Source organism: Salmo trutta, unplaced genomic scaffold (assembly GCF_901001165.1).
Source record: "Salmo trutta unplaced genomic scaffold, fSalTru1.1, whole genome shotgun sequence".
Taxonomy (NCBI): Eukaryota; Metazoa; Chordata; class Actinopteri; order Salmoniformes; family Salmonidae; genus Salmo; species Salmo trutta.
Window position 1 is genome coordinate 17,362,786 of NW_021822911.1, and position 60,948 is coordinate 17,423,733.

The 60,948-nt window shown below is 41.3% G+C and overlaps 3 protein-coding genes across 3 annotated transcripts; 2 read left to right on the forward strand and 1 right to left on the reverse strand.

Moving 5' to 3' along the window:
- Positions 1 to 952: 952 nt before the first annotated feature.
- On the reverse strand, positions 953 to 59,902 carry LOC115186685 (zinc finger protein 271; the record flags this gene model as incomplete). Its single annotated transcript, XM_029746225.1, has 5 exons — positions 953 to 1,932; positions 22,290 to 22,296; positions 53,235 to 53,440; positions 53,525 to 53,867; positions 59,854 to 59,902. Coding segments are annotated over 5 exons (1,545 nt in total), but the record flags the coding sequence as incomplete, so codon positions are not given.
- LOC115186693 (gastrula zinc finger protein XlCGF17.1-like) lies at positions 23,050 to 24,219 on the forward strand (the record flags this gene model as incomplete). The annotated part of the gene is made up of 1 exon (XM_029746231.1): positions 23,050 to 24,219. A coding segment is annotated over one exon (1,170 nt), but the record flags the coding sequence as incomplete, so codon positions are not given.
- On the forward strand, positions 32,581 to 33,462 carry LOC115186695 (zinc finger protein 180-like; the record flags this gene model as incomplete). Its single annotated transcript, XM_029746234.1, has 1 exon — positions 32,581 to 33,462. A coding segment is annotated over one exon (882 nt), but the record flags the coding sequence as incomplete, so codon positions are not given.
- Positions 59,903 to 60,948: the final 1,046 nt, after the last annotated feature.

The window sequence follows — 60,948 nt, forward strand, 5'->3', positions numbered from 1 at the left end:
CAAAAATGGTCAGTTGGTTACATAAATAATTATGATTACTTAATGTCACATGAAATGTAAATATGGAATATTTGGTTGCATAGTCTTATTTTCAAAGCCTTTTCAATTACATTTTGCTGGGTGGGATATCCCCAATGTCAAAACACAGTTTTAACGTGTCCAAATCAATAACCAATATGCAAAAACTGTTTGTGATATATTGAAAACGTAAACATAAAATGTGCTATATACACAAACATCTGCCACAATAATCATATTGCTTGGATTTTTTTTTAAACAAGCACCTTATAAAACTGCACAAGCAGCAATAAATCACTGATATCCATTAGGGGGGAAATCAGGTTGTTCGTGCTGTTGAAACTAACACAACTAAAAAATCAACATATGGAAATGGGAGATATATTTTACCTTACTGGTTAGAGGACAACCTGCAGAAGACAGTCAGCTACATTTTGGAGTGATGCATTTAAATGTAGGGGTCACTAAACAAAGGAACGCAACACTTATTTGTCATAACTCATCGATATCATGTTGAAATCAATTGTGCCGAGAGGAGGGAGATGAGGTTGCAAGTCCTGTTAAAACTAACAGCTCAAAAACCACACGGAATCTGGGAAGAATGTGTACATCACTTGTTAGTGGACAACATGTAGAAAACAGCCAGATACATTTTGAAGTGGTGCAATTTTATTCCAGTGGGTCACCAACATGGTAAGTGTAACACAACTCTTTTTTTGTTAGTCACTTTTTGTTAAATCACATAAATAGTACTCTTCCATTTCAGAGCCTGGATTTTCCCCCTGAGGCTAATATCCATATCATGCTGAAATCAATAGAACAGGGGACAAACGTTTAGGGTTCTACATTGTGACATCATTAAAATACTCCAACTACAATGTTAAAACATTCTACATTGTGACATTAATTCATTGATATCATGAAACAACTCCTTCATGTATTTTCTGATGTTTAATCAGAAGTCTTTTATCAGATTATCTCTGGTCACAGCTATAAGATTTCTCTCCTGTGTGTATTCTCTTCTGTACTGTCAGACCGCTAGATGAAACAAAACTCTTCCCACATTGATTACAGCTAAAAGGTTTCTCTCCTGTGTGTGTTCGTCGGTGTATAGTCAGATAGCTAGATTGACTAAAACTCTTCCCACATTGATCACAGATATAAGGTTTCTCTCCTGTGTGCGTTCTCTGGTGCATTGTCAGATAGCTAGATTGACTAAAACTCTTCCCACATTGACCACAGATAGAAGGTTTCTCTCCTGTGTGCATTCTCTGGTGCTTTGTCAGATAGCTAGATTGACTAAAACTCTTCCCACATTGACCACAGATATAAGGTTTCTCTCCTTTGTGCGTTCTCTGGTGCATTGTCAGATAGCTAGATTGACTAAAACTATTCCCACATTGATCACAGATATAAGGTTTCTCTCCTGTGTGTATTCTCTGGTGTGAAGTCAGAGAGCCAGATGTAGTAAAACTCTTCCCACATTGATTACAGCTAAATGGTTTCTCTCCTGTGTGTGTTCGTCGGTGTATAGTCAGATAGCAAGATGTAGTAAAACTCTTCCCACATTGATCACAGCTATAAGATTTCTCTCCTGTGTGTCTTCTCTGGTGTAGTGTCAGAGTTCTAGTTGCAGCAAAATTCTTCCCACATTGACCACAGCTATAAGGTTTATCTCCTGTGTGTATTCTCTGGTGCACTGTCAGCTCTCCAGATCGACCAAAACTCTTCCCACATTGATCACAGCTATACAATTTCTCTCCTGTGTGTGTTCTCTGGTGTGATACCAGATGGCCAGATTGACCAAAACTTTTCCCACATTGACCACAGCTATAAGGTTTCTCTCCTGTGTGTATTCTCTTGTGTTGAGTCAAATGGCAAGATTGACCAAAACTCTTCCCACATTGACCACAGCTATAAGATTTCTCTCCTGTGTGTGTTCTCTGATGAATTTTAATGCCTGATGAGGAAGTAAATCTCTTCCCGCAGTCAGAGCAGCAGTGAGTTCTCTTCCCTGTGGATCTCTGCAGGTGTTTCTTGAGGTGTTCTGATGTGGAGAGACTCTTCTCTGCCTCTTCAGCATCACGAGGTTGTTGAGGCTCCCCAGAGGATCCACGATAGTCCCGTCTCTCTCCTGTGTTAACAACAAAGTCAGACAGATGATTAAAGGCCCACAACAGCGGTAATCCACTGTAAAAGGTGATGCCAACAGCGGCGCCATGATGTTGGACAACAATTGACGTCTGTAATGAATGTTAAAATTATTTGACATTTGCCTTAAAATGAGCAAGAATAGTCATATTTTGTCTTGTTTTCACATTAGTAGTGACATTGATGATTGTAGGCTAGAAATAAGTTATTCATGTTGTTGAAACTCTAAGCAGTGTGCCGGGCGGCTTTTGGTCTCCAATATAGGCCCCTTTCTGTATTTGCTAAAATTGCGGCACGAGGACAATTTGATTGCAGAAACTCCTCCCTGCTAATAAGGAAACCGATAGTTATGGATGTACTATATCTGCCTGGAGCAAAAATGGTGAGCAAAGATTTTAGTTTTTCACAATGTATTCTGAATGTGAATGGGGGAAAACTCAGGGGAGTAACCTCCATTACCAGGTTGCTTATGAGTGCATTTCACACTACTTTGGATTATAATTGTAAGGCTCGTTTGAATGTCCTGTTTAACCTCTATGGGCTAGGTGGGACGCTCAGCCAGTTGAATCCCGTGGCGTGATATTCAAATACCTTAGAAATGCTATTACTTCAATTTCTCAAACATATGACTATTTTACACCATTTTAAAGACAAGACTCTCCTTTATCTAACCACACTGTCCGATTTCAAAAAGGCTTTACAACAAAAGCAAAACATTAGATTATGTCAGCAGAGTACCCAGCCAGAAATAATCAGACACCCATTTTTCAAGCTAGCATATAATGTCACAAAAACCAAAACCACAGCTAAATGCAGCACTAACCTTTGATGATCTTCATCAGATGACAATCCTAGGACATGATGTTATACAATACATGCATGTTTTGTTCAATCAAGTTCATATTTATATCAAAAACCAGCTTTTTACATGAGCATGTGACGTTCAGAACTAGCATACCCCCCGCAAACTTCCGGTGAATTTACTAAATTACTCACGATAAACAATCACAAAAAACATAACACAATTAATCCCCCTTCTGATAACCAGGCGGCGAATCGCATCTCTGCATGTCTGGCAGACATATCAGTGTGGATGACGGATCACCACCTCAAGCTGAACCTCGGCAAGACGGAGCTGCTCTTCCTCCCGGGGAAGGACTGCCCGTTCCATGATCTCGCCATCACGGTTGACAACTCCCTTGTGTCCTCCTCCCAGAGTGCTAAGAACCTTGGCGTGATCCTGGACAACACCCTGTCGTTCTCCACTAACATCAAGGCGGTGACCCGATCCTGTAGGTTCATGCTCTACAACATTCGCAGAGTACGACCCTGCCTCACACAGGAAGCGGCGCAGGTCCTAATCCAGGCACTTGTTATCTCCCGTCTGGATTACTGCAACTCGCTGTTGGCTGGGCTCCCTGCCTGTGCCATTAAACCCCTACAACTCATCCAGAACGCCGCAGCCCGTCTGGTGTTCAACCTTCCCAAGTTCTCTCACGTCACCCCGCTCCTCCGCTCTCTCCACTGGCTTCCAGTTGAAGCTCGCATCCGCTACAAGACCATGGTGCTTGCCTACGGAGCTGTGAGGGGAACGGCACCTCCATACCTTCAGGCTCTGATCAGGCCCTACACCCAAACAAGGGCACTGCGTTCATCCACCTCTGGCCTGCCGGCCCCCCTACCTCTGAGGAAGCACGGTTCCCGCTCAGCCCAGTCCAAACTGTTCGCTGCTCTGGCACCCCAATGGTGGAACAAGCTTCCCTCACGACGCCAGGACAGCGGAGTCAATCACCACCTTCCGGAGACACCTGAAACCCCACCTCTTTAAGGAATACCTGGGATAGGATAAAGTAATCGTTCTAACCCCCCCCCTTAAAAGATTTAGATGCACTATTGTAAAGTGGTTGTTCCACTGGATATCATAAGGTGAATGCACCAATTTGTAAGTCGCTCTGGATAAGAGCGTCTGCTAAATGACTTAAATGTAAATGTAAATGTAAATAACAATTATTTTAAGAATTATAGATACAGAACTCCTTTATGCACTCGCTATGTCCGATTTTAAAATAGCTTTTCGGTGAAAGCACATTTTGCAATATTCTGAGTACATAGCCCGGCCATCACAGGCTAGCTATTTTGACACCCACCAAGTGTGGTATTCACCAAACTCCGATTTACTATTAGAAAAGTTTGATTACCTTTGCTGTCTTCGTCAGAATGCACTCCCAGGACTTCTACTTCAATAACAAATGTTGGTTTGGTTCAAAATAATCCATAGTTATATCCAAATAGCGGCGTTTTGTTCGTGCGTTCAAGACACTATCCGAAAGGTAAATAAGGGTCATGCGCACGGCGCATTTCGTGACAAAAAATTCTAAATATTCCATTACCGTACTCGAAGCATGTCAACCGCTGTTTAAAATCAATTTTTATGCTATTTTTCTCGTAAAAAAGCGATAATATTCCGACCGGGAAACCCTGTATACGTTCAAAGAGAGAGAAAGTAAACATGGAGTCGTCTCATGCACGCGCGCACCATTCTCATTGTCCTCTGATAGACCACTTACAAAAGGCGCTAATGTGTTTCAGCCTGGGGCTCCAAAGCAACCATTCAAATTTCTGCCGCCTTCTGAGAGCCTATGGGAGCGTTAGAAAATGTCACATCATGCCAGAGATCCCCTGTTTTGGTTAGAGATGATCAAGAAGGCCATGAAATGGTCAGAGAGAGCGCTTCCTGTTTGGAATCTTCTCAGGTTTTGGCCTGCCAAATGAGTTATGTTATACTCACAGACACCATTCAAACAGTTTTAGAAACTTTGGAGTGTTTTCTATCCAAAGCTAATAATTATATGCATATTCTAGTTTCTGGGCAGGAGTAATAATCAGATTAAATCGGGTACGTTTTTTATCCGGCCGTGCAAATACTGCCCCCTATCCCCCTATCCCCAACAGGTTAATATAATGTTTGCTACAGTATTATGAGTTATGTGTAATTATTGAAGAGCTGTGTTAATGACAGTATCCATTTGGGTGTTGTCAATAAAGTAAAAAAAATATATATATTATTTTCACCTTTATTTAACCAGGTGGCCAGTCGAGAAACAAGTTCTCATTTACAACTGTGACCTGGTGAAGATAAAGCAAAGCAGTGGGACACAAACAACAGTTACACGTGGGATAAACAAACGAACAGTCAATAACACAATAGAAAAATCTATATACAGTCTGTGCAAATGGAGTACGGAGGTAAGGCAATAAAATAGGCCATAGTAGCGAAGTAATTACAATTTAGCATATTAACACTGGAGTGATAGATGAGCAGATGACGATGTGCAAGTAGAGATACTGGTGCGCAAAAAAAGCAGCAAAGTAAATAAAACAATATGGGGATGAGGTAGGTAGATTGGGTGGGCTATTTACAGATGGACTATGTACAGCTGCAGCGATCGGTTAGCTGCTCAGATAGCTGATGTTTAAAGTCAGTGAGGGAAATGTAAGTCTCCAACTTCACCAAGTTTTGCAATTTGTTCCAGTCATTGGCAGCAGAGAACTGGAAGGAAAGGCGGCCAAAGGAGGTGTTGGCTTTGGGGATGACCAGTGAGATTTACCTGCTGGAGCGCGTGCTACGGGTGGGTGTTGTTTTCGTGACCAGTGAGCTGAGATAAGGCGGAGCTTTACGAAGCATAGGCTTATAGATGACCTGGAGCCAGTGGGACTGGCGACGAATATGTGGCCAGGGCCAGCCGACTAGAGCATACAGGTCACAATGGTGGGTGGTATAAGGGGCTTTGGTAACAAAAACAGATGGCACTGTGATAGCAAATTGTATGTAGTCTAAGTAGAGTATTGGAAGCTATTTTGTAGATGACATCGCCGAAGTCGAGGATCGGTAGGATAGTCAGTTTTACTAGGGTAAGTTTGGCGGAGTGACTGAAGGAGGCTTTGTTGCGAAATAGAAAGCCGATTCATGATTTGATTTTGGAGATGTTTGCTATGAGTCTGGAAGGAGAGTTTACAGTCTAGCCAGACACCTAGGAATTTGTAGTTGTCCACATATTCTAGGTCAGAACCGTCCAGAGTAGTGATGCTAGTCGGGCGGGCGGTTGCTGGCAGCAAACGGTTGAAAGCATGCATTTGGTTTTACTAGTGTTTAAGAGCAGTTGGAGGCCACAGAAGGAGTGTTGTATGGCATTGAAGCTCGTTTGGAGGTTAGTTAACAATGTGTCCAAAGAAGGGCCAGATGTATACAGAACGGTGTCGTCTGCGTAGAGGTGGATTAGGGAATCACCCACAGCAAGAGCGACATCGTTGATATGTGTTTCCTAGCCTCAGTGCAGTGGGCAGCTGGGAGGAGGTGCTCTTGTTCTCCATGGACTTTACAGTGTCCCAAAACTTTTTGGAGTTAGAGCTACAGGATGCAAATTTCTGTTTGAAAAAGCTAGGCTTTGCTTTCCTGACTGATTGTGTGTATTGGTTCCTGACTTACCTGAACAGTTGCATATCGCGGGGACTATTCGATGCTATTGCAGTACGCCACAGGATGTTTTTGTGCTGGTCGAGGGCAGTCAGGTCTGGAGTGAACCAAGGGCTATATCTGTTCTTAGTTCTACATTTTTTGAAAGGGGCATGCTTATTTAAGGTGGTGAGGAAATTACTTTTAAAGAACGACCAGGCATCCTCGACTGACGGGATGCGGTCAATATCCTTCCAGGATACCCGGGCCAGGTCAATTAGAAAGGCCTGCTCGCAGAAGTGTTTTAGGGAGCGTTTGACAGTGATGAGGGGTGGTCGTTTGATCGCGGACCCATAGCGGATGCAGGCAATGAGGCAGTAATCGCTGAGATCCTGATTGAAAACAGCAGAGGTGTATTTGGAGGGCAAGTTGGTCAGGATAATTTCTATGAGGGTGCCCATGTTTACGGATTTAGGGTTGTACCTGGTGGTTTCCTTGATAATTTGTGTGAGATTGAGGGCATTTAGCTTAGATTGCAGGACGACCGGGGTGTTAAGCATCCCAGTTTAGGTCACCTAACAGAACAAACTTTGAAGATAGATGGGGGGCAATCAATTCACATATGGTGTCCAGGGCACAGCTGGGAGCTGAGGGGGGTCTATAATAGTTGGCAACAGTGAGAGACTTATTTCTGGAGATTAATTTTTTAAATTACAAGCTCAAACTGTTTGGGCATAGACCTGGAAAGTATGACAGAACTATGCAGGCCATCTCTGCAGTAGATTGCAACTCCTCCACCTTTGGCAGTTCTATCTTGACGGAAAATATTGTAGTTGGGTATGGAAATTTCAGAATTTTTGATGGCCTTCCAAAGCCAGGATTCAGACACGGCAAGAACATCAGGGTTGGCGGAGTATGCTAAAGCAGTGAATAAAACAAACTTAGGGAGGAGGCTTCTGATGTTAACATGCATGAAACCAAGGCTTTTTCGATTACAGAAGTCAACAAACGACCCGCGGGGCCTGGGATCGCCTCCACATCACCCGAGGAACAGAAGAGGAGTAGGATGAGGGTACGGCGAAAGGCTAGCAAAACTGGTCATCTAATGTGTTGGGGACAGAGAATAAAAGGAGCAGATTTCTGGGCGTGGTAGAATAGATTCAGGGCATAATGTGCAGACAGGGGTAAGGTGGGGTGGAGGTGAGCCCAGGCACTGGAGGTGAGCCCAGGCACTGAGTGATGATAAGAGAGGTTGCATCTCTGAACATGCTGGTTATACTGGGTGAGGTCACTGCATGTGTGGGAGGTGGGACAAAGGAGGTATCTAAGGCATGTACAGTGGGACTAGGGGCTCCGCAGTAAACTAAAACAATGATAATTATCCTAAACAACAGTATACATGGCATATTGACATTTGAGAGAGACATAAAGCGAGGCATAAAGCAATCACAGGTGTTGATTGGGAGAGCTAGCTAAGACAACAACGGGTAAGACAACAACAGTTAATCAGCTAAGACAACAACAACAGGTAAAATGGCGATGAATGGGCAGAGAGGGTCGATTAACTACACACAGGGCCTGAGTTCGGAATAGGGCCAACAGATAAACAAAGGTAAACCAAGTGGAGATAAATGAACAGTCCAGCAGGCATCAGCTATGTAGCTAAGTGATCATAGGGTCCAGTGTACAGCAATAGATGGAACAGGGAAGCCGCGGGGTAGTCGTTGCTATGCTAGCAAGCGGGAGACACAGCGTTTAAAGTTAGGGGTAAGGGTAAGGGTAAGTAGAAGCATCTGCACCGACGTCCGGCAAAGCCGGTTGAAGGCACAGCGGATGGAATTACGTCTGCGGACCAGTCGCGGTGGTACGGCGGGGCGCCGTATCGACGAAGGGAAAGGGCCAGATGGCGAAAGAGGTATTGTAGTGTTGGTAAATTTGTTTGCAAGCCGGGAGATGCGCCGGGCTCAGGGATAGCTTTTGGGGCTGGGTCACTCAGTGGCAGCTAGCTAGCTGTGATGATCAGGGGTGGTCCAGGGTTTACGGCAGGAATCCGGCGTTGTAGTGGAGAAAAACAGTCCGAGGCTGGCAGGTATTATCCAGGCTAAAAGTGGCTGGTGCCTGAGCAGAGGGTAAAGGCCTCTAGCAGTGGCTAACAATGACTACATAGCTAGTAGCTAATTAGGTGGTTAGCCTCTAATGAATGTTTTGGCTATATTTATAAGAAAAATAGCGGATCTGTGTCACATTGAGATTAACATCGGGTTAAACTAAGTGTTTGCCAAATTGGCCCATAACTTCACCTAACAATAACATAGACCTACTGTAGGACCCATAACTTCACCTAATAACAATATAGACCTACTGTAGGACCCATAACTTCATCTAATAACAACATAGACCTACTGTAGGACCCATAACTTCACCTAATAACAACATAGACCTACTGTAGGACCCTGTAGATGTTATGTCCCTGTATTGCTACTGCTGTATCAAAGGAATTATCTAAGTGAGTTTCAGAGATGAACAGTACAGTGCATTCCAAATTCAATAGGCAGGCAAGTAAACAAAAACGTTTTCAAATAAAAACTATTCCAGAAAATGTATATAACATACAGTCCTTGGACCTTTAGGAGTAACGGGGGCAGCAATCAGCAGTAGAAACAATAACAAAGCGTACTCCCTGCCCGTTTCGGTAAAAAGCTGAGGGATGGGGCTGGAGAAATGCAACCATCCATGATCTCAACATTCTAGTTTTAACCATGTTTTGAGGCTATACAGTGTTTGTTTATATTTACTGACAAACATTGGAGTAAATAAATGCTTATATTTTGGGTTCTGATGGGGTACGACAGTTGAACTAAGCTCATGAGGCATTTATAAGTGATTTATTCAAGAAACAATGGGTACATATCATGAATGTATAAGTCCCTAAATGGATGTAACAACTACTGATTGTCCCTTTAAGAGAACATCTTGGGCTAATCTAATAGGAGATATTGAGGACTACAGTATTTCAGGCATTGTCATTGGATGCATTTGATCAATTGTTAATGTTTTGTTGATGGTCCACTCTTGATGTTCTACACGTTACAGTGCAGCTTCAGCCATTCCTACAGAACAACATTAAAGTGTAGAACCCCTTTACTGCATATTGGTTCAACGACTGCAGAGACGATACTTACTGGTGTTAAACACATCTCCAACCTCCTCTTCTTCCTCCAATGTGACAGTCATCTCCCCCTCCTCCTCTTTCACTCCAAAAACTGCATCCTCCTCTTCTTTTACTGTAACATCCTCCTCCTCTTTCACTCCAAAAACTACATCCTCCTCTTTCTCTTCCTCCTCCTCTTTCACTCTGAACGCGTCTTCCTCTTCTTTCACTGTAACGTCTTTCTCTTCTTCTTTCACGGTAACAGCCTCATCCTCTACTTGTTTTTGTATTGTAACATCCTTCTCTTCCTCCTCCTCTTTCACTAGAGTTTCTTTCTCCGTCCAGCAGACCGCCTCTTCTTTAGCAGGAGGAGAGTAGCTTAGTGAACTCATGGTCGGGGATATTAGCTAGCTAGCATTAGCGACTAGCCTAGTTCTAAGCTAACTTAGCAAACCAGCTAGCTGACAAACAACGTAAATATATAATTAAATGGACCAACAAGTACATACAACAGAAGTGTGTTTAATACACAGCGACTAATATACACCAAAACAGTGTAAAGAGCGTGAATGTTGTAGCTATGTTTGCTAGAAAGCTACCGAGGTGTCTGACTAGCTGTTGTTGTTGAAGGAGCGTCCCGTCCACTAGATTATACGTCACACTGGCAGCGTCGCCTGAACCTAAAAGACGCACATCGCCATCTGCTGACTGGAGGGCAACGCAGTTGAGGAACCAAATGTTTATTTTTAATTTATTTCATAAAAGTTTAATATTATATTAAGTCGTTCAAAGAGAAGCATGTGTTGATTGATTCATGTTTAATGAGTTAGAATTTAAAACAAACTTTACACCCACTACATATTTGCATTGAACCATACTTATGACATGGATCATTTTGACCCCAGAGGCATATCTTTTATCATAGCCAAAATGTGGTTTATTCAATTCTTCCAAATTTTCATGACTTTATCAATCAACTTGTTCTTAAGAAATCTATATCATGGTTTAGTGTTTCTGTATCAATATGGACCTTTAACAAATTCAAATCCTTTGGAGTCATTTTGACTCCAGCCAAAAGCATCTTTGATAAATAGGACGTTTATTTCAAAACAAAATCACATTTTATTGGTCACATACACGTGCTTAGCAGATGTAATTGTGGGTGTAGTGAAATGCTTGTGTTTCTAGCTCCGACAGTGCAGTAATATCTAATAAGTAATATTTAACAATTTCACAACATATACCCAATACACACAAATCTAAGTATTTGAATCTAGGTTTCTCTGTAGACATGATCCATCCCACCAGAGGGTGGAGGGGCACCTGTATCAGTGGTTCTGACCAGATAGACACCTGCAGACACACAGTATAGTGCCTCCCATGTACTCTCCGAAGATTGGACTCTTCTATACCACGTATCACATGACTGTGTACAAAACTGCAAGGGGTATACAGTGCATTCATTAAGTTTTCAGACCCCTTCACTTTTTAAACATTTAGTGACATTACAGCCTTATTCTAAAGTTGAATAATTTTATAATTGAATAATCAATACCCCATAATGACATCACAATAACCCATAATGAGAAAACAAAATCATTTTTTAAAAACATTTTTCCAAATGTATTTACTTAAGTATTCAGACCCTTTGCTATGAGACTCGAAATTGAGCTCAGATGCATCCTGATTCAATTGATCTTCCTTGAAATGTTTCTACAACTTGATTGGAGTCCACTTGTGGTAAATTCAATTGATTGGACATGATTAGGAAAGACTCACACCTGTCTATATAAGGTCCCACAGTTGACAGTGCATGTCAGAACAAAAACCGAGCCATGAGGTCAAAGGAATTGTCCATATTGCTCTGAGACAGGATTGTGTCGAGGCACAGATCTGTGGAAGGGTACCAAAAAATGTCTTCAGCATTGAAGATCTCCAAGAACACAGTGGCCTCCATCATTCTTAAATGGAAGAAGTTTGGAACCACCAAGACTCTTCCTAGAGCCGGCCGCCCGGCCAAACTGAGAAATCGTCGGAGAAGGGTCTTGGTCAGGGAGGTGAACAAGAACCTGATGGTCACTCTGACAGAGCTCCAGAGTTCCTCTGTGGAGATGGGAGAACCTTCCAGAAGGACAATCATCTCTGCAGCACTCCAGCAATCAGGCCTTAATGTAGTAATGATTAAAGTGTCAACATTTATTTCAATGGACAATTAAGTGAACTGTTCACTACTGTAAGTTGCTCTGGATAAGAGCGTCTGCTAAATGACTAAAATGTAAAATGTCTTACTCGTACCTCAGCCAGCATTGTGAATGGTTAGGAAATAATATGTCATGTTTTACTCGTACCCCAGCCAGCATTGTGAATGGTTAGGAAATAATATGTCATGTTTTACTCGTACCCCAACCAGCATTGTGAATGGTTAGGAAATAATAGGTCATGTTTTACTCGTACCTCAGCCAGCATTGTGAATGGTTAGGAAATAATATGTCATGTTTTACTAGTACCTCAGCCAGCATTGTGAATGGTTAGGAAATAATATGTTGTGTTTTACTCGTACCTCAGCCAGCATTGTGAATGGTTAGGAAATAATATGTCATGTTTTACTCATACCTCAGCCAGCATTGTGAATGGTTAGGAAATAATATGTCATGTTTTACTCGTACCTCAGCCAGCATTGTGAATGGTTAGGAAATAATATGTCATGTTTTACTCGTACCTCAGCCGGCATTGTGAATGGTTAGGAAATAATATGTCATGTTTTACTCGTACCTCAGCCAGCATTGTGAATGGTTAGGAAATAATATGTTGTGTTTTACTCGTACCTCAGCCAGCATTGGGAATGGTTAGGAAATAATATGTTGTGTTTTACTCGTACCTCAGCCAGCATTGTGAATGGTTAGGAAATAATATGTCATGTTTTACTCGTACCTCAGCCAGCATTGTGAATGGTTAGGAAATAATATGTCATGTTTTACTCGTACCTCAGCCAGCATTGTGAATGGTTAGGAAATAATATGTTCCTGTGGTTCAGTTGGTAGAGCATGGTGTGTGCAACGCCAGGGTTGTGGGTTTGATTCCCACGGGGGGCCAGTACAAAAAAAATGCATGAAATGTATGTATTCACTACTGTAAGTCGCTCTGGATAAGAGCGTCTGATAAATGACTAAAATGTAAAATGTCTTACTCGTACCTCAGCCAGCATTGTGAATGGTTAGGAAATAATATTTCATGTTTTACTCGTACCTCAGCCAGCATTGTGAATGGTTAGGAAATAATATGTCATGTTTTACTCGTACCTCAGCCAGCATTGTGAATGGTGTCTGATGCGGTGACATACTAGACCATGGCAGTAAATCTAATACTTAGGTGTTTTTAGTCATGCATGAAAGGTCTGGGGTGGTTCTGTGGTTATAAGTTACTGACCTTGGAATACATTTCTGGCCATGCTGGCAGGGTCTGAATCAAACCCAATGTCCACCTGGTACACTGGCAGGGTCTGAATCAAATCCAATGTCCACCTGGTACACTGGCAGGGTCTGAATCAAATCCAATGTCCACCTGGTACACTGGCAGGGTCTGAATCAAACCCAATGTCCACCTGGTACACTGGCAGGGTCTGAATCAAATCCAATGTCCACCTGGTACACTGGCAGGGTCTGAATTAAACCCAATGTCCACCTGGCACACTGGCAGGGTCTGAATCAAACCCAATGTCCACCTGGCACACTGGCAGGGTCTGAATCAAACCCAATGTCCACCTGGTACACTGACAGGGTCTGAATCAAACCCAATGTCCACCTGGTACACTGGCAGGCTCTGAATCAAACCCAATGTCCACCTGGTACACTGACAGGGTCTGAATCAACCCAATGTCCACCTGGTACACTGACAGGGTCTGAATCAAACCCAATGTCCACCTGGTACACTGACAGGGTCTGAATCAACCCAATGTTAAGGGAAGGGAAGATTGGTCAAGAGGGTGATAATTATTGTTGTTCTACTCCCTGATTGTTATGCAACAACACTGTTTACAAAAGCTTTGTTAAATCAGCACAACAGTTTTCAGCTGTGCTAACATAATTGCAAAAAGGTTTTCTAATGATCAATTAGCCTTTTAAAATGATAAACTTGGTGTAACGCCCTGGCCATAGAGAGGGGTTTTTGTTCTTTATTTTGGTTAGGCCAGGGTGTTACATTGGGTGGGCGTTCTATGTTCCTTTTTCTATGTTTTTGTATTTCTTTGTTTTGGGCCGTGTGTGTGTGTGGCTCCCAATCAGGCACAGCTGAAGCTCGTTGCTGCTGATTGGGAGTCACACATAAGGAGCATGTTTTTCCTTTGGGTTTGTGGGTAATTGTTTCTGTCAGTGTTTTGTACCAGACAGGACTGTTTGCTGTCGGTTTGCTCTTTTCTTGTTTTGTATAGTGTTCACGTTGTTTATATTAAAGTCTAATAATGAACACTAACTCCGCTGCACCTTGGTCCACTTCTTCAGACGACAGCCGTTACAGAATTACCCACCACCAAGGGACCAAGCAGCGGAAGAGGGAGGTCCGGTCAATGGAGGAGACGCCGGCCAGCAGACGGGGTCGCTGGCATCGGTCGAGGAAGCCCGGAAGACACCCCCAAGAAAATTTTGGGGGGGGGCTAATGGGGTGGTCCGGAAGGGCAGAGGAGGAGCCCAGACCACTGCTCTCGTGGGGGATGACGGCAGAGGAGGAGACGCAGATGAGGTGGTTTATTGAGGACCTGCTGAAGGAAGATCTGGAGGAGGAGCCATGGGAGGCGGAGTTGCGTGCTGTGTCGCCAGTGCGTCCGCAAAGCCCGGTGCGTCCGGTGGACATGCCCAGCACATGCCGTGCTAGGAAGGGCATCCAGCCAGGACGAGTGGCAAAACCGGCTCCACGCTTCAGTTCACCAGTGCGTGTTCACAGTCCTGTCTGGCCCGTCCCTGCTCCCCGCACCAAGTCCACAGTGCATGTCCCCAGTCCTGTCCGGCCCGTCCCTGCTCCCCGCACCAAGCCCAAGGTGCGTGTCCCCAGCCCTGCCAGTCAACAGTCGTCGGAGCTGCCCGCCAGTCAACAGTCGTCGGAGCTGCCCGCCAGTCAACAGTCGTCAGAGCTGCCCGCCAGTCAACCATCACCAGAGCTGCCCGCCAGTCAACCATCACCAGAGCTGCCCGCCAGTCAACCATCGCCAGAGCTGCCCGCCAGTCAACAGTCGTCAGAGCTGCCCGCCAGTCAACAGTCGTCAGAGCTGCCCGCCAGTCAACAGTCGTCAGAGCTGCCCGCCAGTCAACAGTCGCCAGAGAGGCCAGACTGCGCTGAACTGCCGGAGTGGCCAGACTGCGCTGAACTGCCGGAGTGGCCAGACTGCGCCGAACTGCCGGAGTGGCCAGACTGCCCCGAACTGCCGGAGTGGCCAGACTGCCCCGAACTGCCGGAGTGGCCAGACTGCCCCGAACTGCCGGAGTGGCCAGACTGCCCCGAACTGCCGGAGTGGCCAGACTGCCCCGAACTGCCGGAGTGGCCAGACTGCCCCGAACTGCCGGAGTGGCCAGACTGCCCCGAACTGCCAGAGTGGCCAGACTGCCCCGAACTGCCAGAGTGGCCAGGGACGCCCGCCAGCCCGGTGAGTCCTGTGCCTACGCCTAGGGCCAGGCCTCTGTCATGTCTCCCCAGCCTGGTGAATCCTGGGTCAGTGCCGTCAGAGCAGCCAGGGTCGCCCGCCAGCCAGGCGCAACCATCGCCGCCCGCCAGCCGGGCGCAGCCAGGGTCGCCCGCCAGCCAGGCGCAACCATCGCCGCCCGCCAGCCGGGCGCAACCATCGCCGCCCGCCAGCCGGGCGCAACCATCGCCGCCCGCCAGCCGGGCGCAACCATCGCCGGCCGCCAGCCGGGCGCAGTCAGTGTCGCCCACCAGACCTTCGGCGCGGCCAGGTGCGCCACCGAAGAGGGCGACGTCAAGGGTGGAGCAGAGGCCACGTCCCGCACCTGAGCCGCCGCCGTAAGAAGGCCCACCCGGACCCTCCCCTTCAGAGTCAGGTTTTGCGGCCGGAGTCCGCACCTTTGGGGGGGGGTACTGTAACGCCCTGGCCATAGAGAGGGGTTTTTGTTCTTTATTTTGGTTAGGCCAGGGTGTTACATTGGGTGGGCGTTCTATGTTCCTTTTTCTATGTTTTTGTATTTCTTTGTTTTGGGCCGTGTGTGTGGCTCCCAATCAGGCACAGCTGAAGCTCGTTGCTGCTGATTGGGAGTCACACATAAGGAGCATGTTTTTCCTTTGGGTTTGTGGGTAATTGTTTCTGTCAGTGTTTTGTACCAGACAGGACTGTTTGCTGTCGGTTTGCTCTTTTCTTGTTTTGTATAGTGTTCACGTTGTTTATATTAAAGTCTAATAATGAACACTAACTCCGCTGCACCTTGGTCCACTTCTTCAGACGACAGCCGTTACACTTGGATTAGCTAACACAACGTGGCATTGGAACACAGGAGTGATGGTTGCTTATAATGGGCCTCTGTACGCCTATGTAGATATTCCATAAACAATCAGCTGTTTCCAGCTACAATAGTCATTTACAACATTAACAATGCCTACACCGTGTTTCAGATAAATTTGATGTTATTTTAATGGACCAAAAAAGTGTTTTTCTTTCAAAAACAAGAACATTTCTAAGTGACTCCAACCTTTTGAACGGTAGTGTTAATCATTTTAGAATAAGGCTGTAATGTAACAAAATGTGGAAAAAGTGAAGGGGTCTGAATACTTTCCGAATGCACTGTATTGTTACACCATGTAGCAGCAGTATAGACCTAGTCTGTTCATTATATACATCTACATAATGTATTGTTACACCATGTAGGAGCAGTATAGACCTAGTCTGTTCATTATATACATCTACATGATGTATTGTTACACCATGTAGGAGCAGTATAGACCTAGTCTGTTCATTATATATATCTACATGATGTATTGTTACACCATGTAGGAGCAGTATAGACCTACAGTAGCTGGCTACTTATGTTGTTTGACTGAATGAAACTGCCTTAAATGTGCTGTAGAAAAAAAAAATATTCTCACTAATCAATCACCACATTCCTGTCTTTGTATGTCTCAATAGTATTATTTAATTAAATCCATGTAAAATAATCTTTGTCTGAAAATAAAATGTGATCCTCAACTGCGTTTCCCTCCAGTCAGCAGACGGCGATGTGCGTCTTTCAGGCGATGCTGCAGCGTGACGTATAATCTAGTGGACGGTTCTTCATAAACAGCTCGTCAACCACCTCGGTAGCTTGCTAGCCAACATAGCCGAAAGATTCAACCTATTTATACGCTTTCGGTCTATATTACCTACTGTGTTTTAGACACACTTCTGTCGTATCTACTTGTTAACCTATTTAATTTAATATTACGTTATTTTTTTATTAGTCAGCTATAGTAGCTGGCTGGTTAAGTTAGCATTAGCCTAGTCGCTAATGATAGCTAGCTAGCTAACATCCCCGAACATGAGCTCCCTAAACTACTCCCCTCCTGTTAAAGAAGAGGAGGTCTGCTGGACGGAGAAAGAAGCTCTGGGGCTGAACATTGTCGTGAAAGGGGAGAAGGAAGAGGAGGATGTTACAGTAAAACAAGAAGTAGAGGGTGAGGCTGTTACAGTGAAAGAAGAAGAGGAAGACGTGTTCAGAGTGAAAGAGGAGGAGGATGTTACTGTGAAAGAAGAGGAGGAGGATGTTACAGTAAAACAAGAAGTAGAGGGTGAGGATGTTACAGTGAAAGATGAAGAGAAAGACGTTTCAGTTAAACAAGAGGAAGAAGAGGATGATGTTGTTTTTGGAGTGAAGAAGGAAGGAGAGATTACTGTCACATTGGAAGATGAAGAGGAGGAGACAGGAGATCTGAGTAACACCAGTAAGTACCGCCTTCAATTAGTTTTTAACTTTGGATATTCGGAGTTGGCTCGTCAATACCTCTTCAACGGAGGGTCCTGGGATGATGACTGATATGTCTAGAATCAGACGACGTAGAGAACAAGCTACCCCTTGTTTTCTCCGTTCCGTTTCCAAAAAGTGACTTAACATATATATTTGAGGAGGGTCTATCTGCTGACCGCAGACTGGGGGGCCACGGCATGTGGTGATTTTAATGTAGTGATGTTTTACTACACACCATTCCCCCCAATAGAGCCATGTGAGAGTTGGGTTGTTTATATTCTATGAGGGTTGTTGTCGTCAACCTACTGTAACCTACTGGCATGACCTAGAGAGTTACAACCTACTGTAGCCTACTGGCATGACCTAGAGAGTTACAACCTACTGTAGCCTACTGGCATGACCTAGAGAGTTACAACCTACTGTAGCCTACTGGCATGACCTAGAGAGTTACAACCTACTGTAGCCTATTGGCATGACCTAGAGAGTTACAATCTACTGTAGCTTACTGGCATGACCTAGAGAGATAAAACCACTTGGATACAACCTACTGTAGTCTACTGGCATGACCTAGAGAGAAACAACCTACTGTAACCTACTGGCATGACCTAGAGAAATACAACCTACTGTAACCTACTGGCATGACCTAGAGAGATACAACCTACTGTAGCCTACTGGCATGACCTAGAGAGTTACAACCTACTGTAACCTACTGGCATGACCTAGAGAGATACAACCTACTGTTACCTACTGGCATGACCTAGAGAGATACAACCTACTGTAGCCTACTGGCATGACCTAGAGAGTTACAACCTACTGTAGCCTACTGGTATGACCTAGAGAGATACAACCTACTGTAGCCTACTGGCATGACCTAGAGAGTTATGACCTAGAGAGATACAACCTACTGTATCCTACTGGCATGACCTAGAGAGATACAACCTACTGTAGTCTACTGGCATGACCTAGAGAGATACAATCTACTCTAGCGTACTAGCATGTTCTACAGAAATAAAACCACTTGGATACAACCTACTGTAGTCTACTGGCATGACCTAGAGAGAAACAACCTACTGTAACCTACTGGCATGACCTAGAGAGATACAACCTACTGTAACCTACTGGCATGACCTAGAGAGATACAACCTACTGTAGCCTACTGGCATGACCTAGAGAGTTACAACCTACTGTAACCTACTGGCATGACCTAGAGAGATACAACCTACTGTAGCCTACTGGCATGACCTAGAGAGTTACAACCTACTGTAGCCTACTGGTATGACCTAGAGAGATACAACCTACTGTAGCCTACTGGCATGACCTAGAGAGTTATGACCTAGAGAGATACAACCTACTGTATCCTACTGGCATGACCTAGAGAGATACAATCTACTGTAGCGTACTAGCATGTTCTACAGAAATAAAACCACTGGTATGCAAGCATTTCTAAACTTTCTTCTGAATTTTATGGGGTATTGTGATGTCATTTTGAGGTGTTGTCTGAAGATTGATCATTAAAAAAAAGTAATCCATTTCAGAATAAGGCTGTAACGTAACAAAATGTGTAAAAAGGGAAGCGGTCTGAATGCACTATGTTCTGGGGCTGTCCCAAATAAAAATAAAAAATAGTATTTTATTTCTACCAATTGATTGGTTGAAATGTTATGACGTGTATTTGTTAATATAGACACACCCCGTGTGTTTAATAAAATCAACTGTATGTGCAGAACTTGAACTGAACTGATGCTTCAAGCGTTTGATTAAATAATTAACACACACAAATGACTTGAGGAAGCCAGAGATCAATATAACCAGAAGAAAATAACCAATTCCCCACCTGCTGCTGGCCTTCGTTAATTCTGACGTTATGCTCCTGAAGTTTCCGGTAAAATAGGCAAACTTTTTCCATTTCCATTTGGAGTGCCAATTTATCTTACCATTTCTACCGAGGTACAACACCTGTTTGGCCCCACCCCTTCCTGGGTCGGTGAAGAGCGGTATTACATTGAAGGAATAAATCCGAGCCTCACGCTCATCACCTGTGGAAGGCGGGGCTTCCAGCGAGGCGTGGATTTAATAGTATGTTGTACCTAGTTTCCCTCCTTCAGGGAACAGTAGTTATAGTCATAACATTAAGCTTGTCATATGATGAACTTCAACTTAAATACTGGATCTTGCTGTCAGACAGTTTTTTGTATTCAGATCTCTGAAATGCTCTCTAACTACTTAACATTTAGTGTCTCCTTATATTACGCTGGAAAAACAGTTTTCATGGGCACAGAAATCCTAAATCATTTCAGAGTATGCAAAATCCAATGGTTTTAACCTTAACTTTATTGACAACACCCAAATGGATTACTGTCATTAATGTGGTTCTTCAATAATTACACATAATACTGTAGCTGTTTAGTTACAGTCACGTGTTCAACTATCATCAGCTGATCTAGGAAATAATTTCCTGAATGACAGTCACATGACAAACATCACGACATGCAACAACAACCAAAGTGATTCTTCATTCATTACTCTGGTAAAGACAGTTATGCTGTGCTCCACATTTGATCCAACATCCATAACAAATTGGTGTTTATAATGTTTTTGTCTGCTTGATTTACAGTGGGGTCTCGTTAGTCTGTTTGGACACAGAGATACTTAGCTCATAATGTGTAGAGAACTGTTCCTTGATGGATAGGCTATTGTACAACACACAGAGCTATTTTCCTTTATTCAGGACATTTAGAATGACAACACATTACAGAGTAGCCTAGTGGGATTATTCACAAAATGATCTGGTGATCAGGTTATGAAATGTCATGACAAAGACATTTTAGTTTCCATGTTTCACCTGAAATATTAAATGATTTATAGTCCTAGGTCTATGTTATTGTTTGGTGAAGTTATGGGCCAATTTGTTAAACACTTAGTGTAAAAACCCTCATTGTCAGGCTGTTGGCAAAGCTAGCCAAAGAGCATTTTAGTGGTTGAAGTGTTTAAGTATAAAGCAGTTGATTTGAGACAAAAACACAAACATATTAACCTGTTGGGGACCCTTTCGAGATAGGATCCCATTAACGGGATTGCTTGACAAGTTAGCACGGCGCGAAATTCAAAACAGCAAAAATCTAATAATTTCAATTTCTAAAACATACGACTATTTTACACCATTTTAAAGATACAATTCTCCTTGATGTAACCACATTGTCCGATTTCAAAAAGGCTTTACAGCGAAAGCAAAACATTAGATTATGTTAGGAGAGTACATAGACAAAAAAAAAATCACACAGCCATTTTCCAAGCAAGCATATATGTCAATAAAACCCAAAACACAGCTAAATGATGCACTAACCTTTGATGATCTTCATCAGATGACACTCTTAGGACATTATGTTACACAATACATGTATGTTTTGTTCGATAAAGTTAATATTTATATCCAAAAACAGCATTTTACATTGGCGTTTGACGTTCATAAAATGTCATAAAATGTTTTGCCTCCAGAACTTCCGGTGAATGAGCACAATGAGCACACATATTACAGAGATACTCATCATAAACGTTGACAAAATACATAACAATTATTTTAAGAATTATAGATAGACTACTCCTGGATGCAAACGCTGTGTCAGATTTATAGATAGACTACTCCTGGATGCAAACGCTGTGTCAGATTTTAAAATAGCTTTTCGGCGAAAGCACAGTTTTCAATATTCTGAGTACATAGCTCAGCCATCACGGCTAGCTATTCAGACACCCGCCAAGTTCGAGGCAAACTAAACTCAGAATTAGTATTAGAAATATTGTATTACCTTTGCTGATCTTCGTCAGAACGCACTCCCAGGACTGCTACTTCCACAAGAAATGTTGTTTTTGTTCCAAATAATCCATATTTATGTCCAAATACCTCAGTTTTGTTTGTGCGTTAATAAGAGCACTATCCAAAGGAATAACACGCGAGCGCGGAACCAGAGACAAAAATTTTAAATGTTCCATTACCGTACTTAGAAGCATGTCAAACGCTGTTTAAAATCAATCTTTATGGTATTTTTCCATAGAAAAGCGATAATATTCCAACCGGACAATAGCGTATTCATTTCAGAAGAAAAATAAGGAAAGGCGCGCTCACGTGACTGCGCATTTCCAAACCCTTTGTCCTCCACTCAGTAACTGAGCTCCTATATTCTGCCCGGTTACTGGATACGTATGAAACAACTTTCGGAGGGCTTTTGACAGCCAATGGAAGCCTTAGGAAGTGCAACGTGACCCCTAAGTATTTGTAGTTTCTCTAGGTATTCAAAAGTAGAACTACAGTTCTCAGACCTTACACTTCCTGGTTGAAATTTTCTCAGGTTTTTACCTGCCATATGAGTTCTGTTATACTCACAGACACCATTCAAACAGTTTTAGAAACTTCAGTGTTTTCTATCCAAATCTACTAATAATATGCATATTCTATTTCCTGGGCAAGAGTACTAACCAGTTTAAATTGGGTACGTTTTTCATCCGGCCGTGAAAATACTGCCCCCTAGCCCCAAGAGATTCAAGCGAGCCTTACAATTATAATCCAAAAGTAAAATGTGAAATGCACTCATAAGCTACCTGTAAATGGAGGCTATTTTTGCTGTCAGCCTATGAGAACTCCCCTGAGTTTTCCACCATGGTGGTGAATTAGTGAATAGACACAGAACTTAATGTGAGTTTCCTTGAGTAGCACTCCTGATCTTGCACTGATAGTGAGCTGTAATATTCAGAATACATTGTGAAAAACTAAAATCTTCGCTCACCATTTTTGCTCCAGGCAGATATACTACATCCATAACTAGTGCTTTCCTCTTTAGCAGATATACTACATCCATAACTAGTGGTTTCCTCATTACCAGATATACTACATCTATAACTAGTGGTTTCCTCATTACCAGATATACTACATCCATAACTAGTGGTTTCCTCATTACCAGATATACTACATCCATAACTAGTGGTTTCCTCATTACCAGATATACTACATCCATAACTAGTGGTTTCCTCGTTACCAGATATACTACATCCATAACTAGTGGTTTCCTCGTTACCAGATATACTACATCCATAACTAGTGGTTTCCTCGTTACCAGATATACTACATCCATAACTAGTGGTTTCCTCATTACCAGATATACTACATCCATAACTAGTGGTTTCCTCATTACTAGATATACTAGCAGGGAGGTGATTCTGCAACCAAAATTGTGTGCGCACTTTAACCATCTGACATTGTTGTTCACACAGGAGAGAGATGTGACTATCGTGGATCCTCTGGGGAGCCTCAACAACATCATGATGCTGACAAGTTAGAGAAGAGTCTCTCCACATCAGAACACCTCAAGAAACACCAGCAGAGACCCACAGGGAAGAAATCTCATTGCTGCTCTGACTGTGGGAAACGTTGCAAATATTCATCAGACCTTAAAATACACCAGCGAGTACACACAGGAGAGAAGCCTTATAGCTGTAATCAATGTGGGAAGAGTTTTACTCATTCAACCAACCTGATATCACACCAGAGAACACACACAGGAGAGAAACCTTATAGCTGTGATCAATGTGGGAAGAGTTTTACTCAGTCAAGCGCCCTGAAATCACACCGTAAACTACACACAGGAGAGAAACCTTTTAGCTGTGATCAATGTGGGAAGAGATTTGTTAAGTCTAGCAATCTGACAGTACACCAGAGAACACACAAAGGAGATAAACCTTTTAGTTGTAATCAATGTGTGAAAGGTTTTATTACGTCTAGAGATCTGACTGTACACCAGAGAACACACACAGGAGAGAAACCTTATAGCTGTGATCAATGTGGGAAGAGTTTTATTACATCTAGCCATCTGACTAGACACCAGCGAGTTCACACAGGAGAGAAACCATTCCACTGTTCAGATTGTGGAAAAAGATTCTCAACTTCACAGATTTTGAAGATGCACCAGAAAACACACACAGGAGAGAAATCTTATAGCTGTGATCAATGTGGGAAGAGTTTTACTCAGTCAAGCTCCCTGATATCCCACTGTAAACTACACACAGGAGAGAAACCTTTTATCTGTGATCAATGTGGGAAGAGATTTATTAATTCTAGCAATCTGACAGTACACAAGAGAACACACACAGGAGAGAAACCTTTTAGTTGTAATCAATGTGGGAAAAGTTTTATTACATCTAGCTATCTGACTATACACCAGCGGAGACACACAGGAGAGAAACTTCACCACTGTTCAGATTGTGGAAAAAGCTTTTCAACATCACATACTTTGAAGATGCACCAGAAATCACACACAGTAGAGAAATCTTATAGCTGTGATCAATGTGGGAAGAGTTTTACTCAGTCAAGCTCCCTGAAATCCCACCATAAACTACACACAGGAGAGAAACCTTTTAGCTGTGATCAATGTGGGAAGAGATTTATTATGTCTGGCAGTCTGACAGTACACCAGAGAACACACACAGGAGAGAAACCTTATAGCTGTGATCAATGTGGGAAGAGTTTTACTACATCTAGCTATCTGACTATACACCAGCGGAGACACACAGGAGAGAAACCTTTTAGCTGTGTTCAATGTGGGAAGAGATACTCTGATAAAAGTTATCTGATCAAACATCAGAAAATACATACATGAAGGAGTTGTTTCATGATATCAATGAAATAATGTCACAATGTAGAATGTTTTAACATTGTAGTAGGAATATTTTAATGATGTCACAATGTAGAATGTTTTAACATTGTAGTTGGAGTATTTTAATGATGTCACAATGTAGAACCTAAACGTTTGTTCCCTGTTCTATTGATTTCAACATGATATGGATATTAGCCTCAGGGGGAAAATCCAGGCTCTGAAATGGAAGAGTTACTATTTATGTGATTTAACAAAAAGTGATTAACAAAAAAAGAGCTGGGTTACACTTACCACGTTGGTGACCCACTGGAATCACAATGTAGCTAGCCGTTTTCTACAGTAACCGGTGATGTGCACATTCTTCCCAGATTCCATGTGGGTTTTGAGTTGTTAGTTTTAACAGGACGTGCAACCTCATCTCCCTCCTGTAACATAAATGATTTCAACATGATATCGATGAGTGATGACAAATAAGTGTTGCGTTCTTTTGTTTAGTGACCCCTAAATTTAAATGCATCACTCCAAAATGTAGCTGACTGGCTTCTACATTTTGTCCTCTAACCAGTGAGGTGAAAGATATCCCCCATTTCAATGTTTTTTTTTTAGTTGTGTTAGTTTCCTGATTTCCCAATTAATCGATATCAGTGATTTATTGCTACTTGTCAAAACAACAGTGTTTTTGGTGCTTGTGCAGTTAATAAGGTGCTTGTTTAAAAAAAATACAAGTGATATGATTATTGTGGCAGATGTTTGTTTATATAGTATGGCCCATTTTATGTTTAGGTTTTCAATATATCACAAACTGTTTCTGCATATTGGTTATTGATTTGGACACGTTAAAACTGTTTTGACATTGGGGATATCCCACCTAGCAACATGTCATTGAAAAGAAGACTAATATACGTCCGGGATCTTCATTGTAAATGAGGATTTGTTCCTAACTGACTAATTTACAATTACGGCCCACTGGGGATCAGTGGGTTAACTGCCTTGTTCAGGTGCAGAACAACAGATTTTGACCTTGTCAGCTCAGGGATTCGATCCAGCAACCTTTCGGTTACTGTTAAATGAAGGTTTACATTTTTAAATACACATGGACGCAGCCTATACACCTATAATCAATTTTATTAACAATCTGACATCACTCCAGTATTTCTTTGCAACGTTCAAGTGCTAATTGTCTTTATTCCACTACTGAAGAAGCATGACTCAAATCACCTCATATTTCAAACATCCAGCCTGACAAAAGATACGTTTTATTATTTCATGCCTCACCCTTAAGTTAATTATTGCCAATACATATTAACCAAGGGGTGTACATTTGGTTTGATATTTAATATTTACAATTCATGTAACATTTAGTAATCATAATTATTTATGCAACCAACTGACCATTTTTGGGTACAATTATATTGACATTGCTGCCCTGCTTTTAGAATATCAGGGATCATTCTTAGATGTGCCAACCCAAATGTACTAGAGCATGACATTGGGGACTGGGCCCGATCCAACAACATGCCTATCGAGATATTGCAGGAGTTTGCTCTTGAAATCAGACATGACTAATACAATTTGATTTGATTTTTGTTTGGGCTTGTTCCAACGGGACGAAAGTTCTAGAAGCTAGTGAGTTTTAGGAAGACGAGAGTTCTAGAAGCTAGTGAGTTTTAGGAAGACGAGAGTTCTAGAAGCTAGTGAGTTTTAGGAAGACGAGAGTTCTAGATAAGAAAAAGGAGAAAAATTATATGATTATATATTATTATTTAGAAGTACGTGTTTTGTTGTTTTTAATTGTTGACAGCCAGTAGACACCATGTTAGTATTGAAGAAGGTGTAGCGTTGTAGTTGATTATAATGTGAAATGGAAGTTGTTTTCTGTTGGTGGTGAGCAAACTTGTCCAACAAAAATATAGGATATATTTGTTGTCATAAGGGGGAAGGTGCTACAGGCTTTGGTTTTTCCATTTATGTTTTGAGGTTGGACTTTAGCCCGTCTAGCTCGTTAGCCCGTCTAGCTCGTTAGCCCGTCTAGCTCGTTAGCACGTAGGACGCACTGATTGGTGTCACCTCGTTAGTCAGTATGTGTTACACCTGTGCTGGCTTGTCCATCTCGTTAGTGGGAAGGTGTTTCACCTGAGCTGGTCCAGGTTCTATTTAAGAGTGTCTGGCCCAGTGCTCCAGTTGTCTTGATACATGTGGAGAGTCAACACTTTTAGTTGCTCCACCTTTTTGGTTTGCTTCCTGTCTTTAAGTTTGGTGTGGGTTTTTCTTTTGTTTGCCTCTTCTTGGGCAGATTTAGTGGGTCTCATGGTGGGTGTCTTTTAGGTCCCAGTTGTTGTTACTAGTCAACTTCCAGTGGACACCCCCATAGTGTCTTTCAGAGCCCCTCCTAAAAAAAAAGTTATATTTTGGGTTGGATGTTGCATCCAATTAATATTTTAATCAATGGCATTTCCTTAGAATGCTAATTAGTCTTTCAGTTGTTAATCTTCTGTTTTTTATCCTCTTATGTTTGTGTACTAAATATTGGTTTTTCTCCCCTGTGAAACCATTGTGTTGCATCCATGTCTGAAATGTGCTGTATAAATAAAGCTTGATTTGATTTGAACATATTGCAAAACAAATGAACCCGATGACTGACCAATCAACAAACTCTTGCCAAACCAATGAACAAATATGTGCAAAAGCAACACATATTGGTCCATCTTAGTATGAAAACCAGTATAAATTCAGGATATCTTCCACTGTCAAAATAGTGCAAATGGTATGCATGTTTTGTATCACTTTCAACCAACCCAGTTCATTTGTTGAAAATGAAAAATGTTGAACTCAACAATACATCAGAGGATATTATGTTGAAAAGGATTCAACTACTGAAAACTGAAACAAACAAATGGATCAAACAGATCAATCCCACTTTTCCAGCCTGCTGAAGGCGTGGTGGAGTGGTAAACACCACCCCCGGCTCTATCAGGGGCTTGAGGTGGTCTCTCACAGCTCTGCTTATGTCATGTTCTGTGGCCTTGCTGTTCCATTTCTGACTGTCCCTGCAACACAGAAACACATTTAGTCATATTATATAAAACACTCAAAGTAATGGATATGGAGCATCTATGGCCTCAGTTACACCTGGCACCTAAATGTGACTTCTGTCATCTGATCAGTCCAAGCTGCATTAGGTTCAGATCTACCAGGATGGGCCTTTGACATAGTCTGGATGCAGTCAGGCCACTGAATATGCATAAGCAATGTAAAGAGATGGGGTGAATGAGTGGGGAAAAATACATTTGACACAAATTACCTTCAGAAATCAAATGTTATTGGTCACATACAGGTGTTCAGCAGATGTTATTGCAGGTGTAGTGAAATGCTTGTCCTTCTAGTTCCCACAGTGCAGCAATGATAATAATTAATATCTAACAATTTCACAACAAATACCTAATACACACAAATCTAAGTAAAGGAACGGAATTAGGAATATATAAATATATGGATGGATAAACAATGTCAGAGCAGCATAGACTGAGATACAGTTTATACATATGAGATGAGAAATGATATGTAAACATTATTAAAGGGACAATGATTTCATGATGCCTGTTTAACAGTCTGATGGCCTTGAGATAGAAGCTGTTTTTCTGTCTTTCGGTCTCAGCTTTGATGCACCTGTCCTGACCTCGCCTTCTGGATGATAGCAGGCTGAACAGGCAGTGGCTCGGGTAATAACAAAGAACAAATGTGTGTGCCTGAGGGGAAATTAACTTTCATACAGCCAAACGGGGTGAGAAATTACACCAATATCAGTGGACAATTTGCACTAATGTAAATAAACATAAATGATGGAACATATTCCCTTTAGCTGACGTGATGAACCACTAAGGGGACATAAATATTTACCATCTAAACCATGTGAGACCTCTCACCTCTCTGGCTGTAGAAGTGTTCTTCCTAACCAGTCCCTCAACAGCTCTCTGACTGAGCTCCACCCTCACTGGGTCTTCAGAGGAGAGGAAGGCTGAGGAGGGATGGAAGGATGAATGGATCAGTCAGTCAATAAAGTGTAGAGCTGCTGTCTGACAAAATCACTATTTTAGTAGTTCATTAAAGTAAATAAGGCTTTATGACTGCTGAATACCAACTATCAATCACTTAGATCATGTATTTTCAGGTAGAGATACATCCTTGGGACGTCCCTAGCCCGTTGAAGTTGACATTTAAAATGGTTAAGGTTAGGGGTTAGGGTTAAGGGTAGAGATGTCCCAAGGATCCCAGATAGCATTGACCATTGTGCATTCTTCTGTCTCTTTTACATAGCAGGTGTAAAAGAAACACAGACAAGACAAGTAGGCACGCAATGGATTATGGTCATTGTAGTTAATTCTATTTTATGCGCTAAACTATGTAGAATATTGTCCTGTTGGAAACTACAACTCCCTACTACATCACACAGTTCAGTCTGGGTCTGATTTATCTCTAGAGAAACTACAACTCCCTACTACATCACACAGTTCAGTCTGGGTCTGATTTATCTCTAGAGAAACTACAACTCCCTACTACATCACACAGTTCAGGCTGGATCTGATTTATCTCTAGAGAAACTACAACTCCCTACTACATCACTACATCACGCTGGATCTGATTTATCTCTAGAGAAACTACAACTCCCTACTACATCACACAGTTAGTCTGTGTCTCGTTCTCCACACACGTACACATACCAAGATCACGTGTTTACAGACTTCACTCTAAAAATGAAGGGTTCAACTGGAGTTGTTCTCAGATCCCCTAAGAACCGTAGGGTTCTTGGTCAATGAAAAACAGCCCCAAAAGGTTCTTCAAAGAACTTGTTAGAAGGTGGGTTCATCGAGGAACCTCCGTTGTTGCTGGACTTCTTCCGGGAACTTCGCAATTACAACTGAAAACGATGGTGACAAGTTTGGATGCGACAACAGTTAAAAAGGTTAAGTTGGGTTGATGTTTGGCTCTGAATATGTCTCGAAATCATTTATTATAATAATATAACATACTAATAATGAATAACGAAGACAATGATGGTTTTCTGTGAATATCTTCCATAACGTTACTATAGTTAATTAACGTAAATATTAGAAAGCCGGGTTTGACCGTCGGCGTCGGCGTTGTATGAGCTACAGTACAGTACCGTTAGCTAGCTAGCTAACGTTATGTCCTAACTAGGCACAACTAGGTTTGGATTATTTCCTCAACTATATTATTCCCCATATATTGTATATCGTTTCCATAAAGCCAACATGGCTTTACACTCTCATTGTAAGTGGTGTTACATAGATGCTGTGTTCACGATGCATGATTAATACAGAATTCATGGTTTATTTGATGTAGTAAATAAATAAATGATTTATTGATGTATAGATAAGAATTTAAATGTGATGTAACAGGTAAATTAACGTTAGGCCATTGTTTGTGTTTTTATGTTCCATCCCGGAACTAACGTTGTCTGTTGTTACTGCTACGGAATTTGTTCATTGACTGTGTGCAATCTAACTTAAGCAGATATTAGTCTGAGTCATAATTGTTGCTGGCAGAGGCTAAGACAGTAAAGGGACTTTAAGGATTCAAGAACCTCTTTTCAGGACAAGCAGCCAACGAGGTATTTTGTTCAAACTATAGAACTTTGTTTATAGTCGCGCCAAGCGCCATTTGTATTGTCGCGCCGAGCGCCATTTGTATTGTCGCGCCAAGTGCCATTTGTATTGTCGCGCCAAGTGCCATTTGTATTGTCGCGCCAAGTGCCATTTGTATTGTCGCGCCAAGTGCCATTTGTATTATCGCGCCAAGTGCCATTTGTATTGTCGCGCCAAGTGCCATTTGTATTCCTTTGTTTCAGTACTGTATAATTTATCAACGTTACTGTATTCGGCATGAAGTGGATGCATCGGAGAAAAAGACGTGCAAGGCAATAAACGCCCGTTTCAAGGTGTAACTTTGTATTGGTACTTAAAACATATTTCATTTGATATTTTATAAACATACACATACAAATTACATCATACAAACTACAAATTACTACATCACACCTGTCCAGACCCACTAGAACACACCTCCATCTCCATTAACTACATTACACCTGTCCAGACCCACTAGAACACACCTCCATTAACTACATCACACCTGCCCAGACCCACTAGAACACACCTCCATCTCCATTAACTACATCACACCTGTCCAGACCCACTAGAACACACCTCCATCTCCATTACCTACATCACACCTGCCCAGACCCACTAGAACACACCTCCATCTCCATTAACTACATCACACCTGCCCAGACCCACTAGAACACATCTCCATTAACTACATCACACCTGTCCAGACCCACTAGAACACACCTCCATCTCCATTAACTACATCACACCTGTCCAGACCCACTAGAACACACCTCCATCTCCATTAACTACATCACACCTGTCCACTAGAACACACCTCCATCTCCATTAACTACATCACACCTGTCCAGACCCACTAGAACACACCTCCATCTCCATTAACTACATCACACCTGTCCAGACCCACTAGAACACACCTCCATCTCCATTAACTACATCACACCTATCCACTAGAACACACCTCCATCTCCATTAACTACATCACACCTGTCCAGACCCACTAGAACACACCTCCACCCAATGAGTCCTACAGTAGGTCTATGTTATTGTTAGGTGAAGTTATGGGTCCTACAGTAGGTCTATGTTATTGTTAGGTGAAGTTATGGGTCCTACAGTAGGTCTATGTTATTGTTAGGTGAGATTATAGACCACATACACTTAGTGGACAAAACCTCATTGTCAGGCTGATGGAAAACTAGCCAATGATCATTTTACTGGTTGAAGTCGTTTTTAAATATAAAGTAGTACATTTTCGACAATAACACAAACATTATATTAAATCAGGACATTCAAACGAGCCTTACAATTATAATCCAAAGTAGTGTCAAATGATGATAATAATAAGCAACCTGGAAATGGAGGCTATATTTGCTGTCAGCCTATGAGAACTCCCCTGAGTTTTCCCCCACGGTGGTGAATTAGTGAATAGACACAGAGCTTAATGTGAGTTTCCTTGAGTAGCACTCCTGATCTAGTGCTGTAATATTCAGAATACATTGTGATAACTAATCTTTGCTCACCATTTTTTAAATATATATATTTTTTTCACCCCTTTTTTCTCCCCAATTGGTACTTACAGTCTTGTCTCATCGCTGCAACTCCCATACGGACTCTGGAGAGGCGAAGGTCGAGAGCCATGCGTCCTCTGAAACACAACCCAACCTAGCCGCGCTGCTTCTTGACACAATGCCCATCCAACCCGGAAGCCAGCAGCACCAATGTGTCGGAGGAAACACCGTACACCTGGCGACTTGGTCAGTGTGCACTGCGCCCGGCCCGCCACATGAGTCGCTAGTGCGCGATGAGACAAGGATATCCCTGCCGGCCAAACCCTCCCCTAACCCGGACGACGGTGGGCCAATTGTGCGTCGCCCCATAGGCCTCCCGGTCGCGGCCGGCTGCAACAGAGCTTGGACTCGAACCCAGAATCTCTAATGGCACAGCTTAGGCCACTTGCTCACCATTTTTGCTCCAGGCAGATATACTACATCCATAACTAGTGGTTTCTGCATTAGCAGGGAGGTGTTTCTGCAATCAAATTGTGTGTGCATCGCCCTTGTCGCAATTTTAGCAAACACAGAAAGGTGCCTATATTTGAGAACAAAAGTCGCCTGGCACACTGCTTAGGAGTTCAACACCTTTTACTTATTTCTAGTTACTACTAATGTGAAAACAAGACTAAATATGACTATTGTTGCTCACTTGACTGTCTTAAGACAATTGTCAAGTAATTTTAACATTCATTACAGACGTCAATTGTTGTAGAGTATCATGGCTACGCTGTTGGCATCACCTTTTTCAGTGGATTTCTGCTGTTGTGAGCCTTTAACTATCTGTCTGACTTGTTCACACAGGAGAGAGACGTGACTATCATGGATCCTCTGGGGAGCCTCAACATCATGATGCTAACGAGTCAGAGAAGAGTCTGTCCAGATTCTATCACCTCAAGAAACACCAGCAGAGACCCACAGGGAAGAAATCTATCTGCTGCTCTGACTGTGGAAAACATTGCAAATCTTCATCAGAACTTAAAATACACCAGCGAACACACACAGGAGAGAAATCTCACCACTGTTTTGATTGTGGGAAGAGTTACTTAAGATTAAAAGCACTAAAAGTACACCTGAGAATTCACACTGGAGAGAAACCTTACAGCTGTGATCAATGTGGGAGGAGTTTTACTACATATTTCTCTCTGACTCTAAACCAGAGAATACACACAGGAGAGAAACCGTACAGCTGTACTCAATGTGGGAAGAGTTTTACTCAGTCAAGCAACCTGTTATCACACCAGAGGATACACACAGGAGAGAAATCTTTTAGTTGTAATCAATGTATGAAAAGTTTTATTTCATCTAGTTACCTGACTGTACACCAGAGAACACACACAGGAGAGAAACCTTATAGCTGTGATCAATGTGGGAAGACTTATATTTCATCTTGCCATCTGACTAGACACCAGCGAGTACACACAGGAGAGAAACCTTATAGTTGTAATCAATGTGGGAAGAGTTTTACTCAGCCAGACAGCCTGATATCACACCAGAGAACACACACAAGAGAGAAACCTTATAGCTGTGATCAATGTGGGAAAACTTATATTTCATCTTGCCATCTGACTAGACACCAGCGAGTACACACAGGAGAGAAATCTTATAGCTGTGATCAATGTGGGAAGAGTTTTGCTACATCTGGCTCTCTGACTCTACACCAGAGAAGACACACAGGAGAGAAACCTTATAGCTGTGGTCAATGTGGGAAGAGTTTTACTACATCTGGCTATCTTACTCTACACCAAAGAACACACACAGGAGAGAAACCTTATAGTTGTGGTCAATGTGGGAAGAGTTTTACTACATCTGGCTATCTGACTCGACACCAGAGAACACACACAGGAGAGAAACCTTATAGCTGTGATCAGTGTGACAAGAGATTCTCCGGTAAAAGACATCTGATCAAACATCAGAAAATACATGAATGAGTTGTTTCATGATATCAATGATATAATGTCACAATGTAGAATGTTTTAACATTGTAGTAGGAGTATATTAATGATGTCACAATGTAGAATGTTTTAACATTGTAGAAGGAGTATTTTAATGATGTCACAATGTAGAACCCTAAACGTTTGTCCCCTGTTCTATTGATTTCAACATGATATGGATATTATCCTTAGGGGGAAAATCCAGGCTCTGAAATGGAAGAGTTACTATTTATGAGATTTAATAAAAAGTGACTAACACAAAAAGAGTTGTGTTACACTTACCATGTTGGTGACCCACTTGAATCAAAATGCAACACTTCAAAATGTATCTGGCTGTTTTCTACAAGTTGTCCTCTAACCAGGGATGTACACATTATTCCCAGATTCCGTGTGGTTTTTGAGCTGTTAGTTTTAACAGGACGTGCAACCTCATCTCCCTCCTCTCGGCACAATTGATTTCAACATGATATTAATGAGTGATGACAAATAAGTGTTGTGTTCCTTTGTTTAGCGACCCCTACATTTAAATGCATCACTCCAAAATGTAGCTGACTGTCTTCTTCAGGTTGTCCTCTATTGAGGGAAAATACATCTTCCATTTCCATATGTTTATTTTTTAGTTGTGTTAGTTTCAACAGCACGTACATTCTGATTTCCCCCCTAATCGATATCAGTGATTTATTGCTACTTGTCAAAACAACAGCGTTTTTGGTCCTTGTACAGTTTTATAAGGTGCTTGTTTTAAATAATACAAGTAATATGATTATTGTGGCAGATGTTTGTTTGTGTACATAGCACATTTTATGTTTAGGTTTTCAATTTATCACAAACTGTTTCTGCATTTGGACTATTGATTTGGACACGTTTAAACTGTGACATTGGGGATATCCCATCTAGCAAAATGTATTTGAAAATAAGACTATGCCCGATGTACAATATAAGTTTGGTTTTAGTTGAAAGTGAAAGTTGAAAAGAAAACAATTTAATTTCAACGTACTTGCAGCCTAAACACATAGTCGCAGTCAAATAAATTGGTATATAATCAATTATATGAACAATCCTACATCACTCCAGTATTTATTTACAACATTCAAGTACTAATTGTCTTTATTCCACTACTGAAGAAGCATGACTCAAACATTCAGCCTGACAAAAGATACATGTTTTATTATTCCATGCCTCACCATTAAGTGAATTATTGCCAATACATATTAACAAAGTACATTTGGTTTTTATATTTCATGTTTAATATTCATGTAAGATTTAGTAATCATAATTATTTATGCAACCAACTGACAATTTTTGGGTACAGTTATATTGACATTGTTGCCCTGCTTTTAGAATATCAGGGTACATTCCCAGATGTGCCAACCCAAATGTACTCGAGCATGACATTGGGGACTGGGCCCCGATCCAACAACATGCCTATCTAGTGAACCCTGAGAAGAGAGAGAAGCTCTGCAGTGAGGTGGAAAGTTACTACGGATATTGCAGGAGTTTCCTCTTGAAATCAGAAATGTCTGTGGTAAGGACAACTTGGTTGCTGATTGTCTCAAGGATGGGCAGTCAAAAAGATTTGTGTTTTGTCAGTGCATTACCATGGATTACAATTTATTTTGACTGCACGTTTTTCTGTATTGGAGATGAGTTTTGTTTGGGTTCCAAGGGGATGAGAGTTCTAGAAGCTAGTGAGTTTTAGGAAGATGAGAGTTCTAGAAGCTAGTGGGTTTTAGGAAGAGGAGAGTTCTAGAAGCTAGTGAGTTTTAGGAAGAAGAGAGTTCTGGAAGCTAGTGAGTTTTAGGATTCTATAGTAAGAAAAAGGAGGAAAAAATATTTCGATTGTATATTATTATTTAGAAATGTGTTTTTCTTGTTTTTAATTGTTGACACGTCTCGCTCGTTAGCACGTCTAGCTCGTTAGCCCATCTAGCTCGTTAGCACGTCTAGCTCGTTAGCACGTATAGCTCGTTAGCCCGTCTAGCTCGTTAGCACGTCTAGCTCGTTAGCCCGTCTAGCTCGTTAGCAGGTAGGACGCACTGATTGGTGTCACCTCGTTAGTCAGTATGTGTTACACCTGTGCTGGCTTGTCCATCTCGTTAGTGGGAAGGTGTTTCACCTGAGCTGGTCCAGGTTCTATTTAAGAGTGTCTGGCCCAGTGCTCCAGTTGTCTTGATACATGTGGAGAGTCAACACCTTTAGTTGCTCCACCTTTTTGGTTTGCTTCCTGTCTTTAAGTTTGGTGTGGGTTTTTCTTTTGTTTGCCTCTTCTTGGGCAGATTTAGTGGGTCTCATGGTGGGTGTCTTTCAGGTCCCAGTTGTTGTTACTAGTCAACTTTCAGTGGACACCCACATAGTGTCTTTCAGAGACCCTCCTAAAAAACAAGTTATATTTTGGGTTTGATATTGCATCATATTGTTGATATTTTAATCAATGGCATTTCCTTAGAATGCTCATTAGTCTTTCAGTTGTTATTCTTCTGTTTTTTATCCTCTTATGTTTGTGTACTAAATATTTCTGATTATTTTCATCGTTTTTTCCTGTGAAGCCATTGTGTTGCATCCATGTCTGACGTGCTGTATAAATAAAGCCTCTGTTTTTATAATGCACAACAGATGTGCATTGAAGTACAGATATAAATACAAGTTCAAACACTTGGATAATGAGCTTTTCAATAAAGCGTTTCACATTCTCTACTGGTTGAAATGAAGTGTAATGTGATGAAATACTCCACCTATCCTGTGTTTATCAGATCAATGCAGATGAAGGGCATTAGATGTTGAGATGAACCAGTGTTAGAGTATTTACATGATGCATAGGAAGTGTAGTGTACTGTTTTTTAACATTATATTTCTGTATATATGAAATAACTAGTTAAATCCTGTTTCTAGTCTATTAGTTACAATGTGTAACCATTGATGTCCCAGGACCAAGATTGGTAAACACTGTTGAAGTGTATAATTGTAATACATACATGCAGACACAGCGTCATTCAAAGACTGGAATTTGATACTCCTGGTATTGGATATGACTGAAAAATAATCTCAAAGACATTCATACCTAAACTGCACCTTTATTTGCCAAGGTAGAGTACATGATCAGTGAATATATTAAATGTACAGGCTACAATGTGGGGATCTCATGCATGGTAATAACTACATGTATATACGACTTGCATCCTTGGCACAACATGATATTATATTCTACTCAATCCATAGGCTTCATTAATGTCATTCAGGCTGTTTTGAAGTTGATACAACTGGCTATGATAGCTGAGGTTCATAGGTTCTGAACTAATATGTATACCAAATGTTTGGGTCCATACACAGATCGGCTAGATAGCTAGCTACACATCCATAGGCATACAGGTATTTTAATCATCCACTGCACAATATGCAAGAATATAGCTAGCTATGTTATTTCATCTATCTGCATGGCAAATATCAGCAAGGCAAGCTTACACAATTGTACATTCAATTTGCAGTAAATTCTTCAGCTAACTAGATTCTATACATTCACTGTTTCACAAAACAACAACCTGGTTTGCTGGTTGTTTCAGGAGTCCCTAAAACAACCAGAATGACAATTTCATACTCATGTCACAACACCCATAAAGCTAGCCCAGCTGGCTGGCTAATGTTAGCTAGTCAGCTAACTGGCTAAAGTTAGCTAGTCAGCTAGTTGGTTAATGTTAGCTAGTCAGCTAGCTGGCTAATGTTAGCTAGCTGGCTATTGTTAGCTAGTCAGCTAGCTGGATAATGTTAGCTAGTCAGCTAGCTGGATAATGTTAGCTAGTCAGCTAGTTGGTTAATGTTAGCTAGTCAGTTAGCTGGCTAATGTTAGCTAGTCAGCTAGTTGGTTAAAGTTAGCTAGTCAGCCAGCTGGTTAATGTTAGCTAGTCAGCTAGCTGGCTAATGTTAGTTGTCAGCTAGTTGGTTCATGTTAGCTAGTCAGCTAGCTGGCTAATGTTAGCTAGTCAGCTAGCTGGCTAATGTTAGCTAGTCAGCTAGCTGGTTAATGTTAGCTAGTCAGCTAGCTGGCTAGTGTTAGCTAGTAAGCTAGTTGGTTAATGTTAGCTTGTCAGCAAGCTGGCTAATGTTAGCTAGTCAGCTAGTTGGTTATGTTAGCTAGTCAGCTAGCTGGCTAATGTTAGTTGTCAGCTAGTTGGTTCATGTTAGCTAATCAGCTAGCTGGTTAATGTTAGCTAGTCAGCTAGCTGGCTAGTGTTAGCTAGTAAGCTAGTTGGTTAATGTTAGCTTGTCAGCAAGCTGGCTAATGTTAGCTAGTCAGCTAGTTGGTTAATGTTAGCTAGTCAGCTAGCTTGCTAAATCGCGATTTTCGTAAATGAACTTTACGATTAAAAAAAAGCATAATCGTTTGTCTCTACATTAACTAACATTCCTGTCAACTGTACATGTTTTTGCATGATTCGTTATGAAGTTATAATCCCTTACATTTGCTTCCATCCTAGTATTTCTGTCCGCCATCTTTGATCCAGTTCAGTTCTGTGTAGGGGTACCCCTCTCTCCTAGTATTTCTGTCCGCCATCTTTGATCCAGTTCAGTTCTGTGTAGGGGTACCCCTCTCTCCTAGTATTTCTGTCCTCCATCTTTGATCCAGTTCAGTTCTGTGTAGGGGTACCCCTCTCTCCTAGTATTTCTGTCCTCCATCTTTGATCCAGGTCAGTTCTGTGTAGGGGTACCGCTCTCTCCTAGTATTTCTGTCCACCATCTTTGATCCAGTTCAGTTCTGTGTAGGGGTACCCCTCTCTCCTAGTATTTCTGTCCGCCATCTTTGACCCAGTTCAGTTCTGTGTAGGGGTACATCATAAATCTCTTTATTTTATTAGGAAAATGTTTCATTCACAAATCAAAATGTATGAAGAAAAAGCCCCTTTTCTTAATTTTTTTTATCTGATGTGGAAAACTATTTAGAGTCCTTAAAACGTATACAAAACAAAATGTCAAAAAAATGTATTCGCTATATGTCTGTATTTGATTTGATCTAATGTGGAATAGTTTTATTTAATTTTTTTCTCATTTCTTTGGAATCCCTCTGGCTGTTATGTTTATGTTTTGCATGTTACTGTTAATAAATTAAATAAATAAATAAAAACCTCTCTCCTAGTATTTCTGTCCGCCATCTTTGATCCAGTTCAGTTCTGTGTAGGGGTACCCCTCTCTCCTAGTATTTCTGTCCGCCATCTTTGATCCAGATCAGTTCTGTGTAGGGGTACCCCTCTCTCCTAGTATTTCTGTCCGCCATCTTTGATCCAGATCAGTTCTGTGTAGGGGTACCCCTCTCTCCTAGTATTTCTGTCCGCCATCTTTGACCCAGTTCAGTTCTGTGTAGGGGTACCCCTCTCTCCTAGTATTTCTGTCCGCCATCTTTGATCCAGTTCAGTTCTTTGTAGGGGTACCCCTCTCTCCTAGTATTTCTGTCCGCCATCTTTGACCCAGTTCAGTTCTGTGTAGGGGTACGCCTCTCTCCTAGTATTTCTGTCCTCCATCTTTGATCCAGTTCAGTTCTGTGTAGGGGTACCCCTCTCTCCTAGTATTTCTGAAGAAAGTCTAACAGTCACTACTGCAGCAGCAGCCTCCCCTGGTCCTAGTGCGGCCCGGTAAGAAGTTTAAGATGCGATGTAACTGTTCACGAAAAAAATGAATCACAGAAAAAATATATTGACTGATATTGATTTATTTAGGGGGGGGCTAATGAATATTTTAGGACCAGCGTTGTCCCTTATTCCTACCCTTTAACTTTTTGTCTGAAATTAAAACAAACATTTTACTCAACTGCGTTACCCACTCCAGTCAGCAGATGGCGGTCTGGGAATTTAAGGTAATGCTGTTGGTGTGACGTATAATGTAGTGGACGGAACGCTTCTTTCAACAGCAGCAACAGTTAATCAGCCACCTCGGTAGCTTGCTAGACAAAATAGCCGAACCGATAAAGCTCTTTAGACGCGTTAGTGTATATTAGCCACTGTGTTTAAAACCCACTTCTGTCGTCTAGTTAGTTCTCCGATTTAATTTCATATTTACGGTGTTGTTGTTATTAGTCAGCTAGCGGGCTGGTTAAGTTAGCATTAGCCTAGCTAGCTAACATCTCCGACCATGCGGTCACTGAGCTACTCTCCTGCTCAAGAAGAGGTCTACTGGACAGAGAAAGAGGGACTATGGCAGAACGTTTTCGTGAAAGAGGAAGAGGAGGCTGTTTCAATACAAAAACAAGTAGAGGGTGCGGCTGTTACAGTGAAAGAAGAAAATGACGCGTTCAGAGTGAAAGAGGAGGATGATGCCGTTTTTGGAGTGAAAGAGGAAGAGGGGGATTTGACTGTTACATCGAGAAAGGAGGAGGAAACTGGACATCTAGGTCCGGTTTCCCAAACTCATCTTAAGACATCCAACGTTGAACATCTTAAGGCGTCCAATGGTTCTAACGGTGAACTTAGCAATAAGATGGTTTTGAGAAACCGTTCCCTGATTAATACTAGTAAGTACTGTCTTAAAAACAGAGGCACAAACTCTGCAGTTGTTGAGCTGATGTTTGGTGTTAAAGCGGAAATCTGCAATTGCTACATCCATTTTGTGACTTATAAAATATTTATTTATAGCTTAGTTCAACTGTTGTACCGCATCAGAACCCCCAAAAAGTTTTTTTTTTACTCCAATGTTTAGAAACAATGTAAACCAACACTGTATAGCCTCAACATGGTTAAAACTATAATGTTGATATCATGGATGGTCAATCCTTGCATCCATAGGTCTGTCTGTCTGTAGTTACATTTCTCCAACCCCATAATCATCTTATTACCAAAACAGTGGTGGAATTACAGCTTTGTTATTGTATGAACTGCAGATTGATGGGTTGTGTGGGTTTTTTAAACAGTAACAAAATGGCTGCCCAGAGGCTTGGTTTGGTAACCAGCTGAGGGATGGCGGAAGGTGAAGTGTAACCACTCTAAAATTCATAGAGAAAGCTATTGTAGCAACCGTAACTCAACACCTAGCGACCTCTTCAAGAAGTTCAGACATCTTGGTGTAACAGTTATAAGGTGTTAGCTTGACAGTTGCTGGACCCAGGTTTGCGTTCAGCTCAGGGCTACCCCCTGAATTCACTACACTATGAGTACAAGGACTGGCCATCCATGATGTCATAATGATAGTTTAACCAGGTTTCTAGGCTATATAGTATATTCTAGAATTCATCCATGATGTCATAATGATAGTTTAACCAGGTTTCTAGGATATATAGTATATTGTAGAATTCATCCATGATGTCATAATGATAGTTTAACCAGGTTTCTAGGATATATAGTATATTCTAGAATTCATCCATGATGTCATAATGATAGTTTAACCAGGTTTCTAGGATATATAGTATATTCTAGAATTCATCCATGATGTCATAATGATAGTTTAACCAGGTTTCTAGACTATATAGTATATTCTAGAATTCATCCATGATGTCATAATGATAGTTTAACCAGGTTTCTGGGCTATATAGTATATTTACATTTAAGTCATTTAGCAGACGCTCTTATCCAGAGCGACTTACAAATTGGTGCATTCACCTTATGATATCCAGTGGAACAACCACTTTACAATAGTGCATCTAAATCTTTTAAGGGGGGGGGGGGGGGGGGGGGTTAGAAGGATTACTTTATCCTATCCCAGGTATTCCTTAAAGAGGTGGGGTTTCAGGTGTCTCCAGAAGGTGGTGATTGACTCCGCTGTCCTGGCGTCGTGAGGGAGCTTGTTCCACCATTGGGGTGCCAGGGCAGCGAACAGTTTTGACTGGGCTGAGCGGGAACTGTGCTTCCTCAGAGGTAGGGGGGCCAGCAGGCCAGAGGTGGATGAACGCAGTGCCCTTGTTTGGGTGTAGGGCCTGATCAGAGCCTGAAGGTATGGAGGTGCCGTTCCCCTCACAGCTCCGTAGGCAAGCACCATGGTCTTGTAGCGGATGCGAGCTTCAACTGGAAGCCAGTGGAGAGAGCGGAGGAGCGGGGTGACGTGAGAGAACTTGGGAAGGTTGAACACCAGACGGGCTGCGGCGTTCTGGATGAGTTGTAGGGGTTTAATGGCACAGGCAGGGAGCCCAGCCAACAGCGAGTTGCAGTAATCCAGACGGGAGATGACAAGTGCCTGGATTAGATTTGCCAGTGAAGATTTCCTGTGGGGGGCAAATTATTAGAGCTGTTGATAAGTCATTGTATAATATTCAGCCAATTTTTTTTTCATGCCATTACATACCTAGATTCAATTACATTCATGAATTGGTTTGAAACTTTTGTTTAAAAACCTTCTCAAAGGACAATATAACCTGACTAGAGGGAGCCAGTCATCACTATAACCTGACTAGAGGGAGCCAGTCATCAACATAACCTTAATTTATTTTTAACCTTTATTTAACTAGGCAAGTCAGTTAAGATCAAATTCTTATTTTCAATGATGGCCTAGGAACAGTGGGTTAACTGCCTTGTTCAGGGGCAGAACGACAGATTTGTACCTTGTCAGCTCAGGGATTCGATCTTGCAACCTTTTGGTTACTAGTCCAACGCTCTAACCACTAGGCTACTCTGCCGCCCCAACCTAACCAGAATAACCCCCCCCCCCCCCCCCCACTAGTATCCGTTTGGGTCGGCATGGGGAATGATTGTATTTTCCCATAGTATGTTGTACCGAAGTTGACCGACTGAAAGGGAGTATAACTTTATGACTGTTGGATTCGGGCTAAACTTTGAACATTGAGATATTAAAGACATGATAGATCAGACACAGAGTATATAAAGGAGTGAGATCTGTAGAAAGACAGAGTGGCTGTGGGATGTGCTGGGTGGACGGGAGGAGATCACAGGATTGGTTTGGGGGAAGCGGATGGACATCTGTTACCCTTGTCATATGATGAAAAGCAGTAGTTGATCCCTTGCTGGATTTTTTTGTTGTTATTCTATCTCTCACTGTTCAAATAAACCTACCATTAATATTATAGACTGATCATTTCTTTGTCAGTGGGCAAACGTACAAAATCAGCAGGGGATCAAATACTTTTTTCCCTCACTGTATCATAAACGCCATCGATAAAAGACTGTGCAGCCGTCTTCATCAACCTGGCCAAGGCTTTCGACTCTGTCAATCACCATATTCTTATCGGCAGACTCAAATAGCCTTGGCTTCTCAAATGACTGACTCGCCTGGTTCACCAACTACTTCTCAGACAGAGTTCAGTGTGTCAAGTCGGAGGGCCTGTTGTCCGGACCTCTGGCAGTCTCTATGAAGCTACCACAGGGTTCAATTCTCGGACCGACTCTTTTCTCTGTATATACCAACAATGTTGCTCTTGCTGCCGGTGATTCCTTGATCCACCTTTATCTTGGCCAGGTCGCAGTTGTAAATGAGAACATGTTCTCAACTAGCCTACCTGGTTAAATAAAGGTGAAATAAAAAAAATGAAATAAAAAAAGATTGACTTTATTGACACCCAAATGGATACTGTCATTAATGTGGTTCTTCAATAATTACACATAATTCTTAATACTGTAGCAAACATTATATTAAAACCTCTTACATCTAGACGTTCCGCTAGCGGAACACCTGCTCCAATATCCAATGATGGGCGTGGCGCGAAATACAAAGTCCTCGAAAATCCGAAAACGTCAATTTTTCAAACATATTACTATTTTACAGCATTTTAAAGACAAGACTCTCCTTTATCTAACCACACTGTCTGATTTCAAAAAGGCTTTACAACGAAAGCAAAACATTAGATTATGTCAGCAGAGTACCCAGCCAGAAATAATCAGATACCCATTTTTCAAGCTAGCATATAATGTCACAAAAACCAAAACCACAGCTAAATGCAGCACTAACCTTTGATGATCTTCATCAGATGACACTCCTAGGACATTATGTTATACAATACATGCATGTTTTGTTCAATCAAGTTCATATTTATATCAAAAACCAGCTTTTTAAATTAGCATGTGACGTTCAGAACTAGCATTCCCACCGAACACTTCCGGTGAATTTACTAAATTACTCACGATAAACGTTCACAAAAAACATAATTATTTTAAGAATTATAGATACAGAACTCCTTTATGCAATCGCGGTGTCCGATTTTATAAGGTGAATGCACCAATTTGTAAGTCGCTCTGGATAAGAGCGTCTGCTAAATGACTTATATGTTAAAATAGCTTTTCGGTGAAAGCACATTTTGCAATATTCTGAGTAGATAGCCCGGCCATCATGGCTAGCTATTTTGACACCCACCAAGTTTGGTACTAACCAAACTCAGATTTACTATAAGAAAAATTGGATTACCTTTGCTGTTCTTCGTCAGAATGCACTCCCAGGACTTCTACTTCAATAACAAATGTTGGTTTGGTTCCAAATAATCGATAGTTATATCCAAATAGCGGCGTTTTGTTCGTGCGTTCAAGACACTATCCGAAGGGTAAAGAAGAGTGACGCGCCCGGCGCGTTTCGTGACAAAAAAATTCAAAATATTCCATTACCGTACTTCGAAGCATGTCAAACGCTGTTTAAAATCTATTTTTATGCGATTTTTCTCGCAAAAAAAGCGATAATATTCCGACGGGATATCCTGTTTTCGTTCAAAGACGAAAAAATAAAAACATGGTGCCGGCTCGTGCACGCACCCCCAGTCTCATTGTTCTCAGATCGACCACTATCCAAATGTGCTACTGTTTTTCAGCCATGGCCTGCAAAGTCATCATTAAAAGTTCTGGCGCCTTCTGAGAGCCTATGGGAGCATTAGAAAATGTCACGTTATGCCAGAGATCCCTTGTTTTGGATAGAGATGATCAAGAAGGCCAAGAAATAGTCAGAGGGCGCTTCCTGTTTGGAATCTTCTCAGGTTTTGGCCTGCCAAATGAGTTCTGTTATACTCACAGACACCATTCAAACAGTTTTAGAAACTTTAGGGTGTTTTCTATCCAAAGCTAATAATTATATGCATATTCTAGTTTCTGGGCAGGAGTAATAATCAGATTATATCGGGTACGTTTTTTATCCAGCCGTGAAAATACTGCCCCCTATCCATAACAAGTTAAGCAGGACATTCAAATGAGCCTTACAATTATAATCCAAAGTAGTGTGAAATGCACTGAAATGCACTCATAAGCAACCTGGAAATGAATAAATATTTGTAACATTCATTACAGACGTCAATTGTTGTACAACATCATGGCTACGCTGTTGGCATCACCTTTTACAGTGGATTACCGCTGTTGTGGGCTTTTATATCATCTGTCTGACTTTGTTGTTCACACAGGAGAGAGACGAGACTATCGTGGATCATCTGGGGAGCCTCAACAACCTCATGATGCTGACGAGGCAGAGAAGAGTCTCTCCAGATCAGAACACCTCAATAAACACCAGCAGAGACCCACAGGGAAGAGAACTCACAGCTGCTCTGATTGTGGGAAGAGATTCACCTCATCAGCAGGCATTAAAATTCATCAGAGAACACACACAGGAGAGAAAACGTATAGCTGTGGTCAATGTGGGAAGAGTTTTGCTTCATCTAGCTATCTGACTCTACACCAGAGAACACACACAGGAGAGAAACCTAATAGTTGTGGTCAATGTGGGAAGAGTTTTTGTCAATCTGGCCAGCTGACAGTGCACCAGAGAACACACACAGGAGAGAAACCCTACAGCTGTGATCAATGTGGGAAGAGATGTACTACATCTGGCTCTCTGACTGTACACCAGAGAACACACACAGGAGAGAAACCTTATAGCTGTGGTCAATGTGGGAAGAGTTTTGGTCAATCTGGAGATCTGACTCAACACCAGAGAATACACACAGGAGAGAAACCTTATACCTGTGGTCAATGTGGGAAGAGTTTTTCTCGATCTAGCTATCTGACTCTACACCAGAGAACACACACAGGAGAGAAATCTTATAGCTGTGGTCAATGTGGGAAGAGTTTTCGTCAATCTGGCCACCTGACAGTGCACCAGAGAACACACAAAGGAGATAAACCCTACAGCTGTGATCAATGTGGGAAGAGATGTACTACATCTGGCTCTCTGACTGTACACCAGAGAACACACACAGGAGAGAAATCTTATAGCTGTGGTCAATGTGGGAAGAGATACTCTGATAAAAGATCTCTGATGAAACATCAGAAAATACATGAAGGAGTTGTTTCATGATATCAATGAATTAATATCACAATGTAGAATGTTTTAACATTGTAGTAGGAGTATTTTAATGATGTCACAATGTAGAACCCTAAACGTTTGTCCCCTGTTCTATTGATTTCAACATGATATGGATATTAGCCTCAGGGGGAAAATCCAGGCTCTGAATTGGAAGAGTACTATTTATGTGATTTAACAAAAAGTGACTAACAACAAAAGAGATGTGTTATACTTACTACGTTGGTGACCCACTGGAATCAAAATGCAACACTTCAAAATGTAGCTAGCTGTTTTCTACAAATTGTCCTCTAACCAGGGATGTACACATTATTCCCAGATTCCGTGTGTTTTTTGAGCTGTTAGTTTTAACAGGACGTGCAACCTCATCTCCCTTCTGTCACACAAATGATTTCAACATGATATCGATGAGTTATGACAAATAAGTGTTGTGTTCCTTTGTTCAGCGACCCCTACATTTAAATGCATCATTCCAAAATGTAGTTCACTGTCTTCTGCAGGTTGTCCTCTAACCAGTGAGGTGAAATATATCTCCCATTTCCATGTGTTTTTTTAGTTGTGTTAGTTTCAACAGCACGTACAACCTGATTTTCCCCCCTAATCGATTTCAGTGATTTATTGCTACTTGTCAAAACAACAGCGTTTCTGGTGCTTGTGCAGTTTATAAGGTGCTTGTTTTAAAAAAATTCAAGTAATATGATTATTGTGGCAGATGTTTGTGTATATAGCATATGTTATGTTTAGGTTTTCAATTTTTCCCAAACTGTTTCTGCATATTGGTTATTGATTTGGACACTTTAAAACTGTGTTTTGACATTGGGGCTATTTCATATTTACATTTCATGTAACATTTAGTAATGATATTTATTTATGCAACCAACTGACAATTTTTTGGTATAATTATATTGACATTGTTGCCCTGCTTTTATAATATCAGGGTTCATTCTCAGATGTGCCAACCCAAATGTACTAGAGCATGACATTGGGGACTGGGCCCTGATCCAACAACATGCCTATCTAGTGAACCCTGAAAAGAGAGAGAAGCTCTGCAGTGAGGTGGAAAGTTACTAGGGATATTGCAGGAGTTTCCTCTTGAAATCCGACATGTCCGTGGTAAGGACAACTTGGTTGCTGATTGTCTCAAGGGTGGGCAGTCAAAAAGTTTTGTGTTTTGCGTTTAGCCAGTGAGTTGCTATGGATCACAATTTATTTTGACTTGCACCTTTTTCGTATTGGAGATTAGTTTTGTTTGGTCTCGTTCGAGAGGTCTAGAAGCTAGTGGGGGAAAAAATGTTTTTTTTCTTGTTTTTAATTGTTGACAGCCAGTAGACACCATGTTTATATTAGTGAAGGGGAAGCATTGTAGTTGATTATAATGTGAAATGGAAGTTGTTTTCTGATGATGGTGAGCAAACTTTTAAGGTGTTAGTCTTTGGTTTTTCCATTTTATGTTTTGAGGTTGGACTTCAGCACGTCTAGCTCGTTAGCACGTCTAGCTCGTTAGCCCGTCTAGCTCGTTAGCACGTAGGACGCACTGATTGGTGTCACCTCGTTAGTCAGTATGTGTTACACCTGTGCTGGCTTGTCCATCTCGTTAGTGGGAAGGTGTTTCACCTGAGCTGGTCCAGGTTCTATTTAAGAGTGTCTGGCCCAGTGCTCCAGTTGTCTTGATACATGTGGAGAGTCAACACCTTTAGTTGCGTCACCTTTTTGGTTTGCTTCCTGTCTTTAAGTTTGGTGTGTGTTTTTCTTTTGTTTGCCTTTTCTTGGGCAGATTTAGTGGGTCTCATGGTGGGTGTCTTTTAGGTCCCAGTTGTTGTTACTAGTCAACTTTCAGTGGACACCCCCATAGTGTCTATCAGAACCCCTTCTAAAACCCCACCTGTTTAGTTGTGGTTGTTGTCCCTCTTCTTCATAAGTGACATTTTAGATTTTTCCCTGCTGGGGAACGTAACAACAATGTGGTAAAACAAGCTGATATTTTGGGTTGGATGTTGCATCCAATTAATCTTTTAATCAATGGCATTTCCTTAGAATGCTCATTAGTTTTTTTTATCCTTTTATGTTTGTGTACTAAGTATTTGTTTATTTTAATTGTTTTTTCCTGTGAAGCATTGCATCATGTCTGAAATGTGCTGGATAAATAAAGCTTAATTTGATTTGAACATATTGCAAACAAATGAACCCAATGACTGACCAATCAACAGACTCTTGCTAAACCAATGAACAAATATGTGTAAAAGCAACACATTTCTTGGTCCATCTTAATATGAAAAACTATCCCTTTTCCAGCCTGCTGAAGGCGTGGTGGAGTGGTAAACACCACCCCCGGCTCTACCAGGGGCTTGAGGTGGTCTCCCACAGCTCTGATTATGTCATGTTCTGTGGCCTTGCCGTTCCATTTCTTGACTGCCCCTGCAACACAGAAACACATTTAGTCATATTATATAAAACACTCAAAGTAATTGATATGGAGCATCTATGGCCTCAGTTACACCTGGCACCTAAATGTGACTTCTGTCATCCGATCACTCCAAGCTGCATTAGGTTCAGATCTACCAGGATGGGCCTTTGACAGTCTGGATGCAGTCAGGCCACTGATTATGCATAAGCAATGTAAAGAGATGGGGTGAATGAGTGGAAAAGTATATTTGATACAAATTACCTTCATATTATCAAAGAACAAATGTGTGTGTCTGAGGGGAAATTAACTTTCATACAGCCAAAAGGGGTGAGAAATTACACCAATATCAGTGGACAATTTGCACTAATGTAAATAAACATAGATGGAACATATTCCCTTTAGCTGATGTGATGAACCGCTAAGGGAACATAAATATTTACCATCTAAACCATGTGTGACCTCTCACCTCTCTGGCTGTAGAAGTGTTCTTCCTAGCCAGTCCCTCAACAGCTCTCTGACTGAGCTCCACCCTCACTGGGTCTTCAGAGGAGAGGAAGGCTGAGGAGGGATGGAAGGATGAATGGATCAGTCAGTCAATAAAGTGTAGAGCTGCTGTCTATACTGTCTGACAAATTCACTATTTTAGTAGTTCATTAAAGTAAATAAGGCTTTATGACTGCTGAATACCAACTATCAATCACTTAGATCGTGTATTTTCAGGTAGAGATACATCCTTGGGACGTCCCTAGCTGGTTGAAGTTGACATTTAAAATGGTTAAGGTTAGGGGTTAAGGTTAGCGTTTAGGGTAGGGATGTCCCAAGGATCCCAGATAGCATTGACCATTGTGCATTCTTCTGTCTCTTTTACATAGCAGGTGATGGGTTCTGACTTCTGAACTTGAAAATATGAAATATCCTTATTATGTGAAATTGAATGAAACAATAATGTATGTTGATGCTAATATGATGTACAATATTCCATGATGTTTCTATATGATAACAATAGAGTAATATATTTAATATGATGTACAATATTCCATGATGTTTCTATATGATAAAAATACAGTCAAATATTTAATATGTCATATACTATTTAACAGTTTCAGTAATTAATTTGAATTAACTTAATCATTATGACACAGCCCTTACTATTGTCATTGGTTACACTAACTGCACTGTTTGTCTACATAACCTGGTTCAAGTATTCATGACATCACCCTGAAGAAGGCACAGTGATGCCGAAACGTTGGTAAATACCCATTATCATTATGACACACCCCTCACTACCCATTATCATTATGACACACCCCTCACTACCCATTATCATTATGACACACCCCTCACTACCCATTATCATTATGACATCACCCCTCACTACCCATTATCATTATGACACACCCCTCACTACCCATTATCATTATGACACACCCCTCACTACCCATTATCATTGTGACACACCCCTCACTACCCATTAAATTGCTGGGAGTTTAAACATGGAGTGTGCGACTTTTTTTATTTTGATAGTTTTTTTGCCGTTAGTCAGCACCTCCACACAAACAATTTTTCTGGGTGTGAGCCAGCTCATGTTTTTTAAGGGTAGGTAACAACACATCCGCCACGCTGATCCTCAACACAGGGGCCCCTCAGGGGTGCGTGCTCAGCCCCCTCCTGTACTCCCTGTTCACTCATGACTGCACGGCCAGGCACGACTCCAACACCATCATTAAGTTTGCCAATGCCACAACAGTTGTAGACCTGATTACCAACAATGACTAGACAGCCTATAAAGAGGAGGTCAGAGACTTGGCCGTGTGGTGCAAGGAAAACAACCTCTTCCTCAAAGTGATCAAGACAAAGGAGATGATTGTGGACTACAGGAAAAGGAGGACCGAGCACGCCCCCATTCTTATTGACGGGGCTGTAGTGGGGCAGGTTGAGAGCTTCAAGTTCCCTGGTGTCCACATCACTAACAAACTATTGTTGTGTCTTTGGCATCATTAAAACTGAAGACATATTTATCAAATAACTCTCTGTAATTATTATTACGCGATTAACCTGATTAATCATGTAACTGTAATTAACTAGGAAGTCGGGGCACCAAGGAAAATATTCAGATTACAAAGTTAGAATTTTCCTAATATAACTTTCAGATATTTTAATATCTGATCAATTAGTCTTCTGATTAATGACGTATTCTTTACCTCGCGTCAGTTTAATTCCAAACGTCGTAAATTGTTGGTTATCTGCACGAACTTCACTATGAGTCATCCATACATCAATTGTCTTAAAATCATTTATTTACTAACTAAGTAATTCACAGAAATGCATAACAAACAAACAATGGTTACAAAGAAATGATAGGGGAATGTGCCCTAGTGGGCTAAACCGGCATGGCGGCTTCTTAGACAAAAGAGGAGTGGGGGTCAGCTGAGAAGACACTACAGAGTTGATAATTATAACAATTGAAATGCTAATCCTTTGCACATGAACGCTCACTCATTCGGGAGTAATTGTAATCAATATATAGATTTACGCTCAGTGTGTTATCGGGATCTCTGTTGAAAAGTTAGTTTCTGTTGGAGAGTTTGTCCGCCCTCTCTCGCTCTCTGTCGTGGTTAGAATGGATAGTTCAGAGTAACATTCATTCATGTCATTATAGAATAGCTGTTTCGGCGGTTGTTGGTCTTCGGGTTCAATGATACCGAATTCCTAGCTGCAGACTAGTAATTAATATCAAAGACTTGTTCTTATTCTGTCGGTATCATTAGTCTAAGAGTTTAACCATGTGGTATGGTTAAAAGTTCATCAAGAGAAATGCATGGTCAAACCTTGGCCCTCTCGTTATCGAGGTAAGCTGGTCTCCAACCTTTAGCCATCTCGTAATTGAGGTAAGCTCGGTCTGGTGATAGAAAACCTAGGTGGGGGTTTTATTCAGAAGAGCAGGAAAAGGCTGTCTCATGACACCGGGTCCTGTCTGTGTTCATGGGCAGTCCTCTGATTTAGTTAAACTCCAAAGGGAATTGGAGTTCTCTTCATTAAACAGTCCAAAATCACATTACACAATTTCACAAATAGCTTCATCCTTATTCATTCATTTTATACAACCATTAGATGTAAGTCTCATACCTGAGACTCTTCTATAAACATGATTATGGTAATGTTGCAGTATTGTCTCTCATGAGTTTCACAAAATTGTACCAAACGGACCAGTTCGTAGCTGGATTCTTCACCAATCTTTTATACCTTCTCCAGAACATAAATGTCGTTCGGTTCTCCAGTTCTGTGAGGTGGAAGAACTCCTTTGTTCTCTATGAAACCCACTCTGTCTCTATACTGTGGCCATGAGGAGAGAATCTCCTCATAGGAATTCACGACCGCTCTTACAGAGCCTGGTGTCAGAAGTATAGAGGTCGGGGGATGGTGCATAGAAAAGGCCTGGTGCAGGGGGAGGGGGGTCAACTGTGCTCGCTTTACCCAAAGGGGGCAACATCATGACACTATCATGGTCCAAGCACACCAAGACAATCGTGAAGAGGGCATGACAAAACCTATTCCCCCTCAGGAGACTGAAAAGATTTAGCATGGGTCCTCAGATCCTCAAAAGGTTCTACAGCTGCACCATCGAGAGCATCCTGACTGGTTCAATCCCTGCCTGGTATTGCAACTGCTCTTACTCCATGCACATGGCACTACAGGGGGTAATGCGTACAGCCCAGTACATCACTGGAGCCAAGCTTCCTGCCATCCAGGACCTCTATACTAGGCGGTGTCAGAGGAAGCCCCCCCCCCACACACACACACACACTCTGTTATCATCTATGCATAGTCACTTTAATAACTCTACCTACATGTACATATTACCTCAATTACCTCGACTAACCAGTGCCCCCGCACATTGACTCTGTACCGGTACCCCCTGTATATAGTCTAGCTATTGTTATTTAACTTCTGCACTTTAATTACTTGTTCCTTTTATTTCTTATTGTTATTTGTACTTTTTAAAACTGCATTGTTGTTTAGGGGCTTGTAAGTAAGCATTTCACTGTAAGGTCTACACCTGTTGTATTCGGCGCATGTGACTAATAAAATTTTATTTGATAGACTCATAGTACAGAATGATTGATTGACTGCCCAGTTCAACATCAGTTCACCGTCTCACCTCATTCTGTATTGGAGCAGCAGCAGCTGACTGCCCGGTTCAACATCAGTTCACCGTCTCACCACATACTGTATTGGAGCAGCAGCAGCTGACTGCCCGGTTCAACATCAGTTCACCGTCTCACCTCATACTGTATTGGAGCAGCAGCAGCTGACTGCCCGGTTCAACATCAGTTCACCGTCTCACCTCATACTGTATTGGAGCAGCAGCAGCTGACTTGATCGTTGATGCTAATCATCATGTTTGAATCTGAGAGTAAATAGAGCCGACTACACTCTAAAAATGAAGGGTTCAACTGGAGTTGTTCTCAGATCCCCTAAGAACCGTAGGGTTCTTGGTCAATGAAAAACATCCCCAAAAGGTTGTTCTTCGAAGAACTTGTTAGAAGGTGGGTTTCACTCTAACTTTATGGAAAAAGGTTTATTCAATAAATTTAGCAACTCCTCTCATATTGGGAAGAACCCCCCCCCCCCGAATTTTCAGGACAGGGCAGTTTTTTTTCCAAATGTGGTGGTTAATTTCTTTAATATCAATTGAGGAGACAAACTTATCACACAAGTCAGAGTTATTCTTAAACTAAATCTTTATTCACTTATAAGGGAGCAGGTCAATACAACGTACACATATAAAGTTAATCAATTAACCCTGATATTCTAAAAGCAGGGCAACAATGTCAATATAATTGTACCCACAAATTGTCAGTTGGCTGCATACATCACAATAAATCACTGATATATCAATTAGTGGGGAAATCAGGTAATGTGCAGTTGAAAATAACACAACTTTTTAAAAAATCATGGAAATGGGAGATATAATTTAACTCACTGATTAGAAGACAACCTGCAGAAGACAGTCAGTTACATTTTAGAGATGCATTTAAATTGACATTCTACATTGTGACATTAATTCATTGATATCATGAAACAACTCCATGTATTTTCTGATGTTTAATCAGAGATCTTTTATCAGAGTATCTCTTGTCACATTGATCACAACTATGACGTTTCTCTCCTGTGTGTACTCGCCGGTGAACTATCAGGCCGTTTGGCTGAGAAAAACTCTTTCCACATTGATTACAGCTATAAGGTTTCTCTCCCGTGTGTGTTCTCTGGTGTGTAGTCAGAGTGCTAGATGAAACAAAACTCTTCCCACATTGATCACAGCTATGAGATTTCTCTCCTGTGTGTGTTCTCTGGTGTACTATCAAGCTGCTTGACTGAGTAAAACTCCTCCCACATTGAGCACATCTATAAGGATTCTCTCCCGTGTGTGTTCTCTGGTGTAATCTTAACTGTCCTGAAAAAACAAAACTCTTTCCACAGTCAGAGCAGCTATAAGGTTTCTCTCCTGTATGTATTCTCTCATGTTTTTTAAGGTCTGTTGACTGAGTGCATCTCTTCCCACATTGAGCACAGCTATAAGGTTTCTCTCCCGTGTGTGTTCTCTGGTGTGATTTTAAATGTCCTGAAGAAACAAAACTCTTCCCACAGTCAGAGCAGCGGTGAGTTTTCTTCCTTGTGGGTCTCTGCTGGTGTTTCTTGAGGTGTTTTGATCTGGAGAGACTTTTCTTTGCCACATCAGCATCATGAGCTTGTTGAGGCTCCCCAGAGGATCCTCGATAGTCACTTCTCTCTCCTGTGTGAACAAAAAAGACAGACAGATGGTTAAAGGCCAACAACAGCAGAAATCCACTATAAAAGGTGATGCCAACAGCATAGCCATGATGTTGTACAACAATTGACATCTGTAATGAATGTTACAATTATATTACGACAGTCAAGTGAGCAACAATATTTTGTCTTGTTTTCACATCATTAGTAACATCGATGATTGTAGGCTAGAAATACGTTTTCACAGTTACTGAACCCCTAAGCAGTGTGCCGGGCAACTTTTGGTCACCAATATAGGCCCCTTCCTGTGTTTGCTAAAATTGCCGCACAAGGGCGATGCACACACAATTTAGTTGCAGAAACTCCTCCATGCTAATGAGAAAATCACTAGTTATGGATGTAGTATACAGTGGCTTGCAAAAGTATTCACCCCCTTGGCATTTTTCCAACTTTGTTGCCTTACAACCTGGAATTAAAATAGATTTTTGGGGGGTTTGTATCATTTGATTTACAGAACATGCCTACCACTTTGAAGATGCAAAATATTTTTTATTGTGAAACAAACAATAAGACAAAAAAACAGAAAACTTGAGCGTGCATAACTATTCACCCCCCCAAAGTCAATACTTTGTAGAGCCACCTTTTGCAGCAATTACAGCTGCAAGTCTCTTGGGGTATGTCTCTATAAACTTGGCACATCTAGCCACTGGGATTTTTGCCCATTCAAAACTGCTCCAGCTCCTTCAAGTTTGATGGGTTCAGCTGGTGTACATTAATCTTTAAGTCATAACACAGATTCTCAATTAGATTGAGGTCTGGGCTTTGACCAGGCAATTCCAAGACATTTAAATGTTTCCCCTTAAATCGGGTACGTTTTTTATCCGGCCGTGAAAATACTGCCCCCTAGTCATAACAGGTTAAACCACACGAGTGTTGCTTTAGCAGTATGCTTAGGGTCATTGTCCTGCTGGAAGGTGAACCTTCGTCCCAGTCTCAAATCTCTGGAAGACTGAAACAGGTTTCCCTCAAGAATTTCCCTGTATTTAGCGCCACCCATCATACCTTCAATTCTGACCAGTTTCCCAGTCCCTGCAGATGAAAAACATCCCTACAGCATGATGCTGCCACCACCATGCTTCACTGTGGGGATGGTGTTCTCGGGGTGAGGAGAGGTGTTGGGTTTGAGCCAGACATAGCATTTTCCTTGATGGACAAAAAGCTACATTTTCATTTCATCTGACCAGAGTACCTTCTTCCATATATTTGGGTAGTCTCCCACATGCCTTTTGGCAAACACCAAACGTGTTTGCTTATTTTTTTCTTTAACCTATTTGGGATAGGGGGCAGTATTTTCACAGCAGGATAAAACACGTACCCGATTTAATCTGGTTACTACTCCTGCCCAGAAACTAGAATATGCGTATAATTAGTAGATTTGGATAGAAAACACTCTAAAGTTTCTAAAACTGTTTGAATGGTGTCTGTGAGTATAACAGAACTCATATGGCAGGCCAAAACCTGAGAAGATTCCATACAGGAAGTGCCCTGTCTGACAATTTATTGTCCTTCTGTAGAATCTCTATCGAAAATACAGCATCTGTGCTGTAACGTGACATTTTCTAAGGCTTCCATTGGCTCTCAGAAGGCGCCAGAAAGTGTAATGGGGTGTCTGCTGTCTCTGGGTGAAGAACAGCAGGAGTATTTGTTAGTGGTCAGGCTGGGGACAGTGACACTGGAGATGCGCGTCCACGAGACTACTCCATTTTTTTCTTTCAGCCTTTGAATGAATACAACGTTGCCCGGTTGGAATATTATCTCTATTTTATGAAAAAATAGCTAAAAATTGATTTTAAACAGCGTTTGACATGCTTCGAAGTACGGTAATGGAATATTTTGACATTTTTTGTCACGAAATGCACTCGCGCGTCACCCTTCGGATAGTGACCTCAACGCACCAACAAAACGAAGCTATTTGAATATAACTATGGATTATTTGGAACCAAAACAACATTTGTTGTTGAAGTAGAAGTCCTGGGAGTGCATTCTGACAAAGAACAGCAAAGGTAATCCAATTTTTCTTATAGTAATTCTGAGTTTAGTGAGCACCAAACTTGGTGGGTGTCAAATTAGCTAGCCTGTGATGGCCGAGCTATCTACTCAGAATATTGCAAAATGTGCTTTCGCCGAAAAGTTATTTTAAAATCTGACACCGCGATTGCATAAAGGAGTTCTGTATCTATAATTCTTTAAAAAATGGTTCTGTTTTTTGTGAACGTTTATCATGAGTAATTTAGTAAATTCACTAGAAGTTTGCGGTGGGTATGCTCGTTCTGAACATCACATGCTAATGTAAAAAGCTGTTTTTTGATATAAATATGAACTTGATTGAACAAAACATGCATGTATTGTATAACATAATGTCCTAGGAGTGTCATCTGATGAAGATCATCAAAGGTTAGTGCTGTATTTAGCTGTGGTTTTGGTTTTTGTGACATATATGCTTGCTTTGAAAATGGCTGTGTGATTATTTTGGCAGGGTACTCTCCTGACATAATCTAATGTTTTGCTTTCGCTGTAAAGCCTTTTTGAAATCGGACAATGTGGTTAGATTAACGAGAGTCTTGTCTTTTAAATGGTGTAAAATAGTCATATGTTTGAGAAATTGAAGTTATAGCATTTTTGAGGTATTTGTATTTTGCGCCACGCTCTACCATTGGATATTGGTGAGGCGTTCCGCTAGCAGAACGTCTGTCCCTAAAAGTTTTTTTTTGGCCACTCTTCCATAAAGCTAGAGGTCCTTGGTCTTCATAGTGCCGCTTGCTTAGTGGTGTTGCAGACTCTGGGCTCTTTCAGAACAGGTGTATATATACACTGAGATCATGTGACAGATCATGTGACACTTAGATTGCACACAGGTGAACTTTATTTAACTAATTATGTGACTTCTGAAGGTAATTGGTTGCACCAGATCTTATTTAGGGGCTTCATAGCAAAGGGGGTGAATACATATGCACGCACCACTTTTAGTTTTTTTATTGTTTTGAATTTTTTTCTTCATTTCACTTCACCAATTTGGACTATTTTGTGTATGTCCATTACATGAAATCCAAATAAAAATACATTTAAATTACAGGTTGTAATGCAACAAAATAAGAAAAATGCCAAGGGGGTGAAAACTTTCGCAAGGCACTGTATCTGGTTGTAGAAACTCCTCCAAGCTAATGAGGAAACCGCTAGTTATGGATATAGTATATCTGGTAATGAGGAAACCGCTAGTTATGGATATAGTATATCTGGTTGCAGAAACACCTCCATGCTAATGAGGAAACCGCTAGTTATGGATGTAGTATATCTGGTAATGAGGAAACCACTAGTTATGGATGTAGTATATCTGGTAATGAGGAAACCACTAGTTATGGATGTAGTATATCTGGTAATGAGGAAACCACTAGTTATGGATGTAGTATATCTGGTAATGAGGAAACCACTAGTTATGGATGTAGTATATCTGGTAATGAGGAAACCACTAGTTATGGATGTAGTATATCTGGTAATGAGGAAACCACTAGTTATGGATGTAGTATATCTGGTAATGAGGAAACCACTAGTTATGGATGTAGTATATCTGGTAATGAGGAAACCACTAGTTATGGATGTAGTATATCTGGTAATGAGGAAACCACTAGTTATGGATGTAGTATATCTGGTAATGAGGAAACCACTAGTTATGGATGTAGTATATCTGGTAATGAGGAAACCACTAGTTATGGATGTAGTATATCTGGTAATGAGGAAACCGATAGTTATGGATGTAGTATATCTGGTAATGAGGAAACCACTAGTTATAGATGTAGTATATCTGCTAATGAGGAAACCACTAGTTATGGATGTAGTATATCTGGTAATGAGGAAACCACTAGTTATGGATGTACTATATCTGGTAATGAGGAAACCACTAGTTATGGATGTAGTATGTCTGCTAATGAGGAAACCGATAGTTATGGATGTAGTATATCTGCTAATGAGGAAACCACTAGTTATGGATGTAGTATATCTGGTAATGAGGAAACCAGTAGTTATGGATGTAGTATATCTGGTAATGAGGAAACCGCTAGTTATGGATGTAGTATATCTGGTAATGAGGAAACCCCTAGTTATGGATGTAGTATATCTGGTAATGAGGAAACCCCTAGTTATGGATGTAGTATATCTGGTAATGAGGAAACCACTAGTTATGGATGTAGTATATCTGGTAATGAGGAAACCACTAGTTATGGAGGTAGTATATCTGCCTGGAGCAAAAATGGTGCGAAAAGATTTTGGTTTTTCACAAGGTATTCTGAATATTACAGAGAAAGATCAGGAGTGCCACATGTAACAGTATAGCTTCCGTCCGTCTCCTCATCTCGCCCCAACCTGGGCTTGAACCAGGGACCCTCTGCACACATCAACAACTGACACCCACGAAGCATCGTTACCCATCGCGCCACAAAAGCCACCGAACAACTACTTCAGGTCGCAGAGCGAGTGACGTCACCCGATTGAAACGCTATTAGCGCGCACCACCGCTAACTAACTCGCCATTTCACATCGGTTACACTACTCAAGGAAACATGAAGCTCTGTTGTCTATTCACTAATTCCCCACAGTGGGGAAACTTACAGGCTGCCAGCAAAAATAGCCGCCATTTCCAGGTTGCTTATGAGTACATTTCACACTACTTTGGATTATAATTGAAAGGCTCCTTTGAATGTCCTGCTTAATATAATATGTGTTGTCGCAAATCAACTGCTTTATACTTTTAAAAAAAAAACACTTTAACCAGTAAAATGCTCTTTGGCTAACTTTGCTACCAGTCTGTCAATGAGCGTTTGCAAACTAAGTGTACCCAAATTGGCCCATAGCTTCATCTAACAATAAAGTTAGACTTACTGTAGGACCCATAACTTCACCTGACAACAACATAGACCTACTGTAGGACCCATAACTTCACCTAACAACAATATAGACCTACTGTAGGACCCATAACTTCACCTAACAACAACATAGACCTACTGTAGGACCCATAACTTCACCTAACAACAACATAGACCTACTGTAGGACCCATAACTTCACCTAACAACAACATAGACCTAGGACTATAAATTATTTAATGTTTCAGGTGAAACATGGAAACTAAAATGTCTTTGTCATGACATTTCATAACCTGATCACCAGATAATTTTGTGAATAATCCCACTAGGCTACTCTGTAATGTGTTGTCTTTCTAAATGTCCTGAATAAAGGAAAATAGCTCTGTGTGTTGTACAATAGCCTATCCATCAAGGAACAGTTCTCTACACATTATGAGCTAAATATCTCTGTGTCCAAACAGACTAACGAGACCCTACTGTAAATCAACCAGACAATAACACTATGAACATCAATTTGTTAGGGATGTTGGATCCAACGTGGAGCACGGCATAACTGTCTTTACCAGAGTAATGAATGAAGAAGCACTTTGGTTGTTGTTGCATATCGTGATGTTTGTCATTTGACTGTCATTCAGAAAATGATTTCCTGGATCAGCTGATGATAGTTGAACATGTGACTGTAACTAAACAGCTACAGTATTAAGAATTATGAGTAATTATTGAAGAACCGTGTTAATGACAGTATCCATTTGGGTGTTGTCAATAAAGTTAAGGTGACTCGGTTAGAACCATAGGATTTAGCAAACTCTGAAATGATTTAGGATTTCTGTGCCCATGAAAACTATTTTACCAGCGTAACATAAGGAGACACTAAATGTTACGTAGGTAGAGAGCATTTCAGCGATCTGAATGCAAAAAAACTGTCCTAACAGGACAATAACCTAAACCACAAGGCCAAATCTACACTGGAGGAGCTTACCAAGATGACATTGAATGTTCCTGAGTGACCTAGTTACAGTTTGGACATAAATCGTCTTGAAAGTCTATGGCAAGACTTGAAAATGGCTTGTGTCCCTGTTTTATAAGATAGTACTCACTGTATTTACTGGTGTTAATCAGTTCTCCAGTCTTCTCTTCTTCCTCTAATGTGACAGTAATCTCCCCCTCTTCATCCTTCATTCCAAAAACGTCTTCATCTTCTTTCACTTCATCCTCCTCTTTCACTCCAAAAACTGCATCTTCCTCCTCTTCTTTCACAGTAACATCCTCCTCCTCTCTGAAGGCGTCTTTCTCTGTAACGCCTTCCTCTTCTTTCTCCGCAACGTCTTTCTCTTCTTCTTTCACTGTAACAGTCTCACCCTCTACTTGTTTTTGTATTGTAACATCCTCCTCTTCTTCCTCCTCTTTCACCAGAGCTTCTTTCTCCGTCCAGCAGACCTCTTCTTTAACAGGAGGAGAGTAGCTTAGTGAACTCATGGTCGGGGATAATAGCTAGTTAGCATTAGCGACTAGACTAGTGCTAACTTAACCAGCCAGCTAGTTGACTTACAACGTAAATATTACATAAAATGGAGTACTATGTTTAAATCACAGTGGCAATTAAACCACGAAATTGTCTAAACTGCTTGAATGTTCCGACTTTGTCGGCTAGCGAGCTACCGAGGTGGCTGCAGTTGTTGAAGAAGCGTTCCGTCCACTAGATTATACGTCACACTAGAAACATCGCCTGAAAGACACATATCGCCATCTGCTGTCTGGAGGGAGGAAACGCAGTTGAGGAGGGACAACTATTTTTCTTCTTCATTGAATTATAATATTATAAAGCAGTTTAGGGAAACGTTTTGTTCTCTCTATTACATATGAATATTATATCAACACTTACAAAGAGCAACAAGTGTTGTTTGATTAGTTCAGATTTTTTATGAGAATTTAAAACAAACTCTACATCTCCTCCACATCTGTATTTCTGATTCAGTCAAATAACTAGATATCAAAATAAGCACCTAGTTATTGATACCCTTGATAAAGATGAGCAAAAATTACTGTATGAAATAAATAAATTAACTTTACCCACTACTAGGATATTTTAGCCCAAAACCTGGTTACCTCTCTGCTAGGAGGCTGAAACTTGGCCATAAGTGGATCTTCCAGCAAGACACATCAACATCCACGAAGAAATGGTTAATTGGGTA